The sequence below is a fragment of the Zootoca vivipara genome, chromosome 10 (assembly GCF_963506605.1).
Source record: "Zootoca vivipara chromosome 10, rZooViv1.1, whole genome shotgun sequence".
Lineage (NCBI taxonomy): Eukaryota > Metazoa > Chordata > Lepidosauria > Squamata > Lacertidae > Zootoca > Zootoca vivipara.
In genome coordinates, this window is record NC_083285.1 from 70,628,232 (window position 1) to 70,698,101 (window position 69,870).

The window sequence follows — 69,870 nt, forward strand, 5'->3', positions numbered from 1 at the left end:
ATCATTTGGAGAGGTCTCAGGGTTCAAACGTAATAAATCTAAGTCAAGCTCTGCTGGATGAAATACAATTGCCTCTGGTCCTTTTTTTTGGAATCCTGCAATGTTTTTAAGTTTTTGCTCAGCTAACTATACATTGCACTCTACTCTGGATCAATATTGAGTAAAATTTTCAATGACATACCCCAAATTTTATATTCCCTTTTTCCGTTAAAAGGTGGGGTAGAAATACCTCAAGTGTGTAAATAAGCATCTAGCCAATGAGCAATGCTTCCCCTGGGACTCCCACTGTTCCATTCCTCTTGGCTTGCAGAAAGCTCACCCCTGGGGAGAGTGGCTTTCTTTCCCCAATGCTCCTTGTTAACTTCCGTGTTGCAGTTGCCACGAGAGCATCCCTTGGGTCCCTCCTGGACATAACTCCTCTCTCCCTGCCCAGACTCTGCTACTTGGTTGCAATGCAGACTGCAGAGGGAGCCACCAGGCTCGTCCGTGTCTCACCTGTGAAGCAGGGATCTGCCTTCAAGAGCCCCGATGCCAGGCCCTCTCTTGCCACTCGGATGCCAGCGTGCTCTGGCCCCATGAAGCTGGAGCAGGGAAAGTCTGGTACAGGAGAAGCCCGAGGTTGAAGGGAAGGACGACCTGGAGCTGAGCATCCTGCAGTGGACAGCAGCAAATGCCCAGCCTCACTGAGCTCCCAGTGGTGGGGCCTCCAGGTGAGTAGCTTTACAGGACACAGGGAGGACTCAGGATAGGGAAGCAATTCAGTCTGGTCTGCATTTGAATGCGAATCTGCCCCATTCACACTTCCTGAAATGATATGAGAACAAGAATTCAGCTAGCCGCTGAAATGTGCATTTCTCTGAATTTTGCAGGAAAAGGTGGGTTATAAATGCAATACATAGTAAATTCATTTATAGGACAATGTATATGGGGCTGGCACAGCAAGAGATTTCTCTTTTATTCCCCACTGCCCCTCCCCCAAATCTTATCCAATCCACACTTTCCAATGCACAAACGAGTTTATAATTCTGTGCTTCACATCCCAATTCCTGAGCAGTGAGATATTTTGGAGTGCAATGTTCACTTATGGTTGCCTTTCCTTGGAATGGGAGGTTACAGTAGAGAGAAACTACCATGGAGTTACCATCTCCATACCATAACATAGTAGCTGTGGAACATATAAGACTATATGAAGCAGCTCCCTTATACTGAGCCAGACCTGTGCTCTGGTCTCTGAAACATTTGCTTTATCTGCAAATATAGAAGCAGAATAGAAGTGGAGGCGAAGAAGCCCTAGTTCAGCAGGCAGCCCAGCTCCAGAGATCATCTTGCTGCCTCCACCTGATTTCCCGTCTTTTCCAACTAGAAGTGTCACAGCATCAGGGAAGGGAACTCCAAAAGTCATCTAGTCTAACCTCTTGCAATGCAACCATCTCAGCTAAAGAATCAGTCACAGAAGGCCATCCAACCCTGCCTCCGGGTCTGGTCCTGACCGGATGGATACTGGAATCAGCAAGGGATACCCACATGACCTGAAGGTGCTCCTGTGCAATGCCAGGTCAATGATCCACAAGACCACTGCCATCCACGACCTGATTGTGGATGGAGGATTTGACCTGGCATGTGTGACAGAGACCTGGTTGGATGAAGCAGATGGGCCTGTCCTTGCCGCTGCTTGTCCACCAGGTTTCTCTTACGCACAGCAACCCAGGCCATCTGGGCGGGGAGGGGGGGGTTGCAGTGATTTTTAGGAAGTCATTAGTTTGTACCAGGCGTCCTATTGGGAAGACCAGGTTTTCTGAGTGCATGTTCTGGAAGTTGGGCAATAGAGGCAGTACAGGATTCCTTTTGGTGTACCGACCTCCCCGCTGCACCAAGGATTCCCTCCCCGAGCTGCTTCAGGTCGTGTCGGATGTGCTCCTGGAGACATCTAGCTTGGTTGTCTCAGGGGATTTTAACATCCATGCCGACACGACCTTACAAGGAGCCGCTCAGGACTTCGTGGAAAGCATGGCCTCCATGGGGCTGTCCCTGAATAAGTCTGGCCCGACTCATAGCCGCGGACATGCCTTGGACCTGGTGTTTACCTCTATGGATGTTGGTGATCTGACACTAAGAAAAAGCGAAACTAAAGAAGTGCCATGGTCACATCACTACCTGGTGCAACTGGACTTCTCCGCGACCCTTCCCCTCTGCAGGGAGGTGGGACCAATTCGGATGGTCCGCCCCCGCCACTTAATGGATCCAAATGGTTTCCAGAGAGTGGTAGGGGATGCTTTATCCCATGTTGATGGCCTTTCACCCGATTCCCTGGTGGCCCACTGGAATGTGGAGCTAACCAGGGCTATTGAAACCTCCAAGGAAGGAGAATCCATCACCCTCTGAGAAAGTCCCTTCCACTACAGGACAGCTCCTACTGCCAAATAATTCTTCCAAACTCCCTACGTGGGGGTTACAGTCTGGGAATTGCACCGGAAGCCAAAATCGCATATAGGCAGAACACACTGCGTCCAATTGCTAGTGGGATTGCCAAAGTCATTTTGTTCCCTGGGAACCTCCCCCCTCCTTTCCACATAATTTTTGGACATGTGCATGAAGCCTAATGTGCAGAGGTTAAATGCCTATAAGTTGTACGGTTACTGTAATTTGGATGCTCCCCTTGGAGCAGCAGAAAACAAGCTCGCTTCACCTTTCATGTTTAGATGTTTGGAGAAGGCTCTCAGACCCCCCATCTCTGTTCTCCAGGACACAGACACCCAGCTCCCTCAGCTGTTCCTCGGGGCGACCTTTGGGGTCCTTTCCAACTCCACAATTCTACGATCATGTCTTCAGCCCTAGTCAGAACAGTCCAACCACGACATCCCATTGGCTTCCACACATCCTCAAAGCAGAACAAAAGTTTCATTGCGTTGCCTCTTCCAAGGCAGAGGAGAAAACATCATCTTGCTTGTGGTGCTTCTCATTCCAGGTTCCTCTCCAGCTTCCTTTCCTGACCAAGGCAGGTCCTGAAGGCTAGAGATGAGAATTCTGGGAGTGGAGAGGAAATGTCACGGCCACCAGCCAGTTGGGGATGTCTCCAACAGCACCCATGATTTGCCCAAGCAGGGTTGCTACTCTTCCCCCCTGAAGGGAGAGGAGAGACACCAAACCATCCTTGGAGGACCCTATCCCCACCACCACTGAATATGACACCTGGCCTTGACACAAGACTATTGGGTGGGGAGGTCAAAGGAGAAAAACTGTTAGTTCAATGTGAATGATTATTGGAAATGGGGGAGATGGAGGTTTATTTGCTTCTTAGTGGGTCAGAGTGTTACTTAGTTTATTATTTGCGTGTTGTCAGCGTTGTTTTCTCCTTTATATGGCTAGTTTCCCCCTCCCCTCCAATAGAATGTTATGTGAAATATCAATATATTATATGACTCCCACCCTTCTCCACGCGGCATTATGTATTGTATAATTTTTCTTTGCCATAAGTCACTTACAGACCTTCGGATGACAAGAGACTAAGAAGTTTAATTAATCAAGGTTTTTTCGGCTTTCGCCCCAGCCTGGTGGAACGCTCTAGTCTATCACAAGACCAGGGTCCTGTGGGACTTGACATCCTTCCACAGGGCCTGCAAGATGGAGCTGTTCCGCCTGGCCTTTGGTCCGGGCCCAGTTTGACCCCCCCCTCTATGGGACCCTGTAAGTTACCTATTTCTCCCTTTGATCGGCTCATGTGGGACCAACATGGACAGCTGACCCTGGTGAATACTTGAGGTTCCCAACCCCTATGGTTGTAATTCGTGGGCAGTCATTTAATTTTATCCTGTTTCCAATTGTTAAGCTGTATTATAATCAATTGTTTGATAGTTTTTCAATGTATTTGATATTTGATGTTAGCTGCCCTGAGCCCGGTCGTGGCCACGGAGGGCGGGGTATAAATAAAAATTTACTTACCTCACTTACTTACTTTCTCTACAGATAATCTCTACATTTCCCATGGCTTGCAGCAGCAACTGGACACAAGAGACGGAGTTTGTTCTTCTGGGCTTCTCCGGGATCACGCATGGCCAGACCTACCTCTTCCTGGTGTTCTTGGCTATCTACTTGGTCACCCTGTTGGGGAACCTCACCATAGTCGGCCTGATCCTGCTGGATCCCTGCCTTCACAGCCCCATGTACTTCTTCCTCAGCCATTTATCCTGCATGGATGTCTGCTACTCATCCGTCACTGTCCCCAAAATCCTGACCAACTTTCTGCATAAGAGGCACACCATATCCTACAACCAGTGCATGGCCCAGATGTTCTTCCTGATGACCTTTGCGGGGTCCGAGTGCGCTCTGCTGGCTGTCATGGCCTACGACCGCTATGCCGCCATTTGCCAGCCTCTGCATTACAGCAGCCTGATGAGCAGCCAGCTGCGAATCTCGCTGGCCATCGCTTCTTGGATCTGGGGCTTCTTGGACTCGGCCATCCACACCACTCTGGCCACCCACTTGTCCTTCTGTGGGGCCAACCAGATCGACCACATCTTCTGCGATGTCCCGCCTCTCCTGAAGATTGCCTGCAGCAACACCTACGTCAACGAGATCACCCTCCTTTTGACCAGCATCTTCCTGGGCCTGAGTCCCTTCTTGTTCATCCTCCTCTCCTATGTCTTCATCCTCTCCGCCATCTTGCGGAACCGCTCCAACACCGGGCGGCACAAGGCCTTCTCCACCTGCACCTCCCACATGATAGTGGTCGTCCTCTACTTCGGAAATGGATTGGTGAACTACAACCGCCCAAGCGCAGGCTACTCCTTGGAGGTTGACACCCTGGTCTCCACAATCTACTGCATCATCACCCCAATGCTGAACCCCCTCATCTACAGTCTCCGCAACAAGGAGGTGAAGGAAGCCCTGAAGAAGGTTCTGGGGCAGCAGAAGAAGGACTATGCTTCTACACAGAGAAAGTGAGTGGTGGACTTTGGCAAGGGTGCAGCTCTGCTCTCCTCTGACCCCCCCCCATTGCTCTTAGTGAGCTCAAGGTAATCCTCCAAGACCACAGGAAAAACCCACTTCCTGTAGACTCCATTTCGGTCAAATTTATAAACACGTTTGTATTATATCCATAGAGACTCCCCCCCCAAAAAAAAAATGTTATGAAAACCGACAGTATGTTTCTGTACAAACACCACAACTAATCAACAAAGCATGTACCTATTAAGTGATCTGCAAGTTAGGATAAATCTCAGGAACAAGTCTTTGGTTTTCTGGAGAATTTGTAAATTAAATGAACCTTCACCATTCTCTCGCAAAGATGTCTCTGTGAATTGTTCCTCCTGCCGGTCTTACTTTGTGAGTCAAGTTCTCCACCAGGGCCACACTGTCTTGTACCAAGCGTTCATGTTTGCACCTTTTAAGTCAAAGAATCATAGAATCATAGAGTCATAGAATCATAGAGTTGGAAGAGACCACAAGGGTCATCCAGTCCAACCCCCTGCTAAGCAGGAAACACCATCAAAGCATTAAAGACCCCCAAAGAAGGAGATTCCAGCACACTCCTTGGCAGCAAATTCCACTGCTGAACAGCTCATACTGTCAGGAAGTTCTTCCTAATGTTTAGGTGGAATCTTCTTTCTTGTAGTTTAAATCCATTGCTCCGTGTCCGCTTCTCTGGAGCAGCAGAAAACAATCTTTCACCCTCTTCTATATGACATCCTTTTATATATTTGAACATGGCTATCATATCACCCCTTAACCTTCTCTTCTCCAGGCTAAAACTACCTAGCTCCCTAAGCCGCTCCTCATAAGGCATCGTTTCCAGGCCTTTGACCATTTTGGTTGCCCTCTTCTGGACACGTTCCAGCTTGTCAGTATCCTTCTTGGACTGTGGTGCCCAGAACTGGACACAGTACTTCAGGTGAGGTCTGACCAGAGCAGAATACAGTGGTACTATTACTTCCCTTGATCTAGATGCTATACTCCTATTGATGCAGCCCAGAATTGGCTTTTTAGCTGCTGCATCACACTGCTGACTCATGTCAAGTTTGTGGTCTACCAAGACTCCTAGATACTTTTCACGTGTACTGCTCTCAAGCCAGGTGTCTCCCATACTGTATTTGTGCCTTTCATATTTTTTTTGCCCAAGTGTAGTACTTTACATTTCTCCCTGTTAAAATTCATCTTGTTTGCTTTGGCCCAGTTGTCTAATCTGTTAAGGTCATTTTGAAGTGTGATCCTGTCCTCTGGGGTATTAGCCACTGTTCCCAATTTGGTGTCGTCTGCAAACTTGCTCAGGATGCCCTCAAGCCCATCACCCAAGTCATTGATAAAGATGTTGAATAAGACTGGGCCCAAGACAGAACCCTGTGTCACCCCACTAGTCACTACTCTCCAGGATGAGGAGGAGCCATTGATGAGCACCCTTTGGGTTCGGTCAGTCAGCCAGTTACAAATCCACTGAATGGTAGCATTGTCTAGACCACATTTTACCAGCTTCTGTGCAAGAATATGGAAGTCCTTTCAGAATTTGCCTATAACCAAACCCGCAACCACAAAGAGAAATCCAGTTAGTGGTTTATCCAACAAGTCCTCTTTCTCATTGAAATAAGGATTGAGTAACACAAGTTCTGAAGACTTGCTGACATGCTGATGGGTAATTTCACTTATGACACTAAGCACTTGTTCCCCCAAATATGGCACCTTTGGGCATGTCCACCATAAGTACCTATAGTTCCCATATTCAGAGAACTGCAGGCAACTGGTGAGACCCGTCAAAACTCATTATTCCAACCAGAGACTCTAGTCTAAACTGTAGATTGCTGTATTTATTCATATTGAATGGTTCTTCATGAACGATTGGCTCTGTAGGAGCCAATCTATGCTTACGTGTTCTCCTATTTTCATAGGCCTGTTTCTTTTCACAGCATGGGCCACAGCAGTGGTGATAAAAAAGAAGCAGAAACAAGCTTTGGGAGACCTAAGACCAGGAACTCAGAGGAGAAGGGCTTGTAGTGTGGCTGCCCCTGTTCTGCAGAACAGCATTGCTGTCAAGATAGGAGCCCACTATCTGCACTTTCCAGGGGATAAAACTAAGACATTTTTGTTCTGGCAGATGGACAAGTGGGTCTTTACCATGAGTGTCCACTTGTTTGGATTTCATCCCCGTTTTAAATGTGTTTGTTGTTTGTTTGTTTGTGTGTTTGTTTGTTTTTTAAATTTTATTTATGCTTTTCAGGTTTATACATTTCACAAATGTTACAATCATATTAACATTTCAAAGCTTGACTTCCTTCCCCTCTTTCTGCGGTTCCTTCAATTTATTTCTAATATCTTCTGCATATCCCAATTAACTTAATTTGCTCATTTATTCATCTACTTTAAATATATACTCTTATAAAACTGCTGGTTAATACAATAATCCTGCCAATGTTCTTATTTTGTTCATAATTTATCTGTAAATATTCAATAAACTTTTATAAAAGTTTGTTATCTTGATTCTTATCTTATTCTACCGGTAAGTTTCGTCATTTCTGCATATTCCCTAAGTTTTGGTATCCATTCTTCCTTTGCTGGGACTTCCGCTTCTTTCCACTTTGGGGCGAGAAACATTCCTGCTGCTGTAGTAGAATACATGAATAGGTTTCTATACAGTTTAGGTAGTTTTGTCCCTATAATTCCCCCCAAAAAAAGATTTCTGCAAAAGATGCAGAAATCGACGGAATAACATTGGGAAAGAGAACATACAAAATAAAAGTGTTGGTGGATGATATAATAACATTAGAAGAGACCATTCTCAAAGCGCTGGAAAAAATAAAATCATTTGGAGAGGTCTCAGGGTTCAAACTTAATACTGTAATCTAAGTAAAGCTCTTCTGGATGAAATACAATTGCCCCTGGTCTATTTTTTTTGAATCCTGCAATGGGTTTTAAGTTTTTGCTCAGCTAACTATACATTGCACTCTACTCTGGATCAATATTGAGTAGAATTTTCAATGACACACCCAAAATTGTATATTCCCTTTTCGCGTTAAAAGGTGGGGTAGAAATACCTCAAGTGTGTAAATAAGCATCTAGCCACTAAGCAATGCTTCCCCTGGGACTCCCACTGTTCCATTCCTCTTGGCTTGCAGAAAGCTCACCCCTGGGGAGAGTGGCTTTCTTTCCCCAATGCTCCTTGTTAAGTTCCGTGTTGCAGTTGCCACGAGAGCATCCCTTGGGTCCCTCCTGGACATAACTCCTCTCTCCCTGCCCAGACTCTGCTACTTCGATGCAATGCAGACTGCAGAGGGAGCCACCAGGCTCGTCCGTGTCTCACCTGTGAAGCAGGGATCTGCCTTCAAGAGCCCCGATGCCAGGCCCTCTCTTGCCACTTGGATGCCAGCGTGCTCTGGCCCCGTGAAGCTGGAGCAGGGAAAGGCTGGTACAGAAGAAGCCCAAGGTTGAAGGGGAAGGACGACCTGGAGCTGAGCATCCTGCAGTGGACAGCAGCAAATGCCCAGCCTCACTGGGCTCCCAGTGGTGGGGCCTCCAGGTGAGTAGCTTTACAGGACACAGGGAGGACTCAGGATAGGGAAGCAATTCAGTCTGGCATTTGAACGCGAATCTGCCCCATTCACACTTCCTGAAATGATACGAGAACAAGAATTCGGCTAGCCTCTGAAATTTGCAAAAAGGTGGGTTATAAATGCAATAAATAGTAAATTCATTTATAGGACAATATATATGGGGCTGGCACAGCAAGAGATTTCTCCCCCCCCCACCTCCCCTCCCCCAAATCTTATCCAATCCACACTTTCCAATGCACAAATTCTGTGCTTCACATTCCAATCCCTGAGCAGTGAGATATTTTGGAGTGCAATGTTCACTTACGGTCGACTTTCCTTGGAATTGGAGGTTACAAGCCCTAGTTCAGCAGGCAGCCCATCTCCAGAGATCAGCTTGCTGCCTCCACCTGATTTCCCATCTATTCCAACTAGAAGTTTCGCAGCATCAGGGAAGGGCCCTCCAAAAGTCATCTAGTCCAACCTCTTGCAATGCAACCATCTCAGCTAAAGAATCCCTCACAGAGGGCCATGCAACCTCTGCTTAAAAACCTCCAAGAAAGCAGCATCCACCACCCTCTGAGAGAGTCCCTTCCACTACTTAACAGCTCCTACTGCCAAATAATTCTTCCTAATCTTTAATTGGAATCTCCTTTTTGTACAGTAAGCCCAGAGTCTATGTGGGGGTGACAGTCTGGGAACTGCACCGGAACCCAAAATCCCATATAGGCAAAACACATATAGTCCAATAGTAGGTGGGATTGCCAAAGTCATTTTGTTCCCTTGGAACCTCCCCCACTCCTTTCCACATCAATCATAGAATCATAAAATCATAGAGTTGGAAGTGACCACAAGGGCCATCCAGTCCAACCCCCTGCCAAGCAGGTAACACAATCAAAGCATTCTTGGCATATGGCTGTCAAGCCTCCACTTAAAGACCTCCAAAGAAGGAGACTCCACCACACTCCTTGGCAGCAAATCCCACTGTTGAACAGCTCTTCCTGTCAGGAAGTTCTTCCTAATGTTTAGGTGGAATCTTCTTTCTTTTAGCTTGAATCCATTGCTCCGTGTCCACATGATTTTTGGTCATGTGCATAAAGCCTAATGTGCACAAGTTAAACGCCCATAAGTTGTAGGGTTACTGTAATTTGGATCCTCCCCTCTGGAGCAGCAGAAAACAAGCTCGCTCCACCTTCCATGTTCAGATATTCGGAGAAGGCTCTCAGACCCCCCCCCTCTGTTCTCCAGGACACAGACACCCAGCTCCCTCAGCTGTTCCTTGGGGCAACCCTTGGGGTCCATTCCAACTCCACAATTCTATGATCATTTATTCAGCCCTAGTCTAAACACAACATCCTCAAAGCAGAACAAAAGGTTGATTACGTTGCCTCTTCCAAAGCAGAGGAGAAAACATCATCTTGCTTGTCTTGCTTCTCATTCCAGGTTCCTCTCCGGCTTCCTTTCCTGACCAAGGCAGGTCCTGAAGGCTAGAGATGAGAATTCTGGGAGTGGAGAGGAATTGTCACGGCCACCAGCCTATTGAGGATGTCTCCAACAGCACCCATGATTCACCCAAGCAGGGTTGATACTCTTCTCCCCTGAAGGAAGAGGAGAGACACCCGACCATCCCTGGAGGACCCTAACCCACCCACCACTGATTTGCAACAGCTGGCCTTGACACAAGACTATTGGGTGGGGAGGTCAAAGGAGAAAAACCGTTAGTTCAATGTGAATGATTTTTGGACTAGGGGGAGATGCAGGTTTATTTGCGTCTTAGTGGGTCAGAGTGTTACTTAGTTTATTATTTGCATGTTGTCAGTGTTGTTTTCTCCTGTTTATATGGCTGGTTTCCCCCTCCCCTCCAATAGAATGTAATGTGAAATATCAATATATTATATGACTCCCCCCCTTCCCCCCCATGGCATTATGTATTGTAGAATTTTTCTTTTCCATAAGTCACTTTGAGACCTTCGGGTGACAAGAGACTAAGAAGTTTAATCAACAACAACAACACCGAATTTCATGGATCAATGGTCTGAGTGGGTAGAAGACCACTTACAATCATAGAATCATAGAATCATAGAGTTGGAAGAGACCACAAGGGCCATCCAATCCAACCCCCTGCCGAGCAGGAAACACCATCAAAGCATTCTTGACATATGCCTGTCAAGCCTCTGCTTAAAGACCTCCAAAGAAGGAGACTCCGCCACACTCCTTGGTAGCAAATTCCACTGCCGAACAGCTCTTACTGTCAGAAAATTCTTCCTAATGTTGAGGTGGAATCTTCTTTCTTGTAGTTTGAATCCATTGCTCCATTGCTGTGATTCATTGTTCTGAATCACAGAACTGTAGCATTGTAAAGGGAGCCAAAGGTCCTCTAGTCCAACCCCCTGCAATGCAGGAACTTCCTCTGTTTCCGTTTTCTGCCTAGCAGCCTTTCCCTCAAACGCCGTCCTTTTTTCTCTACAGATAATCTCCACATTTCCCATGGCTGGCAGCAGTAACTGGACACAAGTGACGGAGTTTGTTCTTCTGGGCTTCTCTGGGATCACGCATGGCCAGACCTACCTCTTCCTGGTGTTCTTGGCAATCTACTTGGTCACCCTGTTGGGGAACCTCACCATAGCCGGCCTGATCCTGCTGGATCCTCGCCTTCATAGCCCCATGTACTTCTTCCTCAGCCATTTGTCTTGCATGGACGTTTGCTCCTCATCCGTCACAGTCCCCAATATTTTGGCCAATCTCCTCCACCGCCGCCACGCCATCTCCTACCACCCGTGTCTGGCCCAGATGTTCTTCCTGATGGCTTTCTCGGGTTCTGAGTGCTGGCTGTTGGCCGCCATGGCATACGATCGCTATGCTGCCATTTGCCAGCCTTTGCATTACTCACACCTCATGAGCACGCGTGTGTGTGTGCAACTAGCCACCATTGTCTGGGTGGTGGGCTTCCTAGACTCAGTGGTCCACACAGCCTTGGCCTTCAATTTACACTTCTGCGGGGCCTTCCAGATCCACCACATCTTCTGTGACCTCCCACCGCTGCTGAAAATTGCCTGGGGGAACAAGCTTGTCAACGAAATAACCGTTCACGTAGCCACCATCTTTATGGGCCTGAGCCCATTCCTGGTAGTCATCGTCTCCTATGTCTACATCTTGGCTTCCATCTTGCGGATCCGCTCCAACACCGGGCGGCACAAGGCCTTCTCCACCTGCACCTCCCACATGATAGTGGTCGTCCTCTACTTCGGAAATGGATTGGTGAACTACAACCGCCCCAGCGCAGGCTACTCCTTGGAGGTTGACACCCTGGTCTCCACACTCTACTGCATCATCACCCCAATGCTGAACCCCCTCATCTACAGCCTCCGCAACAAGGAGGTGAAGGAAGCCCTGAGGAAGGTTCTAGGAGGGCAGAAGAAGTTCTGCACTTCCTCTCACAAGCAGTGAGAGCGAAGGTGAGAGGGAGGGAAGGAGATGGCTCCAGCCATCTTCCCTGCAAAGCCCAATGGCCCCAAAACAGGGCATGAAAGGGGGTGCTGGATTCCCTCAGTCTGTGGTTCTCACCAGGCTACCAGCCTTCCAGACTCCTTGGTTAACTCCTTAGTGGAAGGAGACAAACAAGACTGGCAGCAGGGGAGAGAGAAGAGTGTGGGCAGAGTTAGTCCAAGAAAACTTGTGTTTTATTTGAAATTGTTCTAGACAAAGATACTCAAGAGGCCTTTGGGGTCAGCTAATATAAATACCCAGGTGGCGCTGTGGGTTAAACCACTGAGCCTAGGGCTTGCTGGTCAGAAGGTCGGCGGTTCAAATCCCCGTGACGGGGTGAGCTCTCGTTGCTCGGTCCCAGCTCCTGACAACCTAGCAGTTCGAAAGCACATCAAAATGCAAGTAGATAAATAGGAACCACTACAGCGGGAAGGTAAACGGCGTTTCCGTGTGTTGCTCTGGTTCGCCAGAAGTGGCTTTGTCATGCTGGCCACATGACCCGGAAGCTATACGCCGGCTCCCTCGGCCAATAATGCGAGATGAGCGCCGCAACCCCAGAGTCTGTCACGACTGGACCTAATGGTCAGGGGTCCCTTTACCTTTAAAATAAATATATAAAGCCATTTGATTTCCCCAGAGAAACTTGGAAAATACTCTTCATTTTAAAATCTTAATTTATTTTCTGTTGCCACTGGCAGCCTTTCTTATGACTAAAGCTTAATATTTTGTTGCTCACAGCTGTGTTTCTTTTTATGCAAGTGACCCAGAAAATGTTGTGGGTGGGTAGCATATTAATATTGTCAATAAAAAACGAATACACAAATAAAACCACCAGTGCTTGGACGCTGAGTTAAGCTAAATCTTGTACTCTTTTGCGGTGATTTGGGTGGGTGGGAAGAGGTGGGATTGGTAGGTTCATGAGCAGGTGTAAATCTGTGGGACCCTTCCCCAACTGCATGAAGAAGCTTGCCAGAATAAGAGCATCTTCAGCTGTTTCCAGAAAATACAAATATAAATAATGGGCACCTGCCCTATCTCAACGTGGATGCTGTACCAGCAGCAGGGTCTTCTCGGTAGTAGCACCCGCCCTGTGGAATGCCCTCCCATCAGATGTCAAGGAAATAAATGACTATCTGAATTTTAGAAGACAGGTAGCCCTGTTTAGGGACATTTATAATGTTTATAATGTTTGATGTTTTATTGTGCTTTTAATATTCTGTTGGGAGCTGCCCAGAATGGCTGGGGTGTAAATAATACATTATTAAATTATTATTATTATTATTATTATTATTATTATTATTATTATTATTATTATACAAAACAGGGGCAATCACTCTGAAGGCACTGCTCCAAACTGCCATGGACTAAGCTTTGGATATTTCAGGGACTTCAAGGAGAGCCTCTCCTGCGGAACATAGGGACCTCCTGGGACTATAAGGGATAAGGGGGCCTCAAAGTGTTCCATGCTGGTGGGAGTTTGCCCCCATAAGCAGCTTAGTTGCTAGAGCCTCCAGAGCCAGCCTTGAGAGTAGCCTCACAGAGAATCACAGAACCATAGAATTGGTAGGGACCCCAAGGGTCCCAGAGTCCGACCCCCTTGCCATGCAGGAATCTCAGTGGAAGCTTCCATGACAGATGGCCATCCAACTTCTTGCTTAAAAACCTCCAAGGAAAGAGAGTCCACCACCTTCCAAGGGAGTCCGTTCCACTGTTGAGCAGTTCTTCTCATCAGAAAGTTTTACCTGATGTTTAGTCATGGTCTCCTTCCTTGTAACTTGAAGCCATGGGTTTGAGTCCTACCCTCCAGCGCAGGAGTAAACCAACTTGCTCCATCTTCCATGTGAGAGCCCTTAATGGCTGGACCTCCTCCATGGAAGAAGACTCTCTTCCTCTCTGGTCCAGGCACAGCCCAGGACACTGGCAGCCTCCCAAAAGCTGTGCCCTTCCACATCTCCTGCATTGGCTACTGCTTCCACATTCTTACTAGCCGCGCTCACTAGAGTGCATGTCGGGGTCTCCCACCGGGAAGGATCTCCCCTTTTCTGTCCTAACTGCCTACAACTTTTGTGGCTGGCAGGTGAGAGACAGAATTTTAATTCCCCCATAGCTCTTCCTTGCTTTCTCACCTGGCTTAACAACATCCACACAAGAGCTCCAATGGAGAAAATTAGTCTCAAAGGCAATATAAATCTCGCCAGGAGACTCAATAGCTCTGAGGTTGCTGCTGGCCTCCTGCCCCCTCCCTACCAGCAATTAAGGGTGTCCCAATTAAAGGACACCACCCATTGTGCTTGGCTCTAGCATACCTGCAAAGAAGTCCTACCCCCGTGGGACATTTTGATCCACTGCAGCTGCAGCCTTCCTCTCTGTGGATTCTCGGTGCACAGATATCCCCATGGTCAACACACAAGGTATCATTTGCTCCCCTACAAGGAAAGACAGACAGCCACCCACAAGGCTGGCAGCAGAGAAGTTTGCTCAGAACATGGGCCCTGGTGTCACAATGAGATCTTCAAGGTCCTTTCTTGGTGTCACATTTGGAGAAGAGATTTTGCCTAAGCTGCCTCCTCGGAACTGGTTGTATTCAGAACTCCAAGTGGTGGGAAATTAGGGCCTTAATGAATCTTCTTTCCAGGGTAAACTGAAGGTCAAGGTCTCCATTCGCAAGGTGAGGAGGAGGAGGAATCCAAAGCTGCCATTTCCCCACCTTCCAAATGCCTGGAGTCTTCTTTGATTGAGGGCAATGCAAGGAAGGGATTAGCATGAAATGAGAAGGGAGAGGGAAGTGGAAGAGGGACGGGAGCTCATGGTCAGAGCAGCTGCATTGCAAGCACAAGGTCCTTGGGTCAATCTTTTGGGCATCTCCAATTTGAAGAATCCCTGAGAGCTGCTGCCAGTCAGAGTCAGTTGTGCAGCTCGGGCTGGACTATGGAGCCACAGGGACTCCCAAATGACCACCCCGAGAGTGGTAGTTGATGGGGGCACCAGCAAACAAGCCCCTCCTGGTCCCTGCAGCATCCTTTCATCTTATTTGCTCTTTTTAAATTCATACTTAGCAGCTAAGCATATGCAAATACTCAATAACAAAATGAGCATAATAGAGCTTTAAGCCTAAGGTGTCAATGTGGTCATTTTTTTAAAAAAAATCTTTTTTATTCAGTTTTACATTGCAAATTTAAATTCAAGCATTAAACATCAACATCGTCATTTAGGATTCCTTGAATCCTTCGACTCCCCTCCTGCCATTCCAAGAGGGATAGCAGACAGGGCTGCTTGAAAAGACAAAGTAAGAGTGTGTGTGTTTATCCAGGCAGGCCTGGAGCTGAGCATCTCCCAGATTAAGTCTTCCATGTGGCCCAGGAGGACTCTGCATCATTAAGCAAACAGTCTGTGAGCACCTAGAAAGAAACTCTGTGATCACTAAAAGTCAGCATGGGTTCCTGAAAAATAAGTCATGTCAGACTAATCTGATCTCATTTTTTGACAGAATTACAAGCCTGGTAGATGAAGGGAACGTTGTGGATGTAGCCTATCTTGATTTCAGCAAGGCCTTTGACAAGGTGCCCCATGATATTCTTGTAAAGAAGCTGGTAAAATGTGGGCTAGACAATGCTACCATTCAGTGGATTTGTAACTGGCTTACTGACCGAACCCAAAGGGTGCTCATCAATGGCTCCTCCTCATCCTGGAGAGTAGTGACTAGTGGGGTGCCACAGGGTTCTGTCTTGGGCCCAGTCCTGTTCAACATCTTTATCAATGACTTGGATGATGGGCTTGAGGGCATCCTGAGCAAGTTTGCAGATGACACCAAATTGGGAGGGGTGGCTAACACCCCAGAGGACAGGATCACACTTCAGAATGACCTTAACAGATTAGACAACTGGGCCAAAGCAAACAAGATGAATTTTAACAAAGAGAAATGTAAAGTACTACACTTGGGCAAAAAAAATGAAAGGCACAAATACAGGATGGGAGACACCTGGCTTGAGAGCAGTACATGTGAAAAGGATCTAGGAGTCTTGGTAGACCACAAACTTGACATGAGTCAGCAGTGTGATGCAGCAGCTAAAAAAGCCAATGCAATTCTGGGCTGCATCAATAGGAGTATAGCATCTAGATCAAGGGAAGTAATAGTACCACTGTATTCTGCTCTGGTCAGACCTCACCTGGAGTACTGTGTCCAGTTCTGGGCACCACAGTTCAAGAAGGATACTGATAAGCTGGAACGTGTCCAGAAGAGGGCAACCAAAATGGTCAAAGGCCTGGAAACGATGCCTTATGAGGAACGGCTTAGGGAGCTGGGTATGTTTAGCCTGGAGAAGAGAAGGTTAAGGGGTGATATGATAACCATGTTCAAATATATAAAAGGATGTCATATAGAGGAGGGAGAAAGGTTGTTTTCTGCTGCTCCAGAGAAGCGGACACGGAGCAACGGATTCAAACTACAAGAAAGAAAATTCCACCTAAACATTAGGAAGAACTTCCTGACAGTAAGAGCTGTTCGGCAGTGGAATTTGCTGCCAAGGAGTGTGGTGGAGTCTCCTTCTTTGGAGGTCTTTAAGCAGAGGCTTGACAGCCATCTGTCAGGAATGCTTTGATGGTGTTTCCTGCTTGGCAGGGGGTTGGACTGGATGGCCCTTGTGGTCTCTTCCAACTCTATGATTCTATGATTCTATGATTCTATGATTCTATGCTTCTCAATGTTCACAGTGAGTCAAAATGACACCCAATGTGTGGCTTCCCCCTAATTTCCCGCGCGGCTTGCAGAGGAAAGGCAGCTGCCAGGAGCAGGGCTAGCTCAATGCATTTGGCTGCCAGATGCAAACCAGAAAATGGTCTCCCTCCTGCCATTCGACCTGACAAGAAGATAGAACAGCCAATGGGAAAATACTACCACCCACTATGGACATAGATGCACACTCTTAATCATTTTTAATGTATTTGTCCAATGTTGTCCAGTGATATTGACAACAGAGGCCTGGATCCAATGACTTTCAACCCTAAGATGCTCCGATTCTAATTGGAGCAAGCGCCCCAGATCTTTGCAATTTAACTGTGCAGTTTGCAGAGATTGTAATAGTGAGGATTTTTACTTGGGGGGGGGGCATTTAAGTCCAATGGAACTTATTCTCGGGAAACAGCATTGGATTTGTTTGTTTGTAGGGGTTAAGAAAACCCCTCAACCTCACCCCCTCCCCTCAACTGAGTCTTCGGTCCTGAAACAAAAATCATTGAAATTGACGATATAAAAAACACAAAACTGAACTTAACTGCCGGGTTCCGTTTACGTGACTGTAGTCTGAAAGCACCTCTAAGGCTGTGATCCTAGGCACAGTTAACATGCGAGTAAGACCGATTCAACAGAATGGGGCTCACCCCTGAGTCCATTCACACCGGGGTTCGTACTGAACTTTCTAGTGAAAGGTTGGCATGCTTAATTATTCTGCTGAAATCAGTGGGAGTTGAAATGGTCTAATTGATATCTGTCATAGTCCTGTTGCCAAACAACAGCACGCAGAGCTTGGAGGAGTGTGTGGCCAAAACTAAAAAATTAAAAAACCAGAAGAGAAGAGACTCTGAGTTATGCTTGGCATACAAAGCCAAGTCTGTCCTGAGGGTCAGGCAAACAGCAATCTACAGAGTCAGGCGATCCAGAGGTCAGGGATGACCATGCAGCCACGGGTCCAGACCAAGACCAGGATTCAGCAAGGTACGGCCAGGAACCACAGACACTGTTTCCAGCGTCTAAGTCAGGCATAGGCAAACTCTGGCCCTCCAGAGGTTTGGGACTACAATTCCCATCATCCCTAGCTAACAGGACCAGTGGTCAGGGATGGAATTTGTAATCCCAAACATCTGGAGGGCCGGACTTTGCCTATGCCAGATGTAAGTGCTTCTGGAAGTTCTGCTTAAGAAGGCTGAAGCCGGCTGGTTCTCATCACTGCCTTCTCCTCTGTGACATGAAAGGCTGATCAGATGCAGGTGGGCTCACTCCGCCATCTCCCCCTCCAGGCTGCTGTTCAGCAGGTGAAGCGGACTCCTGGCCCAGGACAATATCAGAGTCACGCCCCTTCCCTCCCATCCTCACCCCTAATAGGTTTTAGACTTGGAAAAGGACGCCGGGATGGTTCAAGGCAACCCAAATGCACCTCCTTGTTTTGGGCGGAGATAAGAGACTTGTGTGTGGATTTAGGATTTTACCAAAATGGTGCATTTTATTTTATTTTATTTTATTTTCCTGATCTACAGAAATATATGCAATGTCTCTCGTAACATTTGTACAAATCGGATTCATTTGTTGAGACATTGGGAAGAAAGATGGGCATAGAAGTAGATGGGGGGACATGGGGGGTCAGGTGACGATGTTTCTATTTTACTTAATATATGTTGGGGGGGTTGTCAGCGTCGCTTGTGCAGGTTCTCTGTTGTTCCCTTGTGTTCCTTTGGTGGTGAGAGAGGTTGGGGTCGGCCTATAGTTTGGTTGTTCATTTGTGGTTGGCTGTGGTGGTCTTTGTTTTGTGTGTGAGTGGGGTGGGTGGGTGTTTTGTATCAGCTTAGCCATATTGATTTGTATGCTGTTGGTGGATTTTTGTCATTATCTTGTTGGGCTGTGTATGTGATAAAGGGGAGCCATACCGGGCCGTCTTCTTCTATTCGTCCCCGTGTCAGTTTCAGCTTATTGGTTAATTTTCCTAGTAGGGCTGTTTCCCATACTATTGGGAACCATTGGTCCATGCTTCCTCCTGACAGGTCTTTCCAGAATCTGGTTATGGTGCTTCTGGTTGCGGAGAGGAAGTCGGCTATGAGTTCATTATAGTGTACTTGGGCATTATTGTCTTGGAAAATGTTTAGTAAGGCCAATTCTGCGGTCATTCCTCATGTTTGCTTGGTCCAAAATGGTGCATTTGAGGAGACACTTGAAGGGGAAAAGAAGGTATTCTTGCCTCTTGGTCTTTTTTTAAATAAACCCCGGGGAAAGCAAGTGAGAATGGAGGGGGGCGGAATCTTCTCCTGAATTGAACTTGATAGTACAGATATCTCACTATAGCAGGGTGACCCCTGAAGCCTTTTAACTTCCCTCAAATGCCACATTTTTCTCTCCTCAGATCCTCCTCTTTCCTTCCTCATGGACACAGAGAATCAAACGCAGGTGGGAGAGTTTATCTTCTTGGGTCTCTCCAGAGCCCCAGGTGACCAAGTCTCCCTCTTCTTGGTCTTCCTAGCTGCCTATTTGGCCATCATCACGGGCAACCTCATGATATTAATCGTGGTTTCGATGGATTCCCGCCTTCACAGCCCCATGTACTTCTTCCTCAGCCACCTGTCTTGCTTGGACATTTGTGTTTCTTCTGTCGTCGTTCCAAAGATCCTGGTGAACTTCCTGTGCCAGAGTCACACCATCTCCTACAACCAGTGCATGGCACAAGCTTTCTTTCTGATGGGCTTTGTTGGGTGTGAGCCAGCCCTGTTGGCCGTCATGGCCTATGACCGCTATGCCGCCATTTGCCAGCCGTTACACTACAACCATCTTATGAGGAACAGGCTCTGCATCCATCTCGCTGTGGCCTCCTGGGTCTGGGGCTTCCTGGACTCAGCGATTCACACTGCCCTGGCCTCCAAGCTTCACTTCTGTGGAGCCAACCAGATTCCGCAAATCTTTTGTGATGTGCCCCCGCTGTTGAAAATCGCCTGCAGTGATACGAGCATCAATGAATTGGCCACTCACATCACCAGCCTCTTTGTGGGCCTGGGTCCCTTCCTCTTCATCATCTTCTCCTATTTCTACATCTTGGCCTCCATCCTGAGGATTCGCTCCAACACTGGCAGGAAGAAAGCCTTTTCCACCTGTGCCTCACACTTGGTTGTGGTCACCCTCTGCGTAGGAAACGGATTCCTAAACTACAACCGCCCAAGTGCTGGCTACTCTCTGGAGATAGACACAGTGATCTCTGCGATGTTCTGCATCGTCACCCCCACGCTGAACCCCCTCATCTATAGCCTCCGCAACAAGGAGGTGAAGGAAGCCCTGAGGAAGGTTCTGAACTGCCGGAGGACAGTTTGAATCTCATTTCTGGCTGTCTATAGGGCAGGGCCTCACTGGAACATGTTTTCTGGGAACAGCGAAACTGATGAGTGGGAATTAACGAAGAGGGAGAAACTATAGACAAAGTCACTGACAAATCCAATGAGAGAGACTTTCCTTATTATTATGGTTGGATAACACCTTCCAAGGCATTTCTATAATGGCAGGGTGGTACGAGAGGGAGGAAGAGTAGGTGGCATTTGCTTCCAGTTCAAGGCTAAGAAATCTCATCTAACAGCTCTCTGGTTACAGTGTTTGGAGTGGGGCAATGGTAGTATCTTGACACCAGGTACATTTCCCCCACTGGCTCCATTCTTTTGTTAGCTCTTTGAGAGATAGAACATAGGAAGAAGATAGGAAAAAGGGGTGCTTGTTGGAGTCTCCAGTAGGAGGCAGCAGAGGGCAGCTTTGGTGGCTCTGCGGCTTCAAGCCAATAGGAATTCCTAGGGTAGCTCTAGGCTTTCCTTCCTAGGTAAATTTCAGCAATAGTGATTTCAGCCAGCAGTGCTTTTTCCCATGAAGCATCTTAGAAATACAATATAATTCCCAAAATCCGAACTGTGTTTCTCCCCTACAGCCTGCAAGCCTGCATTCCAGCCTCCATTGGTTGTGCAGCTCTTGGAGACCCATTTATGTCCTTTTTGTTCTCTGCGGCATTCATAGAAACAGCCACTGTGCTTTCAAGACGGCGGATTTGCAACTCCATAGCCTTATCACATGATCAAATGTTACACACAGTTTAGAGTAAAACAACCAACAGGTAATTATTAGCACATTTAGCACGTTTAAATTAACTTTTTCAAGTTGATCTATGGTCAGAATAAAATAATCAAAAAGAATCATATAAAGAGTTAGAAACGAGATAAAAAGGAAGCAGATTACTATTAAATAGTTTAAAAACACTTTTGTTAAAAAAACAACCCAAAAGCTTTCTTATTGGGTATAGTGGGTAGAGAGATATTGAGACAAGGGGAAAAAAATGTTCTTCTATGCAACAAAAAATTGTTCTTCTATGCAACAACTGCGGCAAGAATTTTGTTAGCCCAAAGATGGAAACAACAGGAGTTACCAACAAAAGAAGAGTGGGAGATGAAGCTGATGGACTTTGCTGAACTGGCAAAACCTACGGGAAGAATCTGGAACCAGCGAGACCAAGCATTCCAAAAGGACTGGAACAAATTTATATTATACTTGAAAGACAACTATAAGCAATTAACATCATTACCAGGGCTATCTGAAGATTTGTAAGATAATATTGCTGCCTATACAGGTTGAGTAATGTAATATTTTAGGTAATGATATAACAATGACAGGAAATAGAGCTAAATGTAAAGATGTAAAATTTAAAGTTTGTAAACCATCAGACGGGAGGGAGGGAAGTCGTTAGGCTCAGTTGAGCCAAAGAGATAAAATAAGAGGGTACAATGTTACGTAATGTGATTATATGTAAAACCAATAAAAGTCATATATAAGACAACTGGGCGTATAAGACGACCCCCAACTTTTCCAGTTGAAATATAGAGTTTGGGATGTACTCGCCGTATCAGAAATACAACCCAGCGTATAAGATGACCCCCGACTTTTGAGAAAATTTTCCTGGGTTAAAAAGTAGTCTTATACGCAGGAATATACAGTGTGTGTGTGTGTGTGTGTGTGTGTGTGTGTGTGTGTGTGTGTGTAGGTGTGTAAACGTACAACCTGAATAGGCTGGTGTGTCACTCAATCTCCTCTCCCAAAATAGCAGCAGTCTGGAAGCCACCTCAGTTCTAAAGCGGCTTGTCTACAGTTCTCTTGTCTTCACTCTCACACCCTGTAATGACTCTTTAATCACGTTGTGACTTTTTTAAAAGTTTCCATCAAAATTCACCATTATTTTAGTACCCCTAATAGACACAGTTTGGTGTGCGGTTTGCTTAATATGCACATTTTTGCAAGACCATGTCCCCTAAAACAGCACTTTTCTTGTATGTCACCCTGGGCAACATATTCCATACTGGCTACTCTCTGGAGATCGACACACTGATCTCCACAATGTATTGCATCATCACCCCCCACAATAAGGAGGTGAAGGAAGCCCTGAGGAAGGTTCTGAACTGCCGGAGGACAGTTTGAATCTCATTTCTGGCTGTCTATAGGGCAAGGTCTCACTGGAACATGTCTGCTGGGAACAGCAAATTGATGAGTGGGAATTAACGAAGAGGGAGAGACTATAGGCCAGTGTTTCTCAACCACTGTTCCGCGGCACACTAGTGTGCCGCGAGACGCTGGCTGGTGTTCCGCGACGTGCGGCGACAAGAAGGGCGATTTGCATTGTCATGTGCCTGGCGGCCGCCAATATACAACACTTACCCACCGGAAAGCAATATTTGGCAAGTGTTTCTTACAGTCATAATTATAATATAGGGCGGCACAGAGTTAAATTTTTTAACTTTTTTAATGGTGGTGTGCCTCGTGATTTTTTTCACGGAACAAGTGTGCCGTGGCCCAAAAAAGGTTGAGAAACACTGCTATAGGCAAAGTCACTGTCAGGGATTGGACTCAAGAGGGCAAGGGGAAGATGGCATGGTGGAGACCACCACCTCCTTATCCTGATGCTGTGGTGCCCAGAACTGGACACAGTACTCCAGGTGAGGTCTGACCAGAGCAGAATACAGTGGTACTATTACTTTCCTTGATCTAGATGCTATACTCCTATTGATGCAGCCCAGGAATTGCATTGGCTTTTTTAGCTGCTGCATCACACTGTTGACTCATGTCAAGTTGGTGGTCTACCAAGACTCCTAGATCCTTTTCACATGTACTGCTCTCAAGCCAGGTGTCACCCATCCTGTATTTGTGCCTTTCATTTTTTTTTGCCCAAGTGTAGTACTTTACATTTCTCCCTGTTAAAATTCATCTTGTTTGCTTTGGCCCAGTTGTCTAATCTGTTAAGGTCATTTTGAAGTGTGATCCTGTCCTCTGGGGTACAGTCATACCTCAATTTAAGTATGCCTCAGTATAAGTATTTTCAGTTTAAGTATTCCGCGGACCCGTCTAGAACGGATTAATCCACTTTCCATTACTTTCAGTGGGAAAGTTCGCTTCAGGTTAAGTACAGACTTCCGGAACCAATTGTGTTTGTAAACCGAGGTACCACTGTATTAGCCTGTTTTCTTTGAAGTTTTCCTCTCCTGCCTCACTCCCTGCAGATTTCCTCTGCAGGTGCGTCCCCAGGGCCCCTGCCTCACAACATATCCTCACCTGCCGAGACACTTCTGTCCCCATGCAACTGCAGAAACTTTGGAGCTGCTGCAGACTCTCAAAAGGGAAACGCCGGCAGCCTTCTTCCCAAAACTGGGGATAATGCTTGTGGGGGCAGGTGCGCAACCAGCTCACCTGGGCTGGGTGCAAAGCTGGCATTTCTAGTTAACTCCTCACCAGGTAGTCTTGGGAATAAGCCCTGAGATGGACTGACAACGATGCTGAACTACTGAAGGTTCTGTGGGCATCGAGGCAGATTATGAGAAGACGCAATAGGCAAGATCTGTTGGGGACGTTTGGAGCTGAGAGCGACCTTCTACAGAGTCAGACCGCTGGTCTTCTCCAGGGCAGAGCAGCACTGCAGGTTTTTGAGCAACCTTAAGTGAAGATGCTCTGCACTGAAAGTGACCATCGGAAGTCTTCCCTTCACTGGTCTCGGCACCATTAGCCCTTCCTAACGGGGAGCAACAGGACTTGGGTTCAAGGAAGGAACAAAAAGGCAAGAAAGGAGATGTCTCTCAGTGGGGCCTGATGAGGAGGTGAAGCTTTGCAAAGGGGATGGGAATGGGTTGTGAAATACCTGTTTGAACCTAAGGAATACGGTGAGGTGACTGGACCTTATTAAGGGAGGGGTGAATTGCCATGCTAAAAGACCTAACGGTAAGGTTATTTGCCATACTTCCGATCTGCAGCATTTTCAGTAGCAGATGATGGGGAAACATGAACATCCAACATGCTAAGCTTGCTAGAAGACCGTGTTGTCCTCTCTGACACTTAGGTGGGCTGGATGCCGTGGTTTCTTTCTCTCTGACCTGGCTTAAATTTTATTGCATTTAGACAATTCATAAAGTTATTCAAATATTTGATCATTGAACTCAAATCAAGGAGGTTCATGCAATCTCTCTCAGAGTTTATTAAGCCCAACCTCTGCATGTTCTCTCTGTGTTATTTATTATTATTATTATTTACCTAATGACAGAACAGAAGTCATTAGCAAGTGCTGCTGGTTTGGGAGGTGTCCCAAGACATCCGCAAGCAAGGCGGTGGCCTTTCAACTGACCTGCCTGTTTCTCTCTTCATGGAGGTTCCCCCTGAAGGACCGGCAGAGAGATGGGTGACGCTCTCAGATGTGGTGTCTCTCCATTTCTCCTCTTCCCAGTCTTAAGTTGAGTCCCCCACATCAGTTTGCAAATTGCCCTTGTGAGAATTTATCAACATTTTACAATGAATTTATTCTAAAACATATTTGCGTATGCCGTTATGCCTAATGCACACCTTTTGCAATGCAATTTCCCTTCCTTCATTTAACCTGCTTTTGTATGCTGCTTTCACTAATATATGCATTTGTATGCAGAATTTGTCCATTTTTGTACACATTACTTGGCTGGAGAGCTGTTGAATTTTGAGCTGAGGATGACCATGTTTCAATCTGTGTCTTGTTTTGGAAAGCGACAAGCTTTTAAATGCAAAGAGAATCAGATTTATCCCCACCCCCAGCAAAGGATAGTTGGTGTTCCTCATTGTTGATTATGCATCCTTAGCTGAATCCAGGGACAGGCAAAATGTATTTCTTCTACAGGTTCTTGTCCTTGCAGGTAAATTCCATATCCTCAGTGGAAGCCAACAACCAGACCACGCAGGTAATGGAATTTGTCCTCCTGGGTTTCTCCAGCATGCTAGATGGCCAAAGATACCTCTTCTTGGCATATTTCTCCATCTACTTGGTGACCCTCACGGGTAATGTTATGATCTTCACCCTGATTCAGCTGGATTCCCATCTCCACAGCCCCATGTACTTTTTCCTCAGCCACCTGTCCTGCTTAGATGTTTGCCTCTCGTCTGTCACGCTCCCCAAGATCCTGGTGAATCTTTTACACCGGCAACACACCATCTCCTACAATGAGTGCATGGCCCAGATGTTCTTCCTGATGTCCTTCACAGGGGCAGAAGCCGTGCTTCTGGCTGCCATGGCTTATGATCGCTACGTCGCCATCTGCAGGCCTTTGTACTACTCGGGCATCATGAACGCCAAGGCTTGCGCCCAGCTGGCCACTACCGCGTGGGTTTGGGGCTTCCTCCATTCTGCTCTTCACACCGCTCTTAGCTCCAACTTGCACTTCTGTGGGCACAACCAGATCGGGCACATTTTCTGCGACATTCCCCCATTGTTGAAAATTGCCTGTGGAGACCTGTACATGAATTTCATGGCGACTCAGGTAGCCAGCATTTTTATAGGGCTAGTCCCCTTCCTGGCCATTGGCCTCTCCTACTTCTACATCCTCTCCTCTGTCTTGCGGATCCCGTCCAATGCTGGCAGGCAGAAAGCTCTTTCCACTTGCGCCTCTCACGTGATCGTGGTCACCCTTTATTTTGGGAATGGGTTGGTTAACTACAACCAATTTGGACAGGGCTACTCCTTGGAGATAGACACTCTGATCTCCACGATGTACTGCATCGTCCCCCCTGCGTTGAACCCCCTGATCTACAGCCTCCGCAACAAGGAGGTCAAGGGAGCCCTGGGGAAGCTCCTGGAAAAACAGAGGAAGTGAGGCCAGAAATGAGACTCTCGGAGTTCCCTGGCTGGTTAAGACTTGCAGGCATGCTTGGATGGTAGCAAGCTGTGGGATGGAGATCAAGGCAGACCCACCCACCATAGCAGGTGCCACGGTAGCCCTGCCAGAGCCAAGGCATACCCCTGGCATTTGCCTGGCCACGATGGCCATCACAGAGGGTAGCCCTGCTCCCTTCATGGCACAAATGTTGAATAATTCCCCCATCTTGTCTTTTGGGTGGAACAGCAGGAGTGGAACTGTTTGTTTGTAAGTGAGTGAATGAATGAATGAATGAATGAATGAATGAATGAATGAATGAAGAACACTCCAGACTCTGGCACAGAAATGTTTGTGTATATATATATTTTTAATGGAACTTGGGAATCCTGATCTGGTGCACAAATCACCAACATCTCTTGCCCATTGATTGACAAGAACTCATTTTCCCTATGTAGTTGCCATCAGTTTATTACATTTTAATTGTTGTGTGTATCATCATCATAATTTATTATTTGTACCCCGCCCATCTGGCTGGGTTTCCCCAGCCACTTTGGGCGGCTTCCAACAAGAATAAAAATACATTAAAATGTCACACATTAAAAACTTCCCTGAACATGTCTAAAACACACACGTTTTCAAAAAAATTCAGTGCTCAGCATCACTAACAAATAAGGTCCAGTCCAGTACTGAGACCCACAATGTTATTTATTTATTTATTTATTTATTTATTTATTTATTGGTTAAGTCATGTGTGAATATATTTGGGGTTTCTTCTATAGTCAAACCCTTGATGGCTAATGGCCTTGGATGGTAAGTGGGTATTCCATGTTCCTAGAATTTAACCGCGCCGCTAGTGCTCTCAACCTGTCTTGCTGAGGATGTTGTAATGCAGTAATTTGATCAATTTTGATTTCTCTGAGTTGCCATTTCTTTGGCAATCTTAAATTCAGCTCTCAACATTTCCACATCAGTTTGCAAGTTTGAGAAAAGTCTTCTTGGAAATCTGTCCTGCTCACTGGAAGGACAGATTGTGAAGCTGAGGCTCCAATACTTTGGCCACCTCATGAGAAGAGAAGAATCCTTGGGAAAGACCCTGATGTTGGGAAAGATTGAGGGCACTAGGAGAAGGGGACGACAGAGGACGAGATGGTTGGACAGTGTTCTCGAAGCTACGAACATGAGTTTGACCAAACTGCGGGAGGCAGTGGAAGACAGGAGTGCCTGGCGTGCTATGGTCCATGGGGTCACGAAGAGTCGGACACGACTAAACGACTAAACAACAACAACAATTTCAGCTCTCAACATTTCCACATCAGTTTGCAAGTTTGAGAAAAGTCTTCTTGGAAATTCATCAGGAATTTAGTACAAATCTTTGCAGATATACACATATCTCTATGTGATTGGCTAATATGCACATTTCTGCAATTTCCCTAATTTAATGCCTTTTGTGTTACTTTCACTAGTACATGACTTTTTATGAACATTTTAATCTAGTCTGTGCATTTTTTCACACATTCATTGGCTGGAGAACTGCGTTGCAACATTTGCAGAAGTGCAAATTTCAATGGATTGAACTGCATTTCATGTTGCTTCAGGGGTGCATGTTCAGAATAAGTGGGTTCCCCTTTAAATGCAATCTAGTCAAATTTCTCCCCCATCTCTACCTGGCAGACAATCCAACTTTGTCTGTATGAGTTGTTTGTGTTGGTGCGTGCGCGCGCGCGCACACACACACACACACATTCTTGGATGCCAGAATCCAAGTTTGGGGCAAGTACTCTTTGTTGAAAGAACCCCAGCAAATATGTAAAGTTATAAAATATGCAGCAAAGTAAAATACGGAAATATAGGCTGTTGTTGTTGTTGTTTAGTCGTTTAGTCGTGTCCGACTCTTCGTGACCCCATGGACCAGAGCACGCCAGGCACTCCTGTCTTCCACTGCCTCCCGCAGTTTGGTCAAACTCATGTTCGTAGCTTCGAGAACACTGTCCAACCATCTTGTCCTCTGTCGTCCCCTTCTCCTAGTGCCCTCAATCTTTCCCAACATCAGAGTCTTTTCCAAGGATTCTTCTCTTCTCATGAGGTGGCCAAAGTATTGGAGCCTCAGCTTCAGGATCTGTCCTTCCAGTGAGCACTCAGGGCTGATTTCCTTAAGAATGGATAGATTTGATCTTCTTGCAGTCCATGGGACTCTCAAGAGTCTCCTCCAGCACCATAATTCAAAAGCATCAATTCTTGGGCATATTTTAAAGGCTGTTAGACCTTTAAAATATGCCCTTCAAAATGAAAAAGGAGAAAAAGGTGGGATCAATCAATCAATCAGTCAATCAATCAATCAACCAATCAACAGTGGGTCAACAAGAGAGGAGGCGCAAGTAGCCCCGGCACCCTTCCATTTCTTGACTTATTCTAACACCTACGATAGAACATAAGAAAGCAACTCTCTCCAACATCACTGGAGGAAGGCCAGGTTATTTCTGTTTTGGGTACCATGCTTAAATGCAGGGGTGTACCTGAGGGTTGGCCAGGTTGGTCTCCGACAAAGGCCCAGGCCCAGGGGGAGCACAAAAATTGTGCCTCTCCACTCTTGCTAGGAGCCCACCTGCCCACCCGTGCCTTCCCTGGGCTGCTGCTCTGGGCAGCCACCACCTCCTTGCCAAGGGTGCAAGGGAACACGGGGCACCGGCACAGCTCCTCAGCAAGGGTGCAAGGGAGCCTAGGTCTTCTCTGCTTGGATGCGATTCATAGAGTAAGAATCTGCTTTGAAAGCAGATTTCCACAGTAGGAAAATTCTTAAAGAAATAGATTAAGGCTAGCAAGCAGGGCATCTTTCAATGGTTATTCTCATGAGGTCCCTGATTGGCTGCTGCACAGACGACCTTCCTTGCCATTGGATGGAGCTCTACAAAGTTCTGCCCCAAGAGAAGGGCCAGGCAACTCTTGGTTTCTCTCTGTTTCTGTTTTCAATTTAAAATTCAGTTCTTCACATTTCAGTTCTTCTGGGTTTTTTTTAAAAAAGTCTTCATGAAAATTCACCAGTATGTTAATGCAAATTTCTCCTATGCACATTTTTTTGCATGCAGTATTGATTAATACACACAATTTTGCAAGACAATTCTCACTAAAGAAATGCTTTTTCTATCTCATTTCTGGAAACATATGCCTACTTATCCACGCATTTTTTTTTGCATTCATTCCCTGACTGGAGAGCCACATCACACACAAAATGGAAAAGTGTGAAATTAAATGAAAGCTAAACTGACTTTCTTCCCCATTTTTAAAGAAGAGCTGGTCCTTTTTGGTTTGAACAATGCAATTCCCTGACTCCCTTGAGTGTTGCCCAATACCCCTGTCGTCAGCATTTTCTGCCAGTAGAAAAATAAAGCCCAGAGGGAGTGATGTCTTTTCCTGGGCTTCTTGATGTTTCTTCCTTTTGTTGCAAATGCATGTTCTTCAGGGGCTGCTCAAACAATAAAAACCTTCTTTCTTGCCGGAGTTGGGTCCATGGGATGTACAGGCAAGACACAGCCAGGTGTTAGGAGATGAGGTCGTGCTTGAAACACAACCAGAAACGGAGACCTTTTCTTAGGCAGAACATGAGTCTGGTCTGTCTCCGCTCCTGGCATGGTGGAAGGTGGAGACCCTGAAATCTACAAACACCCTCAATCGCCCCTCACCTTTTCTGTCCCTCCTGTCTGACTCTCCTCCCTGGGTCACCTGGAAGCAGCATCGGCATCTGAATCTGGCTTTCTCCCCACCAATTGTCCGACTCTGCAGCAATCGCCCGAGTCCTTTCACCAGGAAGATGGCAGGTGAGAAGCAGGGAGATATTTGCAGTGGGAGAGGAATTGCTTGCCTGCATGGCCTGGTTTGTTTAAAAGCATGCAAACTGGACATTGTCTAACAGTGTTCAGGATGTTTGACTCAATATGGGAAACGAGGAAATAATCCAGGCTGGCTGGCTGACAACTGGCTACAAAGCGATTCGATGTTCTGCGCAGCACAGGGAAGCTTCAAAGTGTTGAGAGTCTTAAGATACCTGCTTGAGTCGGATTCGCTGTGTCTAGAATAGGGATGGGCAAAGCTCTCAGTTTCCATTTCTCCACATATCCACATCACCTTGGCAATCACTTTCTTAAAGTGCTCATGAAAATCCACCAGCATTTGAGAGGTGGGATTATTGGTTTGTTGTTCTTATTTTTACTGTGTATTCTGTGGTCTTTTATTTTGTGGTTTTATGTTGTCAACCCCCCTGAGATCTGTGGGTGATGGTATACAAATTCTAACAACAACAGCCGCAACAATTTTAGTGCAAAGTTAGTGCATTATTACTATTATTGCAATTTTGCCAAATGTACACATTTTTGCAAAGGAATTTCCCCCTAATGAACACTTGTTTGCATGTTATTCTCTCTCTCTCTCTCTCTCTCTCTCTCTCTCTCTCTCTCTGTGTGTGTGTGTGTGTGTGTGTGTGTGTGTGTGTGTGTGTCCATGTTCGTGTCCACAGACCCAGTATACACATTTTTGTAGACATTACTTGACAGGGAAGCTGCATTGCAAAATTCAGAGAAGTGTGCAGTTTGCATGCTGTTTCAGAGAGAGTGTTTTTATGGTTGAGCCTTATTCATCAGCTATAGGTTCAGGACAGACGCCACCACCCCAATGTGCTGCTTATCGCAGTGCATAAGCAATTTATGGGCTTTGCTGCCTCAAGATGCCACAATGGCTTTACCTTAAACAATTGCAAAAGGAGCTTAGAAGTACGTACATATGCACATGTGGTGGGACTATGTGAGGATATGATAGCCATGTTCAAACATATAAAAGGATGTCATATAGAGGAGGGAGAAAGGTTGTTTTCTGCTGCTCCAGAGAAGCGGACACGGAGCAATGGATTCAAACTACAAGAAAGAAGATTCCACCTAAACATTAGGAAGAACTTCCTGACAGTAAGAGCTGTTTGGCAGTGGAATTTGCTACCAAGGAGTGTGGTGGAGTCTCCTTCTTTGGAGGTCTTTAAGCAGAGGCTTTACAGGCATATGTCAAGAATGCTTTGATGGTGTTTCCTGCTTGACCCTTGTGGTCTCTTCCAATTCTATGATTCTATGATTCTAGGATACGAGAATTTTGGGATATAATATACAACTAACTCAAAAAGATCTTTAAAATCTCTTTCCAAAAAAAAAACCCAGAAGCCTTTTTGTTAGGCATTATGCCCACTGAAATCCAAAAAAACTTTAGAACCATCTTTATGTACGCACCTACAGTGGCTAGAATTTCAGTAGCAAGAAACTGGAAATGTGACCCAGTTCCTACAAAGCTTGGCTGGCAGGTGAAGAGGATAGAATACCTGGGACTTGCGAAAATGAACGGGAGAACAAGAGGAAACTCAAACCAGAAAGTGTGTAAAAAAATGGATAACAGTTAAATAATATCTAAAACAATATCGTGAAAATGCAAATCTCCTGACAAGTCTAGACTGAATCTTGAACATTAAGGAAAACTATGAATGCAAAAAAAAAAAATTCTGGATATGTAACAGATGTAACAGGAAATGTGTAAAAATGAAGAATATGCAGAAAGCACAAGGAGGTGAATTGGAAGTCAAAAGTGTGTGTGATGTCAGACGATGTGTTGTTAGTTAATGTTCAGTTGTCATTGAGATATTGTTCATGTTTGTCTGTGTTGTTATGTGTAAATTGTTTTGCAATAAAGTTTTTTTAAAAAAAATCCAGTTACAAAAGCAGCAAACCCAATAAAAAAAAATCCAGAAACAAGCAACCATTTACAATAAATCAAATTAATGAAGAAGGAGGAGGAGGAGGAGGAGGAGGAGGAGGAGGAGGAGGAGGAGGAGGAGGGGAAGTATGTTGTCGTTTAGTCATGTCCGACTCTTGGTGACCCCATGGACCAGAGCACGCCAGGCACTCCTGTCTTCCACTGCCGCAGTTTGGTCAAACTCATGTTGGTAGCTTCAAGAACACTGTCCAACCATCTCGTCCTCTGCCATCCCCTTCTCCTAGTGCCCTCAATCTTTCCCAACATCAGGGTCTTTTCCAAGGATTCTTCTCTTCTCATGAGGTGGCCAAAGTATTGGAGCCTCAACTTCGGGATCTGTCCTTCCAGTGAGCACTCAGGGCTGATTTCCTTCAGAAATCAAGATCTTCTTGCAATCCATGGGACTCAGTCAAGAGTCTCCTCCAGCACCATATATCAAAGTATATCAAAGACTATTAGCCAGGGTAGTTAAAAGTTAGAGAAACGTTACATGTCACTGAAAAACATCTGCTGGGGAGAACTATTGCCTTAGTGTCCCGGTGGTCAACTTATTTGGTGTCATCCAGTTGCCTGCTTATGGTGCTGGAGGAGACTCTTGAGAGTCCCATGGACTGCAAGAAGATCAAAACTATCCATTCTTCAGGAAATCAGCCCTGAGTGCTCACTGGAAGGACAGATCCTGAAGCTGAGGCTCCAAGACTTTGGCCACCTCATGAGAAGAGAAGACTCCCTGGAAAAGACCCTGATGTTGGGAAAGATGGAGGGCACAAGGAGAAGGGGACGACAGAGGACGAGATGGTTGGACAGTGTTCTCGAAGCTACGAACATGAGTTTGACCAAACTGCGGGAGGCAGTGGAAGACAGGAGTGCCTGGCATGCTCTGGTCCATGGGGTCACGAAGAGTCGGACACAACTAAACGACTAAACAACAACAGTTGACTGCTTTGAGCCCATCTGTTAATTTCCTATATTTTTTTGCCGATATTTCTGTTCCATTCTGCAGTAATCTGCTATTTATTTATTTATACAAATCCCCCCTCCAACTACATATTTAAGTGATATTTTTTAATAGGACAAATGACAAGATAGGAGATTCAGACTTAACATTAGGAAGAACTGAGGACCAGAGCTGTTCAACAGTGGAATTGGACTCTCTCCAAAGATAGTGGACTCTCCAACTTTGGAGGCTTTTAAACAAAGGGTGGATGGCCTCAGGGATGGATCAGGAATGTGTTAGCTGAGATTCCTGAATTCTAGGTGGTTGGAATGGAGGACCCTAAATATTTACTAGTAATTTCCCAATTCAAATCAAACTTCAAATTCTTTTGGCCTCAGTTAAAATGATGACCCTTACAGGTTTCCCCCAAGTTTTTCCCATTGTGGTCTCAGACGATATTTTCAACAACCCTGCAGTTAATGTTCTTCTTTGTTCATATAAGAAACCTATACAGTAAATCCCAGTTAGGTGGTTGGAGGCAGGGTCCACCGTTTACAGATCTACCATAGCTGTTTGCAAATGCATATTAGTTATCTAGGAAAATATGACCTGCATGTCATGACATGTGGATTCAAGAGGTTCTCACTTGGTCGCTCTTGCCTTATTCCCTCACAACGTAAATACTGACATCCAGCCCTTTAATCTGTGTTTACATGCAAGTTGTTCATATGTTCCGAGTTTGTACAAGTCTTCAATCCAATCGTAGAAGGGAGCCACATTTTTATTTTTCCAATTCATCCGTATCAGTCTTTTTGCTGTCCACTCAAATTGTCCTTTTGTATGGTTCCATGGGCTGGGTATATAATTCAAGGGGATATTTTGCTTTGTAAATGTAAGGTTGTTCCGTACAGTTCTGTTGATGGTTTCAGTTTCCTTCTGCCATTTTTTTCTTAAAAAAACAAACAAACCCACCAACCTACCTCTGCCCATGATTTCACATGTGTGTGTTCAGGAACCTGCTTTTGCCTGGATTAATCTCTCTCGCTTCCTGGTTCTCTTCTCAGAGTTGACCTTGATTCAGTCCATGGAAGGCAGCAATCAGACGCTGGTGGTGACCGAATTCATCTTCCTGGGTTTCTCTGGGGTCCACAAAGGACAGTCCTTCCTCTTCCTCCTCTTCCTGGCCATCTACGTCTTCACCCTGGTGGGAAATGGGGTGATCTTCACCCTGATCCAGCTGGACTCACGCCTCCACAGTCCCATGTACTTTTTCCTCAGCCATTTATCCTGCTTGGACGTCTGCTACTCGTCCGTCACCATCCCCAAGATCCTGGTAAACCTCTGGTGCCAGAGACACACCATTTCCTGCAAGCAGTGCATGGCCCAGATGTTCTTCCTGATGACCTTTGCAGGGACTGAGTGCGCCCTGCTAGCCGCCATGGCCTACGACCGCTATGCCGCCATTTGCCAACCCTTGCGCTACGCTCACCTGATGAGCAGGAGGGTGTGTGTCCCTCTGGCTACCACTTCTTGGATCTGGGGCCTCCTGGACTCTGCCATTCACACTGCATTGGCTACCAACTTGACCTTCTGCGGGGCCAACCAGATCCACCACATCTTCTGCGATGTCCCACCACTGCTGAAAATCGCCTGCAGCGACACCTACGTCAACGAGATGGCCCTTCATGCGGCAAGCATTTTCGTGGGGATCAGCCCTTTCCTCCTGGTGGTCATCTCGTATATCTTCATTCTGTCGGCCATCCTTCGGATCCGCTCTAATACCGGCAGGCACAAGGCCTTCTCCACTTGTGCAGCCCACCTAGTGGTGGTCATCATCTACTTTGGGATGGCCAACGTGAACTACAACCGCCCGAGCGCAGGCTACTCCTTGGAGATAGACACCCTGGTCTCCACACTCTACTGCATCGTCACCCCCATGCTGAACCCCCTCATCTACAGCCTCCGCAACAAGGAGGTGAAGGAAGCCCTGAGGAAGGTTCTGGGGCGGCAGAAGAAGGGATATAATTCACCTCACTAACAAGTGGTGTGGAAATCAGACCACTAGATAATCATTTGAAATGTACATTAGCAGCATCGCTCCTTATTCTCTCAGGAGGGTCTCTTTGCCCATCTGTTCCAAGGTGCTCTGCGCATTGTACAAAGTGCAAAATATTGACACGCAGGTATCATGAAAATCACTTCCTCGGATACACTGAAAATTTGCAAAGATTGCAAGAAGACTTCAACAAGTTATTAAAATAGGTTTGCCCTTTTAAAATCAGCTTTTCTGGCAGCTGTCTTGCTTTATTTGCAGTTTGCGGTTACACGTGTTTTTGTACATCTTTGTTCTTGCAGCCAGAACAAAATACGAACCAAGCAAATCCCCCCCCCATCCTTATCCTTAGTTACTTGCACACTTTAACTGATAACTAAAGCAGATTTGACTATATGTTCTGCGTTGTACACCAATGTATAAGCTCCAGACAAGACTCTCTATTTTCTGTTTACTGTTAGGTATGTATAAGCTCCTAATCAGTACCCTTCCCATCCCCATCCAGACCTTTTGTTTGTTTATAGCATAATTCTGTATTATATGATATTATTTTTTAAAATTAAATGCCTTTAGTATTTTGCAAGCTATCCTGTACGGTTATTTTGATACTCTGTATCTTTTAAAAGCATTATTAAAAACACACAATTTCCCCTAAAATGTTCCTCATTTTTTGTATGTTATTTTTATCCATGCTTTACCCTAGTTCAGACATTTTTTCTACACGTTATTTGGCTGAAGATTTGCATTGCAAGGTTTGGAGATGTGCAAATTGAAAAGGCAGGCTGTGCTTTGATTCCCGTATTGTTTCAGAAAGTGTGAATTAAATGGAGATTGGATTGATTTTCTCTTCCCCCCCCCCCCACCCTAACCAAGAGCCTGGTTTGAACACTGATTCCCCAACTCCCTGGGTCCCCACCCTTCACTCACGACTCCAAACTTCTCTGCCAATTAAAAGAAAAACCCAGGGGGGAGAGAGAGAGACATCTTTTTCTGGACTCCTTGATTTTTCTTTCTCCTGATGCAAATGTGTGTTCTTCAGGGGCAGCTCAAGCACTCAGTATAAACCTTATTTCCTGCCAGAGTTGGACCCACACAATACAAGCAGGGTGCATCTTAGTTTTAGGGCATGTGATTGATGCTTGCAGAGCTGGGGGCCTTTCTTTGGGAAGAACTCCTGCCTGACTCTCCTCACTCGGTTACCTGGAAGAAGCATCAGCATCTAAAATTGACTTTCTCCACATCTTTCCAAAGGCAACAGGTGCCACAGCCATTATCCATGCAGCAGGAAGGTGCCAGGTGAGAAATAAAGGCGTCCGTGAAGTAGCCCTCAGACCCAGGAAAGGTTTCATTTGCAATGGGGTTGGGGTAGGAATTGCTCGTCTACACACACCAGTCTGATTGAAACCAGGGAAAAAATTTAACTGGTCATTGTCTAACATCATTCCAGAGATTTAAACCAGAAATCATGCTGGGAAATGGGGAAATAATCCAGGCTGGCTGGTTTAAAACTGAGCACAAAATGATTCATTTTTCCATGCAGGAAAGCTTTGAAATGCTCACAGTGCTAAGCAATGTGCTTGGGCTGGATTTGCTCTGTCCAGAGGAGGGATGAGCAAATCTCCAAATTTCAGTTTCGCTCCATTTCTCATTTCGCCACTCTTGAGTTCATTTCTCTACATTTTAACAGCACTTTGGAATCTTTGTTAAGTCCTCATGAAAATTCACCAGCATTTTAGTGCAAAGCTCTCCTAGTACAGTATATACACGAGTGTTTGTTGTTGCAATTTAGCAATGCGATTTCCCCTAGTATAATGCATTGTTCCATGTGTTACTTGACCAGAGAACTGCATTGCAAAATTCAGGGAAGAGTGAATTTCAAAGGGTGGCTGTTTCAGAAACTTGGAAACTGTGCAAATGAGGTAGGTTTGCCATTAAATGCAAATCTAATACACTCCCCATCCCCAACCCAGAGTGATTTTATGCATCAGCCTTATTTATTTATTGCCTGTGGATTCAGGACCATTGCTTGCCACTCTTCACCCCTCCAAAATAACTGCTTCTCACGGTGGGTTTGGCTACTTGGAGATGCTGTGATTCCCCTACATTAAAAAGCTTTCAATGGGGCTTGGAGAGATATGGGGAGGAGGGAAAGTCTATCAATGGCTATTAGCCACAGTAGCTAGACTTTAGCCAGAGGTCACGTGGCCCTGAGGAATATCTGTTTTGGAGGGCTATTGCTCATGTGCTCTGATGGTCAACTTCTCTGGCAGAATCTGAGGACCACTTTGTGAAAGGGGAAGGTTTGCAATTTGTAGATTGCACATATTTTCTACTGATAATTCTCTTCAATTCTGCAGAAATCTGCAACTTGAAAGAGAAAAAACCTCTCGTAATACGTATTTAACTACGTGCATAACACATCAGGAACAATTGGCCAAGATTTACTTCTTTTGTTGTTTAGTCGTGTCCGACTCTTTGTGACCCCATGGACCAGAGCACGCCAGGCACTCCTGTCTTCCACTGCCTCCCGCAGTTTGGTCAGACTCATGTTGGTGGCTTCGAGAATACTGTCCAACCATCTCGTCCTCTGTCGTCCCCTTCTCCTTGTGCCCTCCATCTTTCCCAACATCAGGGTCTTTTCCAGGGAGTCTTCTCTTCTCATGAGGTGGCCAAAGTCTTGGAGCCTCAGCTTCAGGATCTGTCCTTCCAGTCAGGGCCGGTGCTAGGGTTTTTTGCACCCTAGGCGAGATCACCTTCTGGCGCCCCCCCCCCCCCCGACCAATCATATTTCAAACACAGATGTATTATAGGAAGAATGAAAAGCACAGAGTTTGAAATTGTTTATTTTTAAAAAATTGTGAAAACAAGTCAGAAATCACTTTCAAAAATGTTAAATGTGATGCTGAAATTTACGTCTCTTTAATGTTTCAATTTCAAGCAAATCAAAATCTTATTTTACGTGCCTTTTCCTTTGCAAATTTTGTTAACAGTTCCTTCAGGTCAAGTGCTGATGCTTCAGCATGTTCGACTGATATAGTTGCCAAACCAACTACTGTATATACGCGAGTATAAGCCGACCCGAATATAAGCCGAGGCACCTCAAAAAACTGGAAAACGTATTGACCCGAGTATAAGCCGAGGGTGGGAAATGCAGCAGCTACTGTGTAAATTTCAAAAATAGGTTAAATGGTAGGTTAAATGTTTTTGAATATTTATTTCAAAGAAAAACAGTAAACTAGCTTAGTTAAATATTGCCAATTTGTGGTTTCAGTGTGGGCAAAAATCGGGAACAATCTGTGTTTTGTGCTTGCAGGAAAAGATTGTTAAGAGGTTTAAGGTGGATAGAAGCTTTTAGGTTTGTGGGAGCTTATAACCATCAATTCTGTGTGGATGTCTATCTGGACATTTGGATATCTTATATGTTCAAATTATGATGGCTATATTGATGGTTACTATATTCTCAGAGTGAGCTTGTGGGTGCGTTTTCTTTTCACTATTGTTTTGTTTTCTCTGTGTTCCTTCCTTTGTTAATTTGACAAGGTGCCCCATGATATTCTTGTAAAGAAGCTGGCAAAATGCGGGCTAGACAATGCTACCATTCAGTGGATTTGTAACTGGCTGGGTGACCGAACCCAAAGGGTGCTCATCAATGGCTCCTCTTCATCCTGGAGAGTAGTGACTAGTGGGGTGCCACAGGGTTCTGTCTTGGGCCCAGTCTTATTCAACATCTTTATCAATGACTTGGATGATGGGCTTGAGGGCATCCTGAGCAAGTTTGCAGATGACACCAAATTGGGAGGGGTGGCTAATACCCCAGAGGACTGGATCACACTTCAAAATGACCTTAACAGATTAGACAACTGGGCCAAAGCAAACAAGATGAATTTTAACAAGGAGAAATGTAAAGTACTACACTTGGGCAAAAATAATAATGAAAGGCACAAATACAGGATGGGTGACACCTGTCTTGAGAGCAGTACATGTGAAAAGGACCTAGGAGTCTTGGTAGACCACAAACTTGACATGAGTCAGCAGTGTGATGCAGCAGCTAAAAAAGCCAATGCAATTCTGGGCTGCATGAATAGGAGTATAGCATCTAGATCAAGGGAAGTAATAGTACCACTGTATTCTGCTCTGGTCAGACCTCACCTGGAGTACTGTGTCCAGTTCTGGGCACCACAGGTCAAGAAGGATACTGACAAGCTGGAACGTGTCCAAAAGAGGGCAACCAAAATGGTGAAAGGGCTGGAAACGATGCCTTATGAGGAACGGCTTAGGGAGCTGGGTATGTTTAGCCTGGAGAAGAGAAGGTTAAGGGGTGATATGATAGCCATGTTCAAATATATCAAAGGATGTCATATAGAGGAGGGAGAAAGGTTGTTTTCTGCTGCTCCAGAGAAGCGGACACGGAGCAATGGATTCAAACTACAAGAAAGAAGCTTCCACCTAAACATTAGGAAGAACTTCCTGACAGTAAGAGCTGCTCGACAGTGGAATTTGCTGCCAAGGAGTGTGGTGGAGTCTCTTTCTTTGAAGGTCTTTAAGCAGAGGCTTGACAGGCATATGTCAAGAATGCTTTGATGGTGTTTCCTGCTTGGCAGGGGGTTGGACTGGATGGCCCTTGTGGTCTCTTCCAACTCTATGATTCTATGATTATTCCTAAGTGCATAAATGGATCCGGTAGATATTATCTTCCATCATACTGTTCTGTTCCAAAAATGAATCCCCCATCAGGGTCTGTGATCCGGTAAGAAAAACAAAATGGTGTTTTGGGGGGCCAAATGATAGCTACTGCTCTGTTTTTATTCTTTGAACAGGCTGAAAACGCTTCTCTTAATTTTGGACTTCCAAGAAAAATACTACTCTCCATTCCTTATTTGAGACTCTTGTAGCATTTGATAGGGGTAGAAGGGGAAGAAATGGAGGCAGTGAGAGATTTTACTTTCTTGGGCTCCTTGATCACTGCAGATGGTGACAGCAGTCACGAAATTAAAAGACGCCTGCTTCTTGGGAGAAAAGCAATGACAAACCTAGACAGCATCTTAAAAAGCAGAGACATCACCTTGCCGACAAAGGTCTGTATAGTTAAAGCTATGGTTTTCCCAGTAGTGATGTATGGAAGTGAGAGCTGGACCATAAAGAAGGCTGATCGCCGAAGAATTGATGCTTTTGAATTATGGTGCTGGAGGAGACTCTTGAGAGTCCCATGGACTGCAAGAAGATCAAACCTATCCATTCTTAAGGAAATCAGCCCTGAGTGCTCCCTGGAAGGACAGATCGTGAAGCTGAGGCTCCAATACTTTGGCCACCTCATGAGAAGAGAAGACTCCCTGGAAAAGACCCTGATGTTGGGAATGATTGAGGGCACAAGGAGAAGGGGATGACAGAGGACAAGATGGTTGGACAGTGTTCTCGAAGCTACGAACATGAGTTTGACCAAACTGCGGGAGGCAGTGCAAGACAGGAGTGCCTGGCGTGCTATGGTCCATGGGGTCACGAAGAGTCGGACACGACTAAACGACTAAACAACAACAACAGCATTTTATATTGCAGCTTTCCCCCCCCCTTTTTTGAGTAATGCACTAAACTTATTTCTTTTCATGCAAGAATTTAATCCCTTGGTGTTCATTGATACAATTTTTATTTTATTCATTGCCTACATCCCAATAAGATTTTGTACAGGAAAATAAATAAATATATAGACAAGTATTCCTTTGCATCAAAAAATTAAAAAAAATGAAAGAGAAAAAGAGAACAAAAACAAACAAGACCAAAAATAAAGTCAAATGGAAGGTCTTGATGATTCTTAACAATTTGCATCCAGGAAAGGACAATGAGTTATAAATTGAGAACTGCATTTAAATTACAGTAGTACCTCGGTTTATGAACACAATTGGTTCCGGAAGTCTGTTCATAAACTGAAGCGTTCATAAACTGAAGCGAACTTTCCCATTGAAAGTAATGGAAAGTGGATTAATCTGTTCCAGATGGGTCCGCGGTGTTCGTAAACCGAAAATTCGTAAACCGAGGTGTTCATAAACCGAGGTTCCACTGTATTGGCATGGAAGGGTGAATGGTCTCATTAGATAGTAAAATTCATGTTAAATTGCTGTTTTAGGGTTGTTGTTTTTAACGTCTGGAACAGATTAATACGTTTTGCATTACTTTCCATGGAAAAGTGTACCTTAGCTTTGGAACGCTTTGCTTTTGGAACGGACTTCCAGAACGGATTAAGTTTGAGAACCAAGGGACCACTGTACCAGGAGGTAAGTCCAGAAGAACTTGGCTTTATTCATTCTGATCTTAAATGGAATACCTGATCAGCTTTTTTCCTCTGTGTGGCATCTTTTCCTTTTACATGCATGGCTTGTGGGATTTTCCTTTGAACGACATGCGCTGAGTTGATACACTGGGCTGCTTCAATCCCTACCTCACACGCTTGCTCTAGTTCCAGAAATCCCTCGAGTTGCTGTTATAGAAATCCAACCCGATTTCTTATTTTTAAAGGTGCGGCAACTAGAAGTATCCAAAAGTACTCCCAAGTGTGGTTTGATGGAAGGAAAATAAATGTAGAAGTGCCCAATCCTTCTGACCACGCTGCTCCTGATTTAATCCTCTCTTTGAAGAAGTCCCTTTCTCCTTCACAGAGGTAAGTTTGTGGGAGGGTATCCCAGCTATAAAAACAACCCCCCCAAAATAAAATAAAAACAACCAGGAAGAGATCAAAAGAATATAATTTTATTTTTAAGAAAGAATATGAACTAATACAGAAGAGAGCGTTTTGTTATGGTTCCCTGCATTGGACTAAATGACCCACAGAATTCCTTCCAACTCAACTATTTGATGAGTTTTAAAAAAACACTATTTGGTGAGTTTATGGGGTTAAAGGTTAAGCAGACAACATCCTCCCTAGAGAAACCGATGTGTCTTCCAGATCAATGGGAACCCCTCTCCAAGTAGGGAATAGAGAGCAAGGATCGGACTCATCTGCCTATTTTTATATCTTAAATTCTACCAGCACCAGTTTATTTGTGTCAACTTAACTCATGACAATGGGACCCAGGTGGCGCTGTGGGTTAAACCACAGAGTCTAGGGCTTGCTGATCAGAAGGTCGGCGGTTCGAATCCCTGCGACGGGGTGAGCTCCCGTTGCTCGTTCCCAGCTCCTGCCAATCTAGCAGTTCGAAAGCACGTCAAAGTGCAAGTAGATAAATAGGGACCGCTCCGGCGGGAAGGTAAACGGCGTTTCCGTGCGCTGCTCTGGTTCACCAGAAGCAGCTTAGTCATGCTGGCCACATGACCCAGAAGCTGTCTTTGGACAAACGCTGGCTCCCTTGGCCTATAGAGCGAGATGAGCGCCACGACCCCAGAGTCGGACACGACTGGACCTGATGGTCAGGGGCCCCTTCACCTTTACCTTAACTTATGACAAAATGCTTCGCCATTTCATCAGTTGCAGACCCCTGAAAGTCGAATATGCCCCCGCCTGCGGCAGTAACACATCCTCTGTGCGGGTTTTTGTACACATAAATTATAAAATGAATTTATAGATTATAGATGTGCTCTTGTTAAGAGTATGAAAATGATGAATGCAGAGAGATCTTTAGAGACAAAAATACCAGCAACCCACCTCTATCCCATGTGCATATCTGCATTCCCTGCCCACATTAATCTTCCTTCCTTCCTTCCTTCCTTCCTTCCTTCCTTCCTTCCTTCCTTCCTGGTTCTCCGCTCAGAACTGACCTCAACCGAGCCCATGGAAGGCAGGAATCAGACGCTACTAGTGACCGAATTCATCTTCCTGGGTTTCTCTGGGGTCCACAAGGGACAGTCCTTCCTCTTCCTCCTCTTCCTGGCCATCTACCTCTTCACCCTGGTGGGAAATGGGGTGATCTTCACCCTGATCCAGCTGGACTCACGCCTCCACAGCCCCATGTACTTTTTCCTCAGCCACTTATCCTGCTTGGACGTCTGCTACTCATCCGTCACCATCCCCAAGATTCTGGCAAACTTCTGGCACCAGAGACACACCATTTCCTACAACCAGTGCATGGTCCAGATGTTCCTCCTGATGACCTTTGCAGGGACTGAGTGCGCCCTGCTAGCCGCCATGGCCTACGACCGCTATGCCGCCATTTGTCAACCCTTGCGCTATGCTCACCTGATGAGCAGAAGTGTGTGTGTCCCTCTGGCTACCACTTCTTGGATCTGGGGCCTCTTGGACTCTGTTATTCACACTGCGCTCTCCACCAACCTGACCTTCTGTGGGGCCAACCAGATCCACCACATCTTCTGCGATGTCCCTCCTCTTCTGCAAATCGCCTGCAGCGACACCTACGTCAACGAGATGGCCCTTCATGTAGCAAGTGTGTTTGTCAGCCTGGGAACTTTCCTCCTGGTGGTCGTCTCGTATATCTTCATTCTGTCGGCCATCCTTCGGATCCGCTCTAACACCGGCAGGCGAAAAGCCTTCTCCACTTGCGCTGCCCACCTAGTTGTGGTCATCATCTATTTTGGGATGGCCAATGTGAACTACAACCGCCCGAGCACAGGCTACTCTTTAGAAGTCGACACCCTGATCTCTACTCTCTATTGTATCGTCATCCCCATGTTGAATCCTGTCATCTACAGCCTCCGCAACAAGGAGGTGAAGGAAGCCTTGAGGAAGGTTCTGGGGGGCTTGAAGAAGGGCTCTGATCTCCCTCACTAACAGGGTCTCCTGCCTTTGGCGAAATTTCCCTTGGGAAATAATAATAATAATAATAATAATAATAATAATAATAATAATAATAATAATAAATAATTTATACCCTGCCCACCTGACTGGGTTACCCCAGCCACTCGGGCCACTTCCAAAATATGTAAACATTAAAAAGCATCAAGCATTAAAAACAGTTGTCCTTGTTGTGTCCTCTTTTTTCAGCTTCGTCCCCGGATGTAAAAATTTCCCATTCTTCCACAGTTAAGTTCTTTTAATTTCAGGGATCCACATTTCCACATCTTTTTCTGTTTTCTTTATTTTGTTAAGTCTTCCCAAAAAATTCATCAGCCTCTCAGTGCGAAGTTCTCCTAACACACACATTTTTGTATGCAATCTTGCATGACATAGTCATTCTTTTAAAGGCTATTTCCCCTTAAAATGCGACCCTTTCTCCATATTTTACCTTCGCCCATATAGTTCTGTAAATATGACTTGGCTGGATATCTGCCCCGTATGACCTGGAGAAGTACAAATTTGAAATGCTGGCTGCGTTTTGATTTCCGTACTGGTTGTTGTTGTGTTTTGTTTTGTTTTTTGGCAGATTGAATTTTGCAGATTGAGTTGATTTCCTCTGCTCCTCCTCCCTAAGATCCTCATTTGAACATTGCTATTCCCTGATCCCCTCGAGATCTACTCTGTACCCTTGGCACCAGCATTTTCTATCAGGGGAAAAACCGTGGGGAAAGAGATGTTTTTTCCTGCACGCCCTGATATTCCTTCCCTCTTCAGGGGCTGCTGAAACACGTAATAAAAGCTCTCTTCCCTGCTGGAGTTTGGGCCACAAGATGCAGGCAGAACTATGCCCAATTTTAGGGCGTGTGGTGACACCTAAAGGACAAGGAGGGTCAGCTAGAAACTGGAACCGTTCCTTGGGCTGAGGATGAGCCCCAGCCTGGTCTATCCCTTGTTCTGACAGGAGGAAAGGTGGAGACTCTGCTACTCACCCCCCCACCCTTCTCTGGCCTCCGGATCCTCCTACCAGGTTTCCCTCACTGGGGGACATGGAAGAAATATCAGCATCTGAAACCAAGAATCTCTACATCCTTTCAAGCCCAGCAGCAACCGCAGCAACCAGCTGAGTTCCACAGGTCAGAAGTTGCCAGGTGAGGAGCAGAGAAATAAAAGGGCCCGGAAAGTCACCTCTAAACCCAGGAAAGGCTGCATTTGCAATGGGGATAGGGAGCCATCACTCACCTGCACGCACCACTTCGTTTAAAACCATGCAAATGTCACATCCGCCACTGCGTAATATTGGGTACGTTGGTTAAAACATGAGGGGAAATGAAGGAATCGTCTGGGCTGGCTGATTGACAGCTGTTCTCAAAGCTGTTCAATGTTCCATGCAAGACAACAAAGCTTTGACATGCTCACATTGTCAAGCAATCTGCTTCCGTTGACTTCATTCTGTCCAGTGTAAGGATTGCGTGATGTGTCAGTTTTGATTTCTCTCCATTTCCCCTTTTTCCATTCTGCTCTTAAGTTCACTTCTCCACATCAGTTCGGGGATTTTATTTCATTTCCCCAAGTGCTCTCAAAAATTCATCAGCATTTTAGTACCCAGCGGATTGCAATTTTAGTCAATATGCAGATATTTGCATCTCCATTTCCTTTAAAATAATGCATGCGTTTGAAGTAATATATCTACGGTATTTACACACACATTCAGCCACTGTAGATGCATCCTGGCAGCCGTTTCCTCAATGGGGCACTGTATTGCAAAATTTGTGGAAGTGCAAATTTTGAAGGGTGCTTCTCCCCCCCCCCCCGGCCCCAGTGTTTCAGAAAGTGCAGATTAGTTAGCTCTGGTTTTAAATGTGAACTGAATCTAATGCACTCCCCCATCCCTAGTTCAGAGCGATTTTATGCATCAGACTTATTCATTGGCTGTAGATTCAGGACAGACATTCCCCCGCCCACCAAAAAGTAGTGTGGCTCATAGTGCAGAAAATATTAAAGGGTTTAGCTGCCTCAACATATCATTTTAAAAAATCCTTTCAGTAGCACCTTAGAGACCAACTAAATTTGTCATTGGTATGAGCTTTCGTGTGGTATCTGAAGAAGTGTGCATGCACACAAAAGCTCATACCAATAACAAACTTTGTTGTTGTTTTGTCGTGTCCGACTCTTCGTGACCCCATGGACCATAGCACGCCAGGCACTCCTGTCTTGCACTGCCTCCCGCAGTTTGGTCAAACTCATGTTCGTAGCTTTGAGAACACTGTCCAACCATCTCGTCCTCTGTCGTCCCCTTCTCCTAGTGCCCTCCATCTTTCCCAACATCAGGGTCTTTTCCAGGGAGTCTTCTCTTCTCATGAGGTGGCCAAAGTATTGGAGCCTCAGCTTCAGGATCTGTCCTTCCAGTGAGCACTCAGGGCTGATTTCCTTCAGAATGGATAGGTTTGATCTTCTTGACCAACTTAGTTGGTCTCTAAAGTGCTATTGGAAGGAATTTTTTTATTTTGTTTTGACTACGGAAAACCAGCATGGCTACCTACCTGTAACTCAACATATCATGGTAGCCTTGTCATAACCAGCTTTTAAATGCAGAAAGGGAACTTAAGATTCTTAACTGAGCAACACAAGGGTGTTGAGCAACTGGCTCTGGCATCCCACAGGGCAGAAGGAGCCATGGATCACTCTTCACACATGAGTGGGGAGCAGTGCCAGATTTAGGTATAAGGTAAACAAGCTCTAGCTTAGGGCCCCACTCTCTTGGGGGGCCCCCCAAAAAATCAAAGGGAAAAAACCTGGGTGTACATTTCCAAAATATAAGATAAAAAACAAATAAAATAAAACCTACATACAGCAACAGTGTTTTGTGTTGTGTAGGCTCCTAGGATGTAAGTCATGGGCCCCCAATCATAATTATTTCACTATTAATATATTTCTTCTTAGTTGTATTTCAGTTCAACAATTACTTTGATAAAATACATACAGTATTTTGTTATGTGCAAATGGCTTTAGATACCTATGAGGTCCATCAATGACCATATATTCAACACTGCCGCTCTAACACCGGCAGGCGAAAAGCCTTCTCCACTTGCGCCGCCCACATAGTTGTGGTCATCATCTATTTTGGGATAGCCAATGTGAACTACAACCGCCCAAGCGCAGGCTACTCCTTGGAGGCTGACACCCTGATCTCTACTCTCTATTGTATCGTCATCCCCATGTTGAATCCTGTCATCTACAGCCTCCGCAACAAGGAGGTGAAGGAAGCCCTGAGGAAGGTTCTGGGGGGCTTGAAGAAGGGCTCTGATCTCCCTCACTAACAGGGATGCCTCTTGGGCCTAGCACCTGTGGAGAAATTCCCCTTTGCGAGTTCAAGTACGGAGGCTCACACCACAAAGCGATCAGACTTTGCTTAGCAGTGTATCACTGGGCAGAGTCCACAGAGTCTGTACCGAGATCCCAAAGGAGCAGAAAAGACTTTTCATGTATGCAACGACTGCCCTATGGATGCTATTAGCCCAGAGATGGAAAGAAGTTAGAGTCCCTACCAGAGAAGAATAGCAAACTAAGCTGTTGGAATACGCCGCCGAAATGGCAATACTGACCGGAAAGCTCAGGAGCCAAGAAGATAAAAACTTCAAGAAAGAATGGGGAGAATTTATAATTTATTTAGGAGACCACTGTAAGCAGATGAAAACATTAGCAGGATTCTAATAACACTTGCAATGCAACCAATACTATGGCCAATATGGAGAGGTATAAAACATGGATGATGAAATAATATGCAGTTGGAAATAGGACTCAAGGCGGGGATGGTGGGAAGTCTGGAGATTCATAGAAATCTCTAAATATGGATATGTATTTGGTATTGTTAGAACTCTACACTTTTAAAATCAAATGAAAATTATTTCAAAGAGTCTGGAAGAGCATTTCCATACACTATATAGCCAAATGGACGCCATCTTTGTTATTTAGTCTCTACCCAACTGCTCTCTACCACCCCTGGCACTTAGCCATCTCACATCCAGCCACAGCCCAGGAAATACAACTTTCTCAACCCATTATTATTATTTTCACTGTACATATCAGAACCTCCCCCCACCCCCCAGCACGCTACAGGATTCCTTGAGGCAAGCCATGCACTTTAAATGTATGGTGTGTCTGTGATCTTTGATTTGGTTCGTTGGCTTGGCTTTTATGATGAGGTGGTGATGAAGATCATTATTTATTCCCTGCCCATCTGACTCGGTTGCCCCAGATCTCGTTTCTGGCCCTGAGACCGCAGGGGAGGCGTGGTGACAATGTGTTCGTGTGTTTAATGGAGTCAGAAAATTGCCTTCCTGCAAGCTGGCGAGTCTTCCAATATGTGCTGCTGGAAGCCTGTTGCAAGTGAACAATGCCCTAAAATTAACGGAGGTTTTAGGGCCACCCAAAAGCATCTGCCCACAGCCGGGTGGGGATTGTGAGACCTTCAGAAAGAGGAGTGGTGAAAGCTTCACAAGTCTCACTTCATTTTTAATAGCTGAGGGATCAATGTGGGGGAGTATTCTTAGGAACCCTGAGGACTCTTTTGAAATGGAGAGGCACCAACTCAGAACACTGCCTTCCTCAACCTGGCGCCCTCCAGATGCTCTGAACCACAGCTCCCTTTAGCACCAGCCATCGCAGCCGCATGGGGCTGAGGGAACTATAGTCCAAAACGGCTGCAGAGCTGCAGAAGGCTGACATATGCTATCCACCACATGCAAGAGTTTTGAGTTGATATAAATGACTTTATTCTCTTTTTTATCCTTTTATGCACACCATGTATGATGAGTCATGCATGTTTTCCCCCTGGCAGAGCATTGCAAGATGAGCAACACAAAAAAGAAGCAGGGATTCCCCTCTGTGGGATGGAACACTGGGACAGACAAGTCACAACAGTTCCTAGAGTGTCCACTAACAGGAACTCACCTGGAGGGACACCTGACTAAGTTCTTGTTCCTCCAGATATGCAGATGAGATGGATTAGCTGGGACAAAAGCCCCTAGCCAGCAGCCATTCTCTCTCTTAGCCTTTTCTCCTTCGATGGGAACACATCTCCAGAGAATCTCCAGATAGGATGGTTCTCCCTCTTGGCCTGCAGCCAAGAGAGAGACCAGATGGAGCCTTACTTTACTAAGTAGTCTCCACATGTATATATCTGTAACTTTTCTACGTAAGCCTGCCTTTCTGAGATTATGCTGTTAACTCAGGATGAAACTGTAAGTAAACACTATCTTATTTTATAAACACTGTGTTGTGTATTTCTTTTAAGAGGGACAAAGGGGACTTTGCCAGGAAGCATAATATTTTACAGGTTTTAGCAAACCTGAACGCACTCGCTTTGCTGCGCACAAAAGGGGAATGTCACTCTGCTGATATTGGAAGCTTGCTAACACAAGCTTGGATAGGATTTATCTAATAATATATCCTAATCCACATCCCTAACATTCCCACACCCTCTACCTACGTTACAAGGCGTGTGTGTGTGTGTGTGATCCAGCGATGCAGCATCTGAGGTTGCCCAGAGCAAGGCAGCTGAGCTTGTGTTTTGCACACCCACTCTACCCCTTGAACTTCACTGCCTCCTTCCCGGAATTTTCAAACTTCCAACTGCGTTTCTGATTTGTGCATCATTGTATTGCTTCGAGCGATCTAGAGGTGGGGTTTCCTTTGCTGGAGGTTTTCAAACAGAGATTATGTAGCTGTGATTCCTGCACTGCAGGGGGTCAGACTAGATGACCCGCAGGGTCCCTTCCAGCTCTGCAGTCCTATGATTTTGTGGAGAGCTGAATTAGGCAGCTGCGGTTCCCTCAGAAAGAAAGAACAGGAAGGAAACATCAAGCCCAGAGGCAGCCTGAGCAAATTCAGAAACTGTACTCGGAAGGAAAAGCAAATTTCTCTCTCTCACTGAATTGGGAGATGCATGCGAGGGGAAAGCCAAGCTCTTCTCCACTCCGGGGCTGGATTGGAGCCTATCGGTGTGAAACAGAAGGAAGCCGGGTTGTGGGCACAGAGGGGTTGGGGCACACAGAGTTTCCACATTACAACGGAGAGCATCACGGAAGCAGCTCCACGTAATTGGCTGGGAAGAGGCCATGCCGGCCTTGGCAGGATCCACGCCACCAGCCCTCGTCCACCTGCTCGATGTCCGTGATGGTGTCTCCAGGGTCAAAGGAAATCTCATCATCCCCCTCTGACAAAAAGGGAGAGGGAAAAAGAGGATGGGTGAGTCAGTTGCGATTGCTGTGGGCACCACAGCAGGGTTACAGAAGTGTCAAAGCAATGATTCTTCAACATCAACTTCGTTGGACTGGTCATGTTGTGCGGCTGCCTGATGATCGTCTTCCAAAGCAACTACTCTATTCTGAACTTAAAAATTGAAAGCGTAATGCTGGTGGCCAACAAAAGAGGTTTAAAGACTGACTCAAGGCAAATCTAAGAAAATGTAGTATAAACACTGACAACTGGGAAACACTGGCCTGCGAGCGCTCCAATTGGAGAACAGCCTTGACCAAAGGTGTCATGGGCTTTGAAGAAACTCGATCTCAGGACGCAAGGGAGAAACGTGCTAAGAGGAAGGCACGCTTGGCAAATCCACACTGTGATTAACTTCTGCCTGGAAACCAATGTCCCTACTGTGGAAGGACGTGTGGCTTCAGAATTGGCCTCCACAGTCGCTAACAGAGTCACTGTTAAAACTGTGTTTATGGAAGACAATCTTACTCGGCTACGAGGGATCCCCAAAGAAGAAGAAGAAAGAAGGGGGGTCTCAGTTGTACCAATTGCCTCTCCGTTGTATCGGCTTGGCACCCCCCATCTGTCTTTCCGAGTACAAAGCCCACCCTGAACCTACGTAGTTTTGCTCCTGGACGTAGAATCATAGAATCATAGAGTTGGAAGAGACCACAAGGGCCATCCGGTCCAACCCCCTGCCAAGCAGGAAACACCATCAAAGCATTCTTGACATATGCCTGTCAAGCCTCTGCTTAAAGACCTCCAAAGAAGGAGGTCTTTAAGCTTGCTCTTTAGGGGTCAAGGACCTGCAGGTGCCAACCCATAATATACACCTGTGATGCATCACTTGACGGCTGCAACCATTCCTGCATCAGAAAAGTCTGGTTGCAGCAGTTCGTGCCTTGCTTACTTCAAGGCTCCTTGAACCTGGAATGCGCTCCACAGGGGGCTTCCTTTGCGTTTGATCCAGAAGCCGCTGTGAGCGCAGGATGCTGCAGTGCAATTGCTGGCGGGCACAAGGCCTTGTTAGCATATAACACCTGCGCTCAGAGTTGCCGATTTGGGACAGGTTCAAGGAGTAACTATTAATATATAAAGCCTTTAACAACCTGGGACCAGTTTACCTGCCCCACATGTGCCTACTTGTGTTGACTGGCAGAACTGGCACTGCTACCGCTATCACATGATACCCATTTATATATCTTTGGAACTCCCTGCCTATTGATCTCAGGCAGGTACCTTCACTGCATGCCTGCTAAAAACTGCTTCGACAAGCTTACCCCTTTGCTTAGAAAGTTGGTGGCAGTTTGAACCTGTTTTTAGTCTACGGTTATCTTGAATGTCTGGAATTATTGCTGTCCACTTTTATTTCGGGTAAGTTTAGTATCCTTTTTTGCAAACCGCTTTGAGGTTTTCTGACCACCAAGTGGTGTGTGCATTTAATGAATATTTAAAAATACCACACTCCTCCTGCCCCTGCCTTTCTGAACCCTAGGGAACCCTCCCCCCAAATATAACATAGCCACTTATCTCCTCTTCTCAACAACCTCTCCGTGACAATGTTGTATTAAAGGGGGTTGGACTAGATAAGACCTGGGGTCCCCTCCAACTCTACCATTCAATGGTTCTATGGTGTCTGCTGTGGGTGATCTCTCCAGAACCCCATCACCACCACCCTCACACCCCAAGCCCCAAATGGATGCAAAACATTTGACTGACCTCCCTGGTAATCGTAGAGGGCCCGAGCACACAGCCCTGACTGGCTCGCTCCTGCAAGGGAAGAAAGTGGGGTGAGCTGACTTGCACCAAGCATGGAAGAACGCCCCAGGCACTTAGCATTGCCAGGTGCATTAAAAGGCAGCCCTCCATTTGCCCCCCCCCCAACCTCAGCTGCACTGATATCCTCTAGTTACAGGTAGGTAGCCGTGTTGGTCTGAGTCGAAACAAAATAAAAAAATTCCTTCAGTAGCACCTTAAAGACCAACTAAGTTTATATTTTGGTATGAGCTTTCGTGTGCATGCACACTTCTTCAGATACACTAGAAACAGAAGTGTCAGACCCTATATATATACAGAGGGTGGTGGGGGTGGGTGGGAATGGGAAGCTCTCTATATTGGACAAACAGGCCAAACCCTACGCCAAAGGATAAATGGACATAAATCTGACATCAGGAACCATAAGACTGAAAAACCAGTAGGAGAACACTTCAATCTCCCAGGACATTCTATACAAGATCTCAAAGCAGCTGTTTTATTACAGAGAAATTTCAGGAACAGACTGGAAAGAGAAGTTGCTGAATTGGAAATCATTACCAAGCTTAAAACCATGGAAGCACCTGGGATGAATAGAGACATCGGATTCTTATCTCATTATGCATGATCAAGCTTTCTTTAGCACCTCAGTCCAGGACTAATTGCAGCCATCAGCAGCCATTAACAGCCATCCACAGGTTTACCACTCCCATCAGCCCATCACCCATTCCCACCCACCCCCACCACCCTCTGTATATATATAGGGTCTGACACTTCTGTTTCTAGTGTATCTGAAGAAGTGTGCATGCACACGACAGCTCATACCAAAATATAAACTTAGTTGGTCTTTAAGGTGCTACTTTAAGGTGCTATTTTGATATCCTCTAGGTTAGATTATTGCAAGGTGTTATCCATGGGACTTGCCTCTGAAGACAATTTGGAAACTTCAGCTGGTGCAGAATTCAGCAGCCACGTCGCTAATCAGGGCAAGACAGTTTGAGCATATTATGCCAATCCTGGCCCAGCTGCACTGGCTGCCAATTAGTTTCCGGGCCCAATTCAAAGTGCTGGTTTTGACCTATAAAGCCTTAAATGTCTCAGGACCGCAATACCTCAAGGACCGCCTCTTACCAGACCCTGAGATCACCTTCTGAGGCCCCTCTTTGTGTGCCCTCCTCCCTGAGAGGTCCGGAGGGTGGCAACACGAGAACAGGGCCTTCTCTGCAGTGGCTCCCCATCTGTGCAATGCTCTCCCCCAGGGAGGTTCGCCTGGCGCCTTCACTATACACCTTTAGGCGCCAAGCAAAACCGTTCCTCCTCAACCAGGCCTTTGACTGATTAATATCCTGCAGCCTTTTAAATGTGTTTGTGGGAGAGGTGGGGTTATAGTTTTGTTCTGTTCTATTGTGTAGGTTTTATTCCGTCTTTTTTTCTTTGCTCAACCACCCTGAGATCTTTGGATGAAGGGCAGCATGCAAATTTAACAAATCAATGAATATCCATAGGAAGAGCCACAGCTCAGTGGCAGAACACCTGCTCTGCATGCAGAAGTCCCACCCCCAGTGCTTTTTTCTGGGGGTACACAGGGGAACGCATACTCCAAAACATTTTTTGAATCTAAGTTTGGCCTCGTTGAGGGGCAGTATTTTAATATGAGTTGGAAAATGAGAGTACCCCGAAACATTTTTTTTTAGAAAAAAGGAACTGCCCCCCCCCATGGTTGAGCCGGGACACTGAGGTCCATCTCCAAGGGCCTTCCCTCCCTGCGAGAAGTGAAGTTGCAGTGAAGCAGGCAGAGGGCCTTTTCAGTGGTGGCACCCGCCCTGTGGAACACCCTCCCATCAGATATTAAGGAGATAAAGAACTGCATAACTTTTAGAAGACACCTGAAGGCAGCCCTCTTTAGGGAAGTTTTTAATGTCTGGTGTTTTATTGCATTTTTAATATTTTGTTGGGAGCCGCCCAGAGTGGCTGGGGAAACCAATTTATTACAGTGGTACCTCCGGTGGCAGACAGGATCCGTTCCAGAACTGTGGTCGGATCCCAAGGTTTTCGCAACCAAAGGTGCCTGTTCTGCGCATGCGCGCGTGGGGCGGTAGAGCCCTTCTGTGCATGCGTGCGGGGCAAAACCCGGGGAAATACTTCCGGGTTTGCCGCATGCGTATCCCGAAGGATACATGACCAGAGGTGTGCATAAGTAGAGGTACCGCTGTATTATCATCATCATCATCACTAATGGCAGCACCACCAGGTAGGGCTAGGAATGCCTCCATTTCTCTCACCTGCCGAGGGCGCTCCCCCGCGGTTGCTGAGGACCTGATCCGGGATCACCTCGTAGTCTTCCTGGTCAGCATCCAGAGCATTGTCGTAGATGCTTTCGTCCCCATCAAGGCCGCCCGGCATCTCCTCGTAGTCCCCACCGTCGGCGTAATCCTCATCCAAGCTGGGCGGCTCCTGGCGGTCAAAGGGCCCCCCAACTTCCTCATAGTCACCGCCGTAGTCCTGGCTTTGCGTGTCTACAGGTTGCGGCGGCGGCGGCGGCATGTAAGTCGGCTTGGGGGGCTCTGCAACGCCCTCGTCCCAGGGCAGGCTCCGTGGAGGAAGATCTGGAGGGCGTTCCTCTTCCTCTTCTGGCGCCGCCTGAGCATCGGGAATAGGGGGGGGGGAATGAGAGCCCTGCCAGCTCAGAGTGATTCACCTGAGTTTATTTTTATTTTTTAATTATTTTTATTGGTTTTACATATAATCACATTGCATAACATCCTATCCTCTTATTTTATCTCTTTGGCTCAACTGAACCTAACGGCTTCCCTCCCTCCCGTCTGGTGGTTTACAAAATTAAACTTTGCGTCTTTACATTTCGCTTTGTTTCCTATCCTTGTTATATCATTACCTAAAATATTACATTACTCAACCTGAATAGGTAGCAATTTCATCTTACAAATCTTCAGATAACCCTGCCAGTGATGTTCATTGCTTACAGCTGTCCTTCAAATATACCGTGTTTCTCCAAAAATAAGACACCGTCTTATATCTATTTTTCCTCAAAAAAAGCCACTATGGCTTATTTTCAGGGGATGTCTTATTTTTTTCCCCTCCTCCTCCTCCTTCCGCGGCCGGCATTGCTGCTGCGCCTATCACTATGTCTTATTTTCAGGGTATGGCTGATATTCCTTGAATGCTTAAAAATCCTGCTACGGCTTATTTTATGGCTACGTCTTATCTTCGGAGAAACAGGGTAATATAAATTTGTTCCAGTCCTTTTGGAATCCTTGGTCTCGCTGGTTCTGGATTCTTCCCATCGGTTTTGCCAGTTCTGCAAAGTCCATCAGCTTCACCTGCCATTCTTCTTTTGTTGGTAACTCCTGTGGTTTCCATCTTTGGGCTAACAAAATTCTTGCCGCAGTTGTTGCATATAAGAACAATTTTTTATCTTGTCTTGGTATCTCTCTACCCACTATCCCCAATAAAAACGCTTCTGGTTTTCTTACCGAAAGTGGTTTTTAAACATTTTCTTTAGCTCATTACATATCATTTCCAAGAAAGCTTTTACCTTTCTTGTCCACATGTGGTAAAAAGTACCCTCATTTTCCTTGCACTTCCAACATTCATTTTTTGCTCTATACATTTTAACCGGTGTTAAATACCACCTATACATCATTTTCATAACATTTTCCTTAAGCGTGCTGCTGCATGCAGTAAAATTAATACCTTCATTCCATAACCTTCACCTAAGCTTAAGAATATAAGAATTTCAGGTGCTTGTAGGTCAGGCACCCCAGACCCACCAAGTGTCCTTATTTTCCAGGGACAGGAGGTCAGTCCACAGACTGAAAGGAACTCTCCAGTCCCCTTGGCCACTTTACACCTCTTGGGTGGCCCCTCTCCATTGGTGTTCCCCAAAGCATCGCCATCTTGGCCATGCGTGAGCCCTTACCTGGTGCTCAGGGGCTGGCGGTGGCACAGGGGGCAAGCCAAGGACCTCTCTGTCCATTTTCATGGGCCCTGGCAAGAGTCTTGGGGCTGGAGCCTTGCTCCTTGGCTCCTCACTTCTCTGGGTTTCCTGAAATGATAAAATGAAAGGATAAAATTACTGTATATTCTGCCTTTTTCCCAGAGAACTTATACAGATCAGGTAAGATACAAAAAGCTGGAAACATAAAATGCAGTAGTTTAAAATGGGATATCAGCTCCACCCAAGGCGTGATGGAGAACAGCAACAACGAGGAAAAGATAGACATAATATTTTACAAGGACAGGAAGAAACAACACGGACAGAATAATTGCCCCACACAGGAAGAACAAGGATATAGTTTGAATGCTTCACCTGTAGTTTTATAAATCATTTAATGAATTGATACGAATGGAAGTCGTTAATACTGCAGTTGTTGTATAAGGGATTGCTATTTTGACTGGAGTGTAATTGAAGTTAATAATATTTTGGAAGGCAGGAAAAAAAATCATCAAACCATCAATTCTAGCATGGGGGGGGGGCACCTAAATTATAAAATTTGGTATCAGAATGATTGGTAGCCAGTGCTTTAAAAAAATGTTAGGGGTACTCTCATTTTGACTCCATAAAACCGCCATTTTATAGTTTAAATCGGGGGAAATAAATACAGTAAATGGACAAGGATTCACAAAATGTTTAGGGGTAAGCGTACCGCTGCATCCCCCCCCCCCCAGAAAAAAAAGCACTGGTCTTAGTAATTGTTTTATAATTTGGCATTGTAATAACGAGGCTATTATTGGATTGTTGTAATTGAAAACTAATTTTATGACAGTAGTTTAAAGGGGACCAGAGGAGGAGCAACTGCTGGGAGGAAAAAACGCCTTGGGGCATCTGCAACGACACAACCGGACGCCTCCGCCTGCCCCAGATGAAGACCCCCCCCCCTCTCAGTCTTCTCTTATCCAGGCTAAACACACCCAGCTCCCTCAACCGTTCCTTATAAGCCTTGGTCTCCAGACCTTCGATCTTCCTCTCGCCCTCCGCTGCACAATGCATGGTATGGACGCCCCCTGCGATGTTGCTCAGTGGGAGATTGGGGTGATGTGTAATGCCTGCCTGACCCCCCCCCCACACACACACCTGAAGGCAGCTTAACCTGAGATTAGCCAGAGGCCTGGCCGGGGTGGAGGAAGGGGGGTTCGGTGGGGGTGGGCCGCCCCGGGTGTCACCACTGAGGGGGGTGACAAAATGCCGGCTGGCACTCACTGCGGGGCCTGCAGCAGCGCGCCTGAGCCACGCGTCTCTCCTGGGAATGACACGGTGGCTTGGGCGCCCGCAGGCTCCGCGCTGCCCCAAAGGGTCCGCCCGCCACCTCCCCCTCAGTTGTAGGGCGGCTGAGTGGGAGGAAACAGGCAGACTCCTCAGAAGCCCAGGGGAGCATCCTGCCCCACCCCTGGGCGCAGCTCACATGCGCCACCCCAGACACCCAATCGGCTTGCTCTGCCGCTGGGCCTGGCTTGGACTGGTCCACAGAGGACATGAATGACCATGCGCCTCACCTCCTGCTCCTGTTGGCCTTGCTCCTCCTGCTCCTGCAACTGCTTCTGGGCTGCCTGGCGCTCCTGCTTCTCCCGGGCCTGCCGACGCGCTCGCTCCTCCTCTGCCCTCTTCCGGTTATCTTCCTCGGCTGACTTGGCCATGCTCTCGAACCGCTGCCTCAGGTTCCCTGCTCCAGCAGAAGCTGGTGACAATGACAAGGTTCAGGGTGAGGACTTGGTAGTGGGGGCTGTGGGGGCCTCCCTCCACCCACACCCACTGAATAATACAGTTTGTTATAAAAACTAACAGCCTCGTACCCAACGTAGCGCAGGAATTCGAAGAGGCAAAAGAAAACAGCGCAGTTTTGAAATCAGTGCAGCTTCAAGATCAGTGGTTAAAATCAGTGCCGTTTCAAAAGGTTCAGTCCACCATCTTGATTCAGAATGGTACTCAATTTTATCCCAAGGAAGGTGAAATCAGTAATTTCAAGAACCGTCATGCAAAATTGGGTTACGATCTTTTAGGGGGCATCTTAAATGCACAATGAACCAACCAACAACGTTCTAAAATATATCATATGTGGAGGGTTGGTTCTGAGGGTCATGAGCATAGCCAAAATTACCTTTACCTTGGCTGGCAAGTGGGGGGGGAGGGTAAAGCCCCGTGGGGAGGCCCCTTCCCCTGGTGTCTCCACTGCCTCCCCTCACTCTTCCACATGTGAGCAACCTGTCGACAGGAGGAGGAAGCAGGCAGGCAGGCAGGCAGAGAGAGAGAGAGAGGTGAAGGCAGAAGAAAAAGGCTGGAGTGGAGCTGCAGCCAAGCGTGTATGACTGAATTCTCTAGAGTAAAATGCATGCATGATGCAACTTGACTTTATAGTGGATCGTGGAGTTGGGGGGGGCTTGGGGGGCATCTTCTCCAGCTCCCTGGCTCAGTCTAGAGCCCATAGTACAGGAGGCACCTACCCTTTCTGGACGGCTTGCTAAGGGGCTGGTGCAAATACAGTGGTGCCTCGCTAGACAAATTTAATTCGTTCCACGGGTCTTTTCTTATAACGAAAAATCCGTCTAGCGAATCCCATAGGAATGCATTGATATATTTTTTTTATTTTTTTGCCCATAAGAACGCATTAATTGAATTACAATGCATTCCTATGGGAAACCGCGATTCGCTAGACGAATTTTTCATAAAACGAATTCATCTAGCGAGGCAACCTCCGCTCGAAAAATCCTTTCGTTAAGCGGAAATTTCGTTAAGCAGGGCATTCGTTAAGCGAGGCACCACTGTAGCTCCCTTCCAGCAACTAGGGGGTCTCGATTTCTAGGGGTTTTTCCAACATCACTCATGGATCATTGTGGGCATCTAAGCACTGACCTTGACAGGTTGACCTGGGAAGAGACTTACCGGCCTCCACAGGCATTGTCTTCTCATACGAGGAAGTTGGAGCTTCCATCTCGTTGAAACCAGCAGCGCTCTGCAAAGAGAGGTTCACAGTACACCCAGCTAGCCAGGACGGAGGTGCCACAGGTTCTCCGCAAGAGGCTGTGCATCATTCCCTCCCAGAACCAGACTCTGAGAAGGTCAACCATGGGCGCTCACAGGATCTTATCAGGATGGATTATTTGCCCCATAGAGGGCATTTGGTGGAGGGTGGAGGGGTGAGCTCTGCTTACCTTGTCCACCCGGTCCTTCTGCACCCCATAGCGGCCCCCAAATCCCTTGGCATGATCTGCAATGTGGGAGGGGGGAAAGGGAGCAAATGAATTGCCCTCCAGAAACCAAGCCACAGGAGCCTTTCAGCAAAGGCAAGCCCATCTCCATGATGGGCTCTATACATTTGACAGCCTCTTCCAAGGGCTTCACCCCACCCCACCCCACATCATTCTCTGAACCAGGGGGCAGTGGACACCGACCTGTCTGGGACTCGTGGGGTTTCGATTCCTCCTTGTGTGACCAGCTCAGGGCAGACTTGTCTTGGCGGTCTTTTTGCACCCCGTACTTGCCCCCAAAGCCAACGGCGTGATCTGCAAGGGGGGCGAGTGAATTTCAGAAAGATCATAGAATCATAGAGTTGGAAGAGACCACAAGGGCCATCCAGTCCAACCCCCTGCCAAGCAGGAAACACCATCAAAGCATTCCTGACAGATGGCTGTCAAGCCTCCGCTTAAAGACCTCCAAAGAAGGAGACTCCACCACACTCCTTGGCAGCAAATTCCACTGTCGAACAGCTCTTACTGCCAGGAAGTTCTTCCTAATGTTTAGGTGGAATCTTCTTTCTTGAAGTTTGAATCCATTGCTCCGTGTCCGCTTCTCTGGAGCAGCAGAAAACAATCTTTCTCCCTCCTCCTTCTCTCTGTTGACTCATGTCAAGTTTGTGGTCTACCAAGACTCCTAGATCCTTTTCACATGTACTGCTCTCAAGCCAGGTGTCACCCATCCTGTATTTGTGCCTTTCATTTTTTTTTGCCCAAGTGTAGTACCTTACATTTCTCCTTGCCATGGCTCCAGCCCACAAGAGCTGACCCCATTTTGCTCCGTGGTCTGCCCCACATCAGAAGGGATCCATTGTTCTCCTGGTGGCCAATCAGGTGCCCCAGTTGGGAAGCTCACAAGCAGGCCAAGGCACAACAGCCTCAGTTTCCCCCACCTGGGATTCATGGGGTGCCCAAAATAGTGGGATGGGAAGGAAATATGCCTGCGGGGGGCCACTTCATCCCTGTGGTTTGGAGGTTAGCAACCTCTATTCTATAGGCACAAGCTCTCAGGTTTCCCCCAACAACTGAGCTATGGATAGTTAACAGAGGATCATAAAACGACTCCAGGGTCCTCTCCAACCCCCTACAATGCAGGAATCACAGCTAAGGTAGTCCTGGCAGATACCTATCCAGCGTCTGTTTAAAAACCTCCAAGGTAGGATAATCCACCACCTTCTGAGGGAGAGTCTGTCCCACTGTCAAAAATCTCTTACTGTCAGAAAGTTCTTCCTAATGTTCCACAGAATCTCATTTCTTGTCATTTGAAAGTATCCGTTTGGGAGTCCTCTGGAGCAGCAGAAAACAAGCTTGCTCTCTCTTCCATGGGACAACCCTTTAGATCTTTGGCTCCTATATCTCCTCTCAGCCTCCTCTTTTCCAGGCTAAACATACCCAGCTCCCTCAACCGTTCCTCGTCAGGCTGGGTTTCCAGACCCTCGATCATCCTGGTCTCCCTCCTCTGCACATCTTCCAGCTTGCCAATATCCTTCCCAAACACAGGACTCCAGCCTTCCACAGCCAGGTGTCCTCCAGATGTTATTGCACCCCAACTCCCTGTGGCCTACATGGCCAACAGCCAGGGATGGTGTTTAGCAATCCTTAGACTTCACCAAGTTGAGGAAGGCTGGGCTCAACAACACAACATAGCTGCCAAGTTATCCCTTTTTTACAGGGATTTTCCCTTATGCTGAATAGGCTTCCTCGCGAGAAAAGGGAAAACTTGGCAGCTATGCAACACAATGAAGGCTTGCTTGTCTCGTTCCAAGAGCTCCACCCACATCGTTCTCTGAACTGGGAGGCATTCGACACCCACCTGTCTGGGACTCGTGGGGTTTCGATTCCTCTTTGTGCGACCAGCTCAGGGCAGATTTGTCTTGGCGGTCCTTTTCCACACCGTACTTGCCCCCAAAGCCAATGGAGTAATCTGCAAGGAGGTGAAACCTGGTGAATTTCAGAGAGATGCAGACCCTGTTGGATATACTGGGGGGGGAGGGGCAAATCATAAATGGCCTCAGCCAAGTCTCCACCCCCATCGTTCTGCCCGGACACTGAGGTCCAGCGCCGAGGGCCTCCTGGCGGTTCCCTCACTGGGAGAAGCAAAGCTACAGGGAACCAGGCAGAGGGCCTTCTCGGTAGTGGCACCCGCCCTGTGGAACGCCCTCCCATCAGATGTCAAAGAGATAACTACCTGACATTTAGAAGACATCTGAAGGCAGCCCTGTTCAGGGAAGTTTTTAATGTGTGACATTTTAACGTATTTTAAATTTTTGTTGGAAGCCGCCCAGAGTGGCTGGGGAAACCCAGCCAGATGGGCGGGGTACAAATATATTATTATTATTATTATTTGTTCCAGAAACAGAGAAGTTTCAAGAAGCAGCAGAAGGCTGAGATGGCTTTGTCTATGCAAGGACATTTTCTGTGGAAAGTGTTCTTTGGACAAGCGCAGTGGGTAACAACGGTTCTGTGTAACTTGTCGTAAGTTGTTGTGAGTCTTGCAGTGAGAGAAGCAGAGAGAGTCTTGGACTCTTGTTGGACTCTAAGCAGGCTTGGCCACAGCAGTGGTGAATGTCTGTATATATTTGCTACCAATATGCTTTTATGCCTGTCAAGTAAACTTCTACACTTGACCGAATCTTTATGGCGTCCATGAGTGTTTATTGCCTACTGTGTGTACCCTCAACCCTGAAGATGCTTCCAAGGAAGGAGCTGTGTTGAGATGTAACTCTGCTGAGTATGGATACCGGCACACACGCACAGCGAAAGTGATGCTGGATCCAATCCTTCTAAATCATCCAGCAGGCGGTGATGGGTTGATCCAGCAGAAACAGCTGCAACCTACAAGAGCTGGGCCACCTCAGCAGAAATGGCAGGAGTGAGATAGAGCTGGGAAGCCGAGCTCCCTCCACCAGCTCTGCAGAAACAGGCCAGCCCCATCAGACCTCCTCTCCCCCCCTCAGCTGCCACCGTGGGGCTCTCAGGATGCCTCAGAGGAAAAGAGATGGCAAGCAGAAAGCTCCTTTCATCACCGTTGCTGAAGGCTCGGCTCTCAAGAGCTGAAATATACTCGGAGTCGAGAGTGAATTTCATGCTCTTTATTCAGCTCTTAGTCATCAAGGAGAAGAAGAGAAGAAGAATGGCCCTTTTCCCAAAACCATCTGCTTATATACATTATTTACACAATGGGCTTCACTTGATTGGCTACTTCAGGGCTACACCTGTGGGCCAATCAGGTTGTGGATTCACTTCCACCTGGAGTTGGATTGGGTGGCTCCTGCGGACCAATCAGACTGCTGATTCTGGATCCTATTGTTCTATGATTCCGCTCAGTACATGAGAACCAAAGGAGTGCTCCTCTGGGAGTGAAGCCAAACTGCTGCATTAGCAGGACCAAAGTCACTTCCCTGGGGTGCAAGCCTGGGCATTGTGTTTGGAAGCCCTGGGCTCCCCAGATGACAAGACCCCCCTCTCTCTCGGCCTTGTTGATGTGGTTGAAAGAAAAGCAGAGTGATACGTTCGGCACCAGCTTGGCTGCAGAAGTTGCTGGAAGGAGGCGTACAAGGCGCCATCCAACCGTCTTCTAGGAACAGCTGGTTAGAAACTGGTGCCTGAGTTTTTATTTTTCCTCTTCCCTTCCTGCCCATTTTCCCTCGTGTGTTGTGTTTTTTAGACTGTGAGCCTGCAGGTAGGGACTGCCTTGTTCTGACCGTGTGTGAGATGATCTGGAAGTCTTTATGGCTGAAGTGTGGCACACCAAATGCTCAAAATAGAGAGTGCTCTCTGCGTTCCATGCTGAGCTGAACTCCAGTAGGAGACAACATTCTTTTGCATCGCCTTCTGGTGCATAGCTCTATCTATGTGCCTCTATCGTCACCCTCTAGCCTGTCCTCCAGCCATGGACAAATGTGGTCTCCTGTGCTTCTCCATATGCTCAAAATGCCTCTTCCCTCTCCAGAGGCCTTGAAGCACATGGAGAGAGAGGCAGAGGGATGGCTGCAGTCAGACATTTCCTGAACCAAGAAACAAACCAAAACACAAACGCCCTTCAAAAATCACACTTCTCCAAATTTTGTGATGCAGCACTCCAATGTTTTCTGAAAAACAAAAAAATGAAGGGAGGAAGGGGGGAAAGGATGACTGAGAGGAAGCAGCAGGAATCTCTCCAAGCTTACCTTTCTGGGAGGTGTGCATCTCAACTTCACCCTTGTACTCAAAACCGAGAGCCGACTGTGGGGAACAGAAGGTGAGGAAAGTTGCTGTTGCTGTTATAGATACTGTACATATAAAACCCACAGAGAACAACACAAGGAAATAAAAGGGACAACTCTCTGCCCCCAAGAGCTTGCAATCAACGTGCTATGCGTGGGGCAGGCAAGTGTCATGATCCCTCAGCCTAGCAATAACCTGGAGACAGAGGTGGGGGCTTCAGGTTGGGGAGCCACGTCAGGTTCAAAGGATCATAAAATGTCTGGAGAGAGTCCGGATGCAGTTAGAGCAGTGTTTCCCAACCTTGTGCCTCCAGATGTTTTGGGACTACAACTCCCATCATCCCTAGCTAGCAAGACCAGTGGTCAGGAATGATGGGAATTGTAGTCCGAAAACAGCTAGTGGCACAAGGTTGGGAAACACTGAGTTAGAGGATGGGTGGTGGTTAATGGATCGAGGTTGTTGTTGGGGAACAAGGGTTGGGCAGGTGTGGGGGACTCCCTGGTCCTGAATGGGGCAACTGTGCCCCTGAAGGACCAGGTGTTCAGCCTGGGAGTCATTTTGGACTCACAGCTGTCCATGGAGGTGCAGGTCAGTTCTGTGTCCAGGGCAGCTGTCTACCAGCTCCATCTGGTACGCAGAATGAGACCCTACCTGCCCACAGACTGTCTGGCCAGAGCGGTGCATGCTCTGGTTATCTCCCGCTTGGACTACTGCAATGGGCTCTATGTGGGGCTACCTTTGAAGGTGACCCAGAAACTGCAACTAATCCAGAATGCGGCAGCTAGACTGGTGACTGGGAGCGGCCGCCGAGACCACATAACACCGGCCTTGAAAGACCTACATTGGCTCCCAGTACATTTCCAAGCACAATTCAAAGTGTCATTGCTGACCTTGAAAGCCCTAAATGGCCTCAACCCAGTAGACCTGAAGGAGCGTCTCCACCCCCATCGTTCAGTCCAGACACTGAGGTCCAGCTCCGAGGGCCTTCTGGCGGTTTCCTCCCTGCAAGAAGTGAGGTTGCAGGGAACCAGGCAGAGGGCCTTCTTGGTAGTGGTGCCCACCATAGCTGCCAAGTCTCCCGTATTCCCCGGGAAACCCCCGTTTTTCCAGCCATTTCCCACTGGCAGCCCAGATTTTTAAAAAACCCGTAAATCCCCCGGATTATTACCGGCCCGGGAGGCTCCTTCTGCACATGTCTGGAGTCTCTGGACATGCACAGAAGCAATTCCTGGCGCTGCAGCCATTTTGGAAATGGGCAGAGCATGCGCAGAAGCAACTTTTGGTGTCGCTCTGCCCAGTTCCAAAATGGCCGCAGTGCGACTTCCGGTTCCGCGCAGCTGCCAATCCCGGATTTTTCAATCTGGAAGTTGGCACCTATGGGTGCCATATCAAAGGTAAACACAACTAGACACTCACCTTGTCTGCTCGGTCCCTCTGCACCCCGTACTTTCCTCCGAAGCCTTTGGCTCCATCTGTCTGAGATGAGTGCATTCCCACTTCAGCAACATACTCATGGCCCAGAGCACTCTGGGAAATCAAGACAGAGCGGTGTCAAATCCTGCCAGATAATTCTGGGCAGATAATTCCAAGGGTGCCCTGGTTGTTTGGTTGGTCAGCTCCCCACCCCTCTCTGCAAGCCACTTTGACAGCTGGGGGAGGCCCCCGATGTTAATCACCTGACGTCACGATGATGTCATGATAATGACGTCACGATGATGTCATGATAATGACAACTTCAAAGGCCTGCTCAGCAGGACCTACTCTCAGGCAAGCACACAAAGGACTGAACTCTTAATGTCATTAACTTGAATTTCACCATCCTGAAGGGTAGTAAGAGAAATCCATCGGAAACAGGAGCGGAAATTGCTGCAAATCTCACGTTCGTCCAAGATCGGAAACAGAAACCACGCAAGAGAGTACGAGGTGGATTTGTTAGTGTTGGGTTTCATCAGTCTGCAAATGTTATGTAAATAGTTACACTATTTGATGCATTGCTTTTGACGTTTCCCGTCCACTGAAATGCATTTAAACGAGGCAATTAATTACATTAGTTTCAACCATTGTGGATCCTGAGATGCAGGGCCTGCTCAAAAGGTTTTGCTGCCTAAAGCCAAGGGCATGAAGTTACCTCCTTCCAGTCTCATTTCACGTACAAAGGCGCAGCAGCTTATTGAATCTTATTTCAACACCCGCTATTGCAAGGACAGTGGCCTTGTTTTGTGCGTGCAGGGTAGGGTAAGCTGCACAGCAAACACAGAGAGCTCTCTCTGCTCACCGCCCCTCAATATTTCCCGTCTGAGGCAACGGCTTCACTCTGCCTCGTAGTAGGGCCAGTCCTCAAATAACATAGGTTTTAGCAGAAACCGAACTGCAGTGGAACGGAAACATCTCAACAAACCCAGGATGTGATGGAGACTGTTGTCTCCTTATATTCCTAGTGGTGAGGGTGAGGGTCCAGGTTACTAGCGTGGAAAATGGGCCCTTGCTTCTTGGACACACACACACAAAATACACAAACAAACCCACATCCTTTGTAGCATCCAAAGAACAGCGCCCTCCCCCTTTTGCACCTTGTCCATGCGGTCCTTCTCCGTGCCAAACTTGCCCCCGTAACCGTAGGACGCCTTGGGTGCTGCCTCCAACTCCTTCTTCTTGAGAACTTCATGTTCCTCGGACACTTTGCTCCTCAGCTTGTGGATGCTGGAGAGCCAAAGCACAAAGGGGGGGGAGTTTGAAAAAGGAGGCAGGGCTGAACGGCCCCCAACCCAGCGACCATTTCAAGGCAGCTCCCTTCTCTACTCTGTCCGCCCCATCTCTAGAAATGCGGCGTTCAATTTGCAGCCATCTCCAGGCAGAACTGAGGTCACTTCTGCGTGGCCCGTTTATCTAGCTTTCACCCTGATAGGTTAGCAGGGAGATTGGATGATGTTGGCTATTCAACAAGCATTTATAAAAATCATAGATTTGTAGTGTTGGAAAGGACCCTGTGTCAGTTTGCATTTCTTGGTACAGAAAGGATTGATCTGACGTGAAAGAGATCTTTCCTATTCTATCTAATTCAAGAGGGTTCTGGAAGCTTTTCTGTGAAAGAAACAAGCAGAGGGTTCACAACGTTTGGGTTATTCCTTCAGAGAAGCTGACTTAAACTGGTCCTGTTATCTCTTTCAGTCAAGGTCATGCTGACTATAAAAGTAAGGCAGGAAGGAGCCTGGGTGTCGCTTTTTCTTTCTATCTCTCTTCCTTCTGGTGTGGTGTTCTGCAGTGGAAAAGCAACATGCTGCAGCCCTGGAGCAGAGAACAGGTGGGGCGGTGGCTGGCGTGCATCCTGGGGCTGTGGCATGTATCCCGGCGGGGCAGCCACAATGGCACCCTTTCCCCAGGCAGCGTGATCCCAGTGGGGTGCCATCGTGGCTGCCCCTCCCACCCACGCTGGGTGCCCCGCCCCCAGAATTCACACCACGCCCCCAGAATGTGGACCACACCCCTTTGGACGGCGCGTCACACCCCCAGGACGCACGCCAGCCCCGGCCCCGGTGCCGGAGCATGAAGCTCCGCCACTGCCTTTCCCCAAATGGTACCCGGGGCAGCACACTCCCCCCGCCCCCCGCCCCCCATTGTACGCCAATGGTGTTCTGTACATAGTATGCTTAGCGGTAAGGATTTAGACTTATTATAAGTTATTGTAAGTTTAAGTTACATCTGCTGCAACTGGATTTCTTATAGACAGTGCCAATCCTGAATGTATTGGATTTGTGACCATGATGCTCATTTGCCTTCAGTAGCAGTAAAGCTCTGCTGGATGAAATATTAATTGCCTCTGGTCTATTTTTGCGGAATCCTGCAAAGTGTTTAAGCTTTTACTCTGCTAACTGTACATTACAGGGACCCAGGTGGCGCTGTGGGTTAAACCACAGAGTCTAGGGCTTGCCGATCAGAAGGTCGGTGGCTCAAATCCCTGCTATGGGGTGAGCGCCCATTGTTTGGCCCCAGCTCCTGCCAACCTAGCAGTTCAAAAGCACGTCAAAGTGCAAGTAGATAAATAGGGACCACTCCGGCGGGAAGGTAAACAGCATTTCCGTGCGCTGCTCTGGTTCGCCAGAAGCAGCTTTGTCATGCTGGCCACATGACCCAGAAGCTGTCTGTGGACAAACGCCGGCTCCTTCGGCCTATAGAGCGAGATGAGCGCCGCAACCCCAGAGTCGGACACGACTGGACCTGATGGTCAGGGGCCCCTTTACCTTTACCTTTCTAACTGTACATTGGAATCTGCTCTGGATCAATATTGAGTAGAATTCCACGGCACCCTGAAGGTCATCTAGTTCACCTGCTGCAACACAGGAATCTTCACTCGAGCATCCCTGACAGATGGCCACCCAACATCTGTTTAGAAGCCTCCAACTAAGGAGAGTCCACCACCTTCTAAACGCGTCGGTTCCACCGTCAAACGACTCTTGCGGTGAGAAAGTTCTTCCTAATGTTTAGCTGGAATCTCCTTTCACGGATTCGAATCCGTCGGTTCTGGTCCTATTCATTCTGGTTGATTTTACAAGGAAGTTTCAGGTGGTGTTGTGTCAAAGCAGGAATCATCTCACGCTGGCTGCGCAGTTCATTTTCCTGCCTCTTCCCTTATTGCAAAGAAGTCTGATCTTTTGGGGAAGTGCGTTTTTGCACTAAACCTCCCAATCAGAATTTGCCGGCATGCGGCTGAATCTCACCCACAAATAGCAACATTCTGGAAGGGCCCCAAAAAGGGCTGTGGAGATGGAGCTTCTGCAATCCCAGGTGGAAGAGAATCCTACAAGTGTAGGACAACTTTGCAGGTTATAGAAATACTTAGAAATTCCTTCTTTGAGCAGCACCTACTTAAAGCACGGAGCTCGCTCCCAAAGGAAGCAACAATGGCCACTAACTTTGATGGTTTTAAAAGAGGAGAGGCCTGGGGAAAAACGTATAAAGATTTGAATAAATAGTGGGAAATGATTGTTGTTAAAAAAATTGAAGTTATGATATTGAGATGTATAGGACTTGATGGACTGTTTGAAAGAAAGATTTTTAATGTGTGACATTTTAATGTATTTTAATCTTTGTTAGAAACCGCCCAGAGTGGCTGGGGAAACCCAGTTGGATGGGCAGGGTACAAATAAATTGTTGTTGTTGTTGTTGTTGTTGTTGTTGTTGTTGTTGTTGTTGTTGTTGTTGTTGTTGTTGTTATATGTGAGATTGGATTCCAGGCCAAGACCAGACAGCCCCTAAGGAAGGAAGAAGCCTCGGCCAAAGAACATAAAGAAGATTGGCAAAATAAGTTTTTGAACTAGGCAGGACAAATTATTACAAAACGGGCAATTGTTTAAAGCATATGGTATTTTTAAAGCTTTGTGTACAGATTTTTACATTAGTATAACTTTTTAAAGTCACTTGTAATAAGATGAAGGTTTTAAAATTGGATTGTTATGAATATAAGATTTTATGGACGTGCATAAACAAGTATATTATAATGGAACCAAGAGGGGGAGGGGAAGTCGATCAAAATTTATGGTTTAATTTGGTTATGAACTTTCTCCCCCCTTTTTTGTATTGTTATTTTTGGGAAATCAATAAATTGTTATCAAAAATAAATACAACAAAATTAAATAAACGAGGAGGAGGAGGAGACTATCCATGAATCCTAGCCACGATGGCCTTATTCTGTCTCCATGCTTGGAGGCCGCAATGCTTCTGAATACCTGCTGCTGGAAAATGCAGGGAGAGAGGAGAGGACTCTTGGGCTCAGATCCTGCTTGTAGGCATCCCTTTGGGGCATCTGGTCAGCCACTGTGAGAACAGGATGCTGAACAAATGGGCCACTGGCCTGATCCAGCAGGTTCCTCATATATGCTAATGAAGGAAGGTCTTGCTTCTTGCCTCCATGCAATGACACTAGGATTTTGAGCATGCAGCAGATTCACTGAACCCCAAAGAAACAGCTGCTGGATTAGTTTTGTGGCAACGGAGGCCTAACCTTCGCAATCGGTGGCAATGGTGTGCAACTGCAATTCTTGCCAATGAGTCGGTTTTCCCTCTCCCTCTCTCTTTCCAGAGAGTACAAAAGCTTGCATCCTCTTCTGTGACATTTCGGTTGGCCCAATAAAGGTTTTGCCCCTAACATGGGTCTAAATAGAGGAGCAACTCGTAGATTTTTTTATATATAAATACAGTGGTACCTCGGGTTATGTTACCTCTGGGTAATGTAATTGTGCTTCCGCCCTCCTCTCTCAAGTGGTATGCGGGCACCATGGCAATGTCACTAAGCGCATTCGTTATGCATGGCCCTAACAAGCTGGACCGCGTGGCCCAAGTTACGAATGCGGCACCCCCAGAAGTGTATACTTCCGGGTTTCGCCGTGTGCATGCGCAGCAGCGCTCTGCATGCTTCGCGGTTGTGCAGAAACGCTCTATCGCGCTGTGCGCGTGCGCAGAAGTGGTGCCTCTGGATACGGACTTTTCGGGGTAAGTACGGACCCCCGAGACGAATCAAATTCATATCCGGAGGGTCCACTGTAAATACTAAGAACACAGAGATCTTTTAGAAAGAGGAAGGAAACCATTTGCTCACTCAGATTTCTGAGGGCAGAACAAGGAACCAGTCGCTGCAAATCACAAGGAGTTAGATGTCATTCCTACATTGCTGGGGAAACTGCCCCACATTGGCACATAGATGTTGGGTGCCAGGTAAGTCAATTATCTCTCTTCAGCCAGGTGGACCCCAGACAAGCCAATGCACCTATTAGCGTCCCCTTCCTCTCCCAGAGACTTTTCTTTTTGTGGCTGACCTGCAAAAGCCCTTATTTGGCAAAGCTGTTCGCTGAACACACACCACTTCCTTTTCCTGCAAGAAGCAAGCACAGCCATGGCAACCCCAGAAGATGGCGTGACGCAGGGCAGGAACCTCAGCCCAGCTCCTGCCACACCGGCCCTGAGCGTGCTGAAGGGACCGCTTCCTGCATCACTTCAAATCACAGCCCAGAGGCACTGCTGCGTCTGGGAGCAGACAGAGTCTCCCATGCAGATCCTTGCACCC

General features: G+C 46.7%; 7 protein-coding genes across 8 annotated transcripts in view; 6 read left to right on the plus strand and 1 right to left on the minus strand.

Annotated features, from left to right (window-relative positions):
• The first annotated feature begins 3,981 nt into the window (after positions 1-3,981).
• LOC118091561 (olfactory receptor 5V1-like) lies at positions 3,982-8,412 on the plus strand. Its single transcript, XM_060279776.1, has 2 exons — positions 3,982-4,937; positions 8,223-8,412. Exons 1-2 carry the CDS (start codon positions 3,982-3,984, stop codon positions 8,410-8,412), a joined length of 1,146 nt encoding a protein of 381 aa, XP_060135759.1.
• A 2,585-nt stretch (positions 8,413-10,997) lies between these two features.
• On the plus strand, positions 10,998-11,957 carry LOC118091559 (olfactory receptor 5V1-like). The gene has a single exon (XM_035128646.1). The coding sequence runs from the start codon at positions 10,998-11,000 to the stop codon at positions 11,955-11,957; it is 960 nt and encodes a 319-aa protein (XP_034984537.1).
• A 7,165-nt stretch (positions 11,958-19,122) lies between these two features.
• Positions 19,123-20,058, plus strand: LOC118091558 (olfactory receptor 5V1-like). Its single transcript, XM_035128645.1, has one exon. The coding sequence runs from the start codon at positions 19,123-19,125 to the stop codon at positions 20,056-20,058; it is 936 nt and encodes a 311-aa protein (XP_034984536.1).
• A 4,823-nt stretch (positions 20,059-24,881) lies between these two features.
• LOC118091557 (olfactory receptor 5V1-like) lies at positions 24,882-25,868 on the plus strand. The gene has a single exon (XM_035128644.2). It carries the CDS (start codon positions 24,882-24,884, stop codon positions 25,866-25,868), a length of 987 nt encoding a protein of 328 aa, XP_034984535.2.
• Positions 25,869-33,667: 7,799 nt separating this feature from the next.
• On the plus strand, positions 33,668-34,624 carry LOC118091556 (olfactory receptor 5V1-like). The gene has a single exon (XM_035128643.2). The coding sequence runs from the start codon at positions 33,671-33,673 to the stop codon at positions 34,622-34,624; it is 954 nt and encodes a 317-aa protein (XP_034984534.2). The 5' UTR covers positions 33,668-33,670.
• Positions 34,625-42,395: 7,771 nt separating this feature from the next.
• On the plus strand, positions 42,396-43,349 carry LOC118091555 (olfactory receptor 5T7-like). The gene has a single exon (XM_035128642.2). The coding sequence runs from the start codon at positions 42,396-42,398 to the stop codon at positions 43,347-43,349; it is 954 nt and encodes a 317-aa protein (XP_034984533.2).
• Positions 43,350-47,467: 4,118 nt separating this feature from the next.
• The window catches only part of HCLS1 (hematopoietic cell-specific Lyn substrate 1), a 35,873-nt gene continuing 13,470 nt past the window's right edge, over positions 47,468-69,870 (minus strand). The window contains exons 4-15 of one of the 2 annotated variants that reach the window (XM_035128421.2): positions 65,384-65,513; positions 64,230-64,340; positions 62,777-62,831; positions 60,421-60,531; positions 58,767-58,877; positions 58,527-58,582; positions 58,258-58,327; positions 56,874-57,055; positions 55,300-55,425; positions 53,645-54,002; positions 51,330-51,380; positions 47,468-49,569 (exon numbers count right to left, since the gene is read on the minus strand). In XM_035128421.2, coding sequence (XP_034984312.2) covers positions 49,433-49,569; positions 51,330-51,380; positions 53,645-54,002; positions 55,300-55,425; positions 56,874-57,055; positions 58,258-58,327; positions 58,527-58,582; positions 58,767-58,877; positions 60,421-60,531; positions 62,777-62,831; positions 64,230-64,340; positions 65,384-65,513 — 1,498 coding nt within the window. In that variant the 3' untranslated portion in view covers positions 47,468-49,432. The remainder of the gene's footprint in view (positions 49,570-51,329; positions 51,381-53,644; positions 54,003-55,299; positions 55,426-56,873; positions 57,056-58,257; positions 58,328-58,526; positions 58,583-58,766; positions 58,878-60,420; positions 60,532-62,776; positions 62,832-64,229; positions 64,341-65,383; positions 65,514-69,870) is intronic. The other variant, XM_060279328.1, reaches the window with a different exon arrangement.

Bases quoted from the DNA above. Each gene is read 5' to 3' on its own strand.
- LOC118091561 (XM_060279776.1), top strand. From the start codon at position 3,982: ATGGCTTGCAGCAGCAACTGGACACAAGAGACGGAGTTTGTTCTTCTG. The intron at 4,938-8,222 runs GTGAGTGGTGGA...CTCCCTGCCCAG, and splicing joins TATGCTTCTACACAGAGAAA to ACTCTGCTACTTCGATGCAA.
- LOC118091559 (XM_035128646.1), top strand. From the start codon at position 10,998: ATGGCTGGCAGCAGTAACTGGACACAAGTGACGGAGTTTGTTCTTCTG.
- LOC118091558 (XM_035128645.1), top strand. From the start codon at position 19,123: ATGGACACAGAGAATCAAACGCAGGTGGGAGAGTTTATCTTCTTGGGT.
- LOC118091557 (XM_035128644.2), top strand. From the start codon at position 24,882: ATGTATTTCTTCTACAGGTTCTTGTCCTTGCAGGTAAATTCCATATCC.
- LOC118091556 (XM_035128643.2), top strand. From the start codon at position 33,671: ATGGAAGGCAGCAATCAGACGCTGGTGGTGACCGAATTCATCTTCCTG.
- LOC118091555 (XM_035128642.2), top strand. From the start codon at position 42,396: ATGGAAGGCAGGAATCAGACGCTACTAGTGACCGAATTCATCTTCCTG.